At 44.8% G+C, this 72,089-nt stretch overlaps 2 protein-coding genes and 1 long non-coding RNA gene across 4 annotated transcripts; 1 reads left to right on the plus strand and 2 right to left on the minus strand.

The window, feature by feature from the left end:
• Nucleotides 1-23,206: 23,206 nt before the first annotated feature.
• Nucleotides 23,207-26,807, minus strand: LOC307020573. Of its 2 annotated transcripts, none has more exons than XR_013802926.1 (4): nucleotides 26,751-26,807; nucleotides 24,028-24,142; nucleotides 23,708-23,822; nucleotides 23,207-23,621 (listed from the first exon to the last, which is right to left on the minus strand). It is a non-coding gene; the product is annotated as an uncharacterized lncRNA (long non-coding RNA). The 2 variants fall into 2 exon arrangements; XR_013802927.1 differs by lacking the exon at nucleotides 26,751-26,807 and adding an exon at nucleotides 24,223-25,000.
• Nucleotides 26,808-28,144: 1,337 nt separating this feature from the next.
• Nucleotides 28,145-30,544, minus strand: LOC307020555 (uncharacterized protein). Its single transcript, XM_079652012.1, has 2 exons — nucleotides 30,488-30,544; nucleotides 28,145-29,938 (listed from the first exon to the last, which is right to left on the minus strand). Exons 1-2 carry the CDS (start codon nucleotides 30,510-30,512, stop codon nucleotides 28,677-28,679), a joined length of 1,287 nt encoding a protein of 428 aa, XP_079508138.1. The 5' UTR covers nucleotides 30,513-30,544; the 3' UTR covers nucleotides 28,145-28,676.
• Nucleotides 30,545-34,230: 3,686 nt separating this feature from the next.
• LOC307020554 (uncharacterized protein) lies at nucleotides 34,231-37,256 on the plus strand. The gene is made up of 2 exons (XM_079652011.1): nucleotides 34,231-34,290; nucleotides 35,595-37,256. Exons 1-2 carry the CDS (start codon nucleotides 34,266-34,268, stop codon nucleotides 36,860-36,862), a joined length of 1,293 nt encoding a protein of 430 aa, XP_079508137.1. The 5' UTR covers nucleotides 34,231-34,265; the 3' UTR covers nucleotides 36,863-37,256.
• Nucleotides 37,257-72,089: the final 34,833 nt, after the last annotated feature.

The raw sequence follows: 72,089 nt of genomic DNA on the forward strand, positions 1-72,089 counted from the left end.
CAATTGGGCTATTTTAATCACACACACACACACACACACACACACACACACACACACACACACACACACACACACACACACACACACACACACACACACACACACACACACACACACACACACACACACACACACACACACACACACTTCTCCGCCTCATTCTGTTTTCATTTACTCGTTCGTTATCTGCAGCTTCAATCTTGTAGGCTACTCACTTCGTTTCTTGTAGCCCTCGAAAGCGTTTTGGAGGTTGATCCCTCGGTGAACGTGAGTTGTTTGGCTTTCTTGTCCGCAGCAGCAGAAAGCATTTTCGAATGTTTGAATGAATCAAAGTGGGTCGTCACCGTCAATTTTCTCTAAGACTTACAGTATGCTCCAACACACAGTTGCAAGGGGTGCAGAATAGTTTCCCCCCACTTTCGTGAAAGACATCGGGGTACTGCTTTGCCCGGTCTTTAGCAGAAATGTTCGTGGGTAAATGAGATGGATCAGATTTTTTCATCTTGGTGTTTTCTCTCTCGTGTGAGTTCCACACGTTCACTCTACGGTGTTGTTTACCTTCTGTGATGCGCGAGCTGATGGCGTCATCATCATCAGTACTTCACGTCAATACGAGTTAACTTTTTTTTTTCTCAACTTTGTGTGGAAAAATGCGGGGATTATGCGGCTTTTTGATAAATATGCGGCCTTTTAGAAATCTGCGCCATTTCGCTGATTATACGGTAGATTCTGTGATCGCAGAATCGCATTTTTCTGGAGGGTCTAACACCCTGACGCGCGTGCCTCGCAAAAATGTGTGCTCCAACAGTGCTGAGGACTCCCCTGCGTCCGCTTATAGGCAGATGGGGAAAGTCCGCAGCTGTATGGGTTCACTATGCACCCTCTCTCCTGAGTCCCTAAAGAGCACGGGGAGAGCGCAAGTGCCCCCTATGACCCCACACTCAGACACTGACCCCGTGCAGAGTGTGTACGGAATATAGTATTGTCACGATTCTCATGTTATGTCACGTTTATAGTTTTGTAGGTTTGGGTGTTTTTGCTGTTTTCCATGTCATGTTTTCCTTTGGGTTATTGTCTGGTCCTTTTCCCTGTGTTTTCCTCTTGTCATTAGTTTCCCTGGTGTGTCTAATTGTCTGATTATGTTCACCTGGGCCCCTGTGTTTTCTCCTCCCTCCTCACCTGTGTCTTGTTGTGTGATTGAGTCTTGTGTGTATTTAAGTTCTGGGTTGTCTGTCTGTCTTGGTCGGTTCGTCTTGTTCCCTGACTAGTTCTGCGGTGAGTGTTCTGTTTGTCATTGTACATATCATAGCCTTGAAATAAAGGAAGTTTCAGTTTAAATCTGCATTTGGGTCCTGCTTGTTTCACGAACCGTGACAGTACGAACCGACCAAGAAATGGGCCCAGCAGATCCGTTCGAGTCGGAATTATTAAATGTTTCCTTTTTTTGGGCTAACTGCTCGGATAGATGGAAGAGAGCACCCGGAGTTCAGCAGCGGGAGGCTGTGTTGTCGGAGGCGCGCCAGATGGCTAGGGAGAAACCAGGTATGGTGAAGTTCTTACCTGGCTGGATTTCAAAGATCCTCCCTGTGTGTGATTCCCGGCCTGCTAGCCCCAGGCATGCTAGCTCCATGTCTCCCAATTCCCAACCTGGCACCATACGCCTCGGTGGGTTCCGTCTGCAGTCAGCCCATGCTTCTGCCCCAGTTCCTGCTCCTGTCCAGGAGTCATATTCTGGAACTCGTCTGGCTTATGGAGGTCCACGGAGTATTCAGGCGGCTGCTAAGAGGAGGGCCAAGCTAGCAGCTGAAGCCCCAAGAGCCATGGTTCCGGCTCCAGAACCGGACCTTACAGCCATGTTTCCGGGTCCAGTGCCGGCCCACACAGCCATGTTTCCGGCTCCAGAACCGGCCCACACAGCCATGTTTCCGGCTCCAGAGCCGGACCTTACAGCCATGTTTCCGGCTCCAGAACCGGACCTTACAGCCATGTTTCCGGCTCCAGTGCCGGCCCACACAGCCATGTTTCCGGCTCCAGTGCCGGCCCACACAGCCATGTTTCCGGCTCCAGTGCCGGCCCACACAGCCATGTTTCCGGCTCCAGTGCCGGCCCACACAGCCATGTTTCCGGCTCCTCGTCACCTGCTGACTCATCGGCCGACGCCAGCTCCTCGAGTCCTGTCAGCATACTGGCCGACTCCAGCACCTCGTCTCCGGTTGGCTGTCCGTCCGACGCCAGCTCCCCGTGTGCTGATGACTGTCCGTCCGACGCCAGCTCCCCGTGTCTTGTCGGCATACCTGCCGACTCCAGCACCTCGTCTCCTGTTGGCTGTCCGTCCGACGCCAGCTCCCCGTGTCCTGATGGCTGTCCGTCCGACGCCAGCTCCCCGTGTCTTGTCGGCATACCGGCCGACTCAAGCACCTCGTCTCCTGTTGGCTGTCCGTCCGACTCCAGCTCCCCGGGTTCTGTTGGCGAACCAACCCACACAAGTGTCGTTGGAGGTCCCGCAGACTGCCCTTCTGCCGGGGGTCCTGCAGACCCCATGTCCTGAGCCGTTGGAGGTCCCGCAGACTGCGCTTCTGCCGAGGGTCCTGCCAACTCCATGTTTTGTCACGTTGGAGGTCCCGCAGACTACTCTTCTGCCGGGGGTCCTGCCAACTCCATGTCTGGTCCCGTTGGAGGTCCCGCAGACTACTCTTCTGCCGGGGGTCCTGCCAACCCCATGTCCTGTAACGTTGGGGATCCCGCAGACTACTCTTCTGCCGGGGGTCCTGCCAACCCCATGTCCTGAGCCGTTGGAGGTCCCGCAGACTGCTCTTCTGCCGGGGGTCCTGCCAACCCCAGGTCCTGTGCCGTTGGAGGTCCCGCAGACTACTCTTCTGCCGGGGGGCCTGCAAACTCTATGTCGTGTCCCGTTGGAGGTCCCGCAGACTACTCTTCTGCCGGGGGTCCTGCCAACCCCATGTCCTGAGCCGTTGGAGGTCCCGCAGACTGCTCTTCTGCCGGGGGTCCTGCCAACTCCATGTCTTGCCACGTTGGAGGTCCCGCCGACTACTCTTCCGCTGGGGGTCCTGCCAACTCCATGTCCTGTCGCGTTGGGGATTCCGCCGACTGCTCTCCTGCCGGGGGTCCTGCCGGTCCGGTATCCTCTTCCATGGGGGATCTTGCCGACACCGGCTCCTGACCGGCCTCCGGAGCTCTCTGGTCTTCACCCCTCCTCGGACTCTGCCTTGCCCCCGGGCCGTCCGCCCGAATTCCCCTTTTGGAACTCTGCCTTGCCCCCGGGCCGTCCGCCCGAATTCCCTTTTTTTTTTAACTCTGCCTTGCCCCCGGGCCGTTTGCCCGAGACCCGTCCTCCAGACCCCCTCCACCCACCCTGCTGGATTTTTATTTTTTTGGGACGTCTGGAATCCGTCCCTTGAGGGGGGAGTTATGTCACGACTCTCATGTTATGTCACGTTTATAGTTTTGTAGGTTTGGGTGTTTTTGCTGTTTTCCATGTCATGTTTTCCTTTGGGTTACTGTCTGGTCCTTTTCCCTGTGTTTTCCTCTTGTCATTAGTTTCCCTGGTGTGTCTAATTGTCTGATTATGTTCACCTGGGCCCCTGTGTTTTCTCCTCCCTCCTCACCTGTGTCTTGTTGTGTGATTGAGTCTTGTGTGTATTTAAGTTCTGGGTTGTCTGTCTGTCTTGGTCGGTTCGTCTTGTTCCCTGACTCGTTCTGCGGTGAGTGTTCTGTTTGTCATTGTACATATCATAGCCTTGAAATAAAGGAAGTTTCAGTTTAAATCTGCATTTGGGTCCTGCTTGTTTCACAAACCGTGACAAGTATGGAGGGCTCTCCCCCTCCTGCCCCCAGGCAGGCGAGGGGAGCCCTTTAGCCCTGTAAGGGCCCAAAGCGCATTACTTCACCCTGCGACCCTCCAGGAGTCCGGAGAAACATAAGCGCATTTACGCCCGGGGAGGGGGTCAGATGCCCACTGACCCACAGACCCCCCCTCCTCACCAGTCCTGTGTTGCCCCAGCAAGCGCAGACGCTGAGAAAGAGCCAGACATATCCAAGAGATAAAACTTTATGAAGAGACCTGGCGTTGACCAAGACGCCGCCGTGCATATGTCCTCCAAACTCACACCGTTGAATAAAGCTGCCGACGCAGCCCCAGCTCGTGTGGAGTGTGCACGGACCCCCGTGGGACAGGCTCTCCCTGCCTGCTCGTAGGCGTGTGCAATGCCTCCGCAAAGCCAGCCTGCCAGGCGTTTCTTGGACAGAGCTTTTCCAGTCACCCCGCCCCCGAAGCACACAAACAGCTGTTCAGTGCGTCTCAGGGTAGCTGTGCGCTCTACATAACATGCTAATGCGCGCACCGGGCAGAGGAGGTGTAATTTAGCTTCCCTGGCCCCACCATGGGCTGGAAGACTAAATCCCCCCAACTGAATATCCCTCGACCTGAACGCACTCCTTAGGCTCTTTGGCACAAAGGAGGGGTTCGGTCTGAGTATCGCCCCGCCCCGGTCACCCCGAATCAGTAAACAGCTCGGGTGCACCGACAGAGCGGTTAACTCGGACACTCTTTTGGCTGCCGTAAAGGCAAGTAGCAACGCTGTCTTCCACGACATTGCTTTCAGGGAGGAGAGCTCTCGAAGCTCAAATGGCTCTGTGACCAGAGCCTCGAGCACCAGCGGCAGGTCCCACTGCGGGGTGGAGGCGTGCACTACTGGGCGCAGCCTCCTGACCCCCTGTAAAAAACCGCAACATCAGTGGATGAGAAAAGGCTGACCTGCCGTTGAATCCCTCATGACTGGACGAGATGGCTGCTGCATACACTTTACAGTAGAATGAGCAAGTCCTCTGTCCACCAATAACTGTGAAAAGGACAAAATAGAGCCCAACTCACAATATAGGGGCTCTATTTTCTGCTCCTCACACTATCGCTGGAATCCCAGCCACTTCGGCCTGTAACAGGCTGTGGTGGATCCTGCTCTAGCTGCCTGGATAGACTGAATAACACTATCAGACAATCCACCCTGTCTCAGCCTGTCCCTCTTAGGAGCCAAGCCTGAAGAGGATGGCCCAGAGTGGGTAACGCCCCGATTGCACCTGCCTCTTGAGACATCGCCCCCCAGAACTGGGGAATTGCCCAGGGCTGACCCACCTTCATCTGTGTCATCTCTGAGTACCACGGCGCCCCGACGCGATCCGGCGCTACCAGAATGACTGCCAGACGTTCTCGCCTCACTCTCCCCAGGAGAGGAAGAATGAGAAGCAGCGGTGTAATGGCGTATAGCAGCTTCCTTGGCCATCGCTCGTGTGCAAACGCGTCCACCCCTCAAGGCGGGTCGTCGCTCAGGGCCATGGAGAACCACAGGGCACAGTGGCTGTTGCGCCGGTTGGCGAACAGATCCACTTCCGCTCTCCCGAACTGGGCCCAGATCTGCTTCACCACCTCTGGGTGCAGCGTCCATTCGCCTGGCAGGGGGCCGCCCCTCAACATGAGGTCGGCCCCCCTATTCTCCAGTCCCGGGATATGGAGGGCTCTCAGAGATAACACTACCTCTGAAGCCCATAACCACAGCCTCTCCGCTGTGGCCAACAAGGTGGCAGAGTGGACTCCGCCTTGCCTGTTGATATAAGCCACTGTGCTGCTGTTGTCGCTCCTGACCAATACATGTCTCCCTTGAATTAGGGGCATGAAATGCTGGAGGACTAACACTACCGCCCGTAGCTCTAGGAGGTTGCTGTGTCGTGTTTCTGTTAGAGACTAGCGCCCTACTAGAGCCCTCTTCAGGCAGGTCCCTCCCCATCCTGTTGCTGTGAACACTGTGATGTAGGAGGTTACCCGTCCCAGTGGAGACCCCCTCCGGAGGCGCCCGGCCTCTGCAAGCGGCGCATATGCAGTAACCCCTGCGGGACCACAATGTGAGCAGCCGTCATGAAACTCAAAGTTTGCATGACAGTTAAAGCTGTCACTGTCGCCCCCTGTCACAGCTTGTGAACCGTCCGGAGAAGAGACGCCCTTCTGCTCCCTGACAGGGTGGCGCGTAGACCTTAGAAAATCTTGAAATCTTGAAAGGGATGTGCAAAATAGTCATTATATACAGTCTTTAATTAACTATTGGTAGAGAATAACGAGTAATGAATATACTTTATAGGGATTCTATTACTATCTAATAAAACAAATAATAAAAATGCAATAACACGCTTTAACCACTAGGTGCCCGTCTCTATCAGCTGTGCACCTTTATGGTGTAAATACAGTCAATCTACCAATTGGATCAAATATAAAAGTCAGCCGAATTATTGTTGATACTGCGAGGAGGCGTATTGTGTGAAAAGAAATGTAAGATGTTGTTTAACTGCTGATATATTTAGGATCCACGTCACGTTTTCAGTTTGGCGGCAGTTCTCCTGTTTGTCTCTACAAAGCCCTCATGTTTCTCATCAGGGCTCTATAAATATACAACTACGGCAGATATTTCATATTTAATGCAGCCGAACCGTGTATTACAATGCCTTTATGTGATGACTTTCAAAGAGAAAAGCAAGCACACTCGGAATAATGTATTATTTTATTTTTAAAATATGTTTTCGGATTTCACATTTTATAAACACCAAATCCCAGCGTGCTTTGCGGCTAAATCGAGCTGAGGATCTTGCCTCCGCCTGTTTCCGGTTTCGTGTTTCGTAAGGATGTATTTTGTTGTGAGGCCTTCTAACATGTTTTTAAATATAACTACGGTTGTAGTTGAAGAGTTTGTAAATTAACATGAACCGAAGCTGTTGCCTGGCAACGCAATCACACAACGTGACGTCCGTTAATTCCACATCCACCTGGATGAACATCGATTTAATACATTAATGTAGCCTTTGTTTCTGCTAAAAGAGGTGTCGACCAGCTGGGGCAACAAGAAAATGTTCACAAAACCTATCAATGTCGTTTAATCAACAAGGATAATCTGGTGTTTTTGAGTTGATGAGTAGTGGAGATATCATTGTCAAATCAACTGACAGTAAGGAGAATACTTACTTCCTGGTGTACAATTCTCTGTTATCCAATGGGAATGGACGCTCACATTGCCTTTTAAGGGCAGCCGACACAAACGAATACCGTGCTTCCATGAGCGTCAAATCCCGCCGCCGATGGGAATACATTGCAATCAGTTGAAAGCTATTTGCGTCCCTTTATGAAGCTGAAGGAGCCTAGGAGCGTCACAACTGCACGCCACGGGACCCTGACCAAACGTCGCTCCTGGACGTTTATGGAGTGAGAGTGTGTTGTGAATACACATACTATACAGAGATGCTGTATGAGAAACCAATGTGAGTTTGGAACATTGAACAATGTGAATCTTTTTCTAGTAGACCTCAACAATCGACTTATGATCAGTAGAAATGGCCATGTCATGTGTGTATACCTGTATTAGGGATGTTGTGGGGCCCATTAGTATACAGTCACTTGCGGGGACTTGCCTTTAATTTGGTGGCAAAATAAAAAAAATTACAATGCTACTTATACTACTAGCACACAATAACAAGTAACAACTAAAAAAACATAATATACCACTCACACATGGCCCTTCACAGCAAAGCGGTTCCAGGGCCGGTTCGGAGCTAGAGCCTGATAAGCACCGGTTTTTCCTGTTCACACCGCAGCGGAGCCGGCTCTTTTCCCCGAAAAACGGTTCTTAACAAGCACCAAAAAATTATCGGTCTAGAATCAAGAACCGCATACGTCACGCTTACGTTGGAGGGGGGCGAGATCAACCTGAGCAACAGTTTATGGCGAGAACGGCAAATAAAAGTTGTATCAAGCAGTAGCGTTGAGCAGAGTGACTAGAACGCAACCACACACTTTCTAAAAATAACACACTCTATAAAGTCAGGCAACACCAACCACTGCAAGGCTTAGTGTGATTCTGTTTATTTGTACCTTACTTTGACCATCCGTTCGCTGTTATTGATCATTGTGGAGAGCAGGCAGACGTTTTTTTTGTATTAAAGCAGCTATCGTATGGAATCAATACCTGTCCGTCTATCACAAGTAGAATCACAATGAAAAATACGACAGTAATATGTGCTTGTAGAAAACGGCTTATGCTACGATAGGATAGCAACAAGTAGTTAAAATAGTCAGTTTAGCTTTGGTTGCTATGCTAACATCACCCATTTTATATCAGATAAACTTTCATAACAGCGTTGTGATGCCAAACAGCGGGCAGCACTGCAGCGGTCGGTAAATGCCACTGAAACACATTAATAAATAATGAACCACGGCACTCTGGAGAAAAGTATAAGGGTTGAGAAGTAGTTATTTAATTTAATCTGGCATTGTATGATTTAAAGCAGGGGTGGGGAACCTTTTTCCTCTCAAGGGCCATTTCAATTTTTACAACATCCTTCGAGGGCCGTACAAATTATTGAACTCAACGTCTGCTTAAAAAACTCAAATCACAGCTCATTAATTTCGCCTTTCTTTCATGCTGTGCAAAGAAAAAGCAAACTCTTAATCCAGATATTTGACCATGACCCGCGCATTCATGCACCGTGGCATGACCACCAAAACAGAAAGATATGGACACAAGATGTGTGCAAATGTATTTAGTTTCATATCCATGTGGACATGATTTAAGTGGGGGGGGCGGATCTAACATCATCTAGGGGGGTTTGGGGGCATGCACCACCAGGAAGATTTTTTTTAAATGTTGAAGTTAAAAGCATCAATCTGGTGTACTTTGAGAGCAACATGAAGAGATCTATGGATACATCTCTCAACACCCATATGAAACAGAACTGTAAGCAGATTTTTTAAATTATGGATATTTTACAAATCACTTCCCTTTTAAACTGTATTCTTGTTTATTAATAACAACTTTTTTTTACTGTCATATTAGTATTGTATACCTGTTTATTTTATTCTCTTATTTTTCTATAACTATAATGATCATATAAAGATGTGCCTTTACCTCACTGGTTGGAGAAAAAGCTTCTTATATTCGTTAGCATAGCTAGCTAACCAGATGCTCATAACAACAACGTTATTGACTGTATGATCAGTATGACAGATGAACAGATCGCCACTGGGCTTTCAACTAAAGACACAGCCACGCAAAAACTGCGGCATGTGTACAGCTCCTTATGGGTATTGCAATTTGTGAAGTCCCAGCCCGGAGCCGCATTCTGGTGCTCTCCGTTAGAACTACACTCCTGTCAGACGAGACATATACCACGTGATGACACGTTAGGCTCGTGTTGTGTTCAAGGACCCTGACAGGAAAAAAGAGGTCGTTTAATTTTTTTTTAGGTCTAGATTTCTTGAATTTTTTTCTTTTTTGCGTGTGTTTATAAATTACCTCGAGGGCCGTACCAAATGGTCTCGCAGGCCGTATACGGCCCGGAGGCCGGAGGTTCCCCACCCCTGATTTAAAGCAACACGACCATCGATCTGACGCAGTGCCCCATTGTTGTTGTTGTGAGCGCCGTTAGGGAAAAAATCAGCAAAGTGAACGGTGACGTCGTGACGCAGCACCAGTCGGGCTCTGGGCGGTGTGAACAAAACGGGGCCTGAAAAGAAAAACCTCAAAAACCGGTTCCGAACCAGAAGAGCGCAAGCACGGAGCTAGAACGGGAACCGCGTTGGTGTGAAAGGAGCAACAGGGTCATTATGTCACCTAATGGGCGTTTTTGGTTCTTCTCGTACATTTAGTTGATAACGCTACTGTAATATTTTCTTGAATAAAAATGATAAATGTAGGCCTTACAGTCTTATTTTCTCTTTCTTCTTGAACCACTGTTTATCAGCCACATGAAGGTGCTGTATCTCAAGGATTTAAATTAAAGTTGACCTTTCTCTGCTTAACAGCATCTGAGCTTAACTGCCACATCCTGTTATGAACAGAGACTGAGAGCTACAGTTCAAAGTGCTAACCGCAATGTGCAGATTTTTGTGGCATTTAGAAGAACAAGGTGCATTTCTTGTAAATGCTGAAGGGAGGGGGAGCAGGGTTTACTGATGGCAGTTATCTAAAAGTGAAAGGAAAATACATTCTAATGGGTAATGTAAGGGTGTCAATCATTTGAGTCTGAATAAAATCATATGACATGAACGTGGAAGCCTAGAGGGGAAATAAATGAACATGGTCAGTTGAATCACTATTATGTTGTATCCTGAATCAGCCTGTCAATATTTCTTTTGAAAACACTTTGACAAAGTTCAGGCTGCTGTAACAGTGTGGATCAGTACCACACAACAGCTGCTGAAGGAGCTGGAGTCAAACTCCAAATTGTCAATTAAAAGTAGCATCTAAAATCGCATTTATCTGGACTGTGTGTCAGTCTCTGAAAATAAATCCCATTTGTGCATTGAAATTTCTGATATCAAATACAATGATGAGGGGCTCAGGATTGTGATGGAGGGGAAGACTGACGCTGGGAAGAGCTCCACAGGGAACAGCCTTATGGGAATCAGAACTTAAAATAAATCCCTTGCACCGTACACGACAATCTTCAATACAAAAAAACAACTTGACAACATTTGAGTCCCTGAATAAGAGGTGCAATACAATCATATCATATGAACATGAAAGCCCAGAGGGGAAATAAATGGAAGCAGATAAATGAAGATGGTCATTTGTTCTGGGAATGTCATTTTCGAGCCTGAGACCTGAAAAACAGGCTCGGGGCTTAACAGGATAACTGTATAGAAAAGAGGTAAATCTTTTTCACAATTCCTGCAGCCAACAAGACAAAAAATGAGCACATGAAGACAGGATAAGGCCCTCCTCCGCAAGATTTCACGCCTGCCGAGGAGCTAGCCCTCAGCAGTAATGAGGGTCTGCCCTTGATGGTAGGGGTGGAAGTGGGGGTCTCTACGGACCCTGGTGGCAGCCGCTCCCACTACATTGTTATACAGGGAATGAGTCAGGAAGCTATAAACTGCTGAGATGCTATTAAAACACAACTATATAATATATCTATGTTTGTGGGAGTAAGTAACATGTATTTTATTGTTCTGCAGATGATGGGGATAATGTGGTGTTGCTGACATTGAAATAAAGGGGCTGGAAATTGGACACAAAAATATTTTAATTAAAAAAGCCAAACTGGAGGTTGAGAAATTGGGTAAAGAAAGACCTTGTAACCTTCAGTAATTTATTTTCGAGTAAAATTAAAGGTCCCCTATTATACTGTTTTTCATCAATATATTATAGGTCTCAGATACATACAAACATGTCTCTGAAGTGTTTGTCTGAAATACCAAACAGATCATTGCAGCATTACCCATAATCCCCTCTGTTTCAGCCCTGTTTCAAAAGTGCTGACTTTCTGTATGTTACTTTAGATGAAAATAAGGAGCCACTCCCCACGCCCCTCTGAGAGATATTTAGTTAACACTTTCAGAATCTCTTTACACAGAGGGGACACATATGTATGTATAAAATACATGAAAACGAGGATTTTGCATAATCCTGATCCTGGTTTTGGCATGGGCCACATTACATTGTGGCCCTTCATCAGGGACAGGATACGGAGTCATCAAGAAAGGCTGGCAGGCATAACACCTGTCACCGAGCAGCAATCCACTGAAGAGCCCTGAAGATAAAGGAACATTTCCATATAAGCATCACAAAAGGCAGTTTAAGAAGCACAAAACATTAAGAATGTACAGTTGTCATACCCTGCTCGAGTTTGTGAAACAGTGACGACTCCTATCCATCTATCCTAGAGTCATGGACTGACCCAGGCCACTTTGCCTCAAGGCTTGTGATGAAACGCCGGGTTACGTATTGTAACCCTTGTCATATTAACACAGGCGGAGCCCTCTACTGGACTCTATGGGTACTACCTTATCATGCAAGCATTCACCTACTGAGATTTCTATAGACGTAGCCGGCCCCGGGGCGGGCCTACCTGAATGCGTGCGCATCTCACTTCCGTATAAAAGGAGGCCTCGCCTCCTGACCACCATCCTACACCACTCTTCAGCGAGCGGTACAAGACAGACAGTGCCCCAAGGTAGAGGGCTCCGCCTGTGTTAATATAACAAGGGTTACAATACGTAACCCGGCGTTATATCTCTCACAGGCTGATGTATGCATTCACTGTCGTCCAGCACACCGTTCCACCTCACTGTCCCTGACTGGCTTTAGCAGCCGCTGCGCCTCACTCACCTCTCCCTCGGTTGTAACCGTGGAGAAGTCCAGGCTGCGGCCGATAGAGCACACCCTAGGCCTAAACCCTCCAGAAAAACGCGGGCAAAAATCCTTGATTATGCGGGCCAAAATCCTTGACTATGCGATTAAACATGCGGGGTTTTTATGTGATTTTATGCGGTGAAATTGCGGGAAGTTGCGAAAAATAATAGATTTTTTTTTTAATATTGGGCTGTCTTATTTATTCTCTCTCACCCACAACCTGCCACTAACGTTAAACCCCTTTCCTATTCAATTAAACACATTCAATGTTTAGTTATTGTAAAAGCAATTGGGCTATTTTAATCACACACACACACACACACACACACACACACACACACACACACACACACACACACACACACACACACACACACACACACACACACACACACACACACACACACACACACACACACACACACACACACACACACACACTTCTCCGCCTCATTCTGTTTTCATTTACTCGTTCGTTATCTGCAGCTTCAATCTTGTAGGCTACTCACTTCGTTTCTTGTAGCCCTCGAAAGCGTTTTGGAGGTTGATCCCTCGGTGAACGTGAGTTGTTTGGCTTTCTTGTCCGCAGCAGCAGAAAGCATTTTCGAATGTTTGAATGAATCAAAGTGGGTCGTCACCGTCGATTTTCTCTAAGACTTACAGTATGCTCCAACACACAGTTGCAAGGGGTGCAGAATAGTTTCCCCCCACTTTCGTGAAAGACATCGGGGTACTGCTTTGCCCGGTCTTTAGCAGAAATGTTCGTGGGTAAATGAGATGGATCAGATTTTTTCATCTTGGTGTTTTCTCTCTCGTGTGAGTTCCACACGTTCACTCTACGGTGTTGTTTACCTTCTGTGATGCGCGAGCTGATGGCGTCATCATCATCAGTACTTCACGTCAATACGAGTTAACTTTTTTTTTTCTCAACTTTGTGTGGAAAAATGCGGGGATTATGCGGCTTTTTGATAAATATGCGGCCTTTTAGAAATCTGCGCCATTTCGCTGATTATACGGTAGATTCTGTGATCGCAGAATCGCATTTTTCTGGAGGGTCTAACACCCTGACGCGCGTGCCTCGCAAAAATGTGTGCTCCAACAGTGCTGAGGACTCCCCTGCGTCCGCTTATAGGCAGATGGGGAAAGTCCGCAGCTGTATGGGTTCACTATGCACCCTCTCTCCTGAGTCCCTAAAGAGCACGGGGAGAGCGCAAGTGCCCCCTATGACCCCACACTCAGACACTGACCCCGTGCAGAGTGTGTACGGAATATAGTATTGTCACGATTCTCATGTTATGTCACGTTTATAGTTTTGTAGGTTTGGGTGTTTTTGCTGTTTTCCATGTCATGTTTTCCTTTGGGTTATTGTCTGGTCCTTTTCCCTGTGTTTTCCTCTTGTCATTAGTTTCCCTGGTGTGTCTAATTGTCTGATTGTGTTCACCTGGGCCCCTGTGTTTTCTCCTCCCTCCTCACCTGTGTCTTGTTGTGTGATTGAGTCTTGTGTGTATTTAAGTTCTGGGTTGTCTGTCTGTCTTGGTCGGTTCGTCTTGTTCCCTGACTAGTTCTGCGGTGAGTGTTCTGTTTGTCATTGTACATATCATAGCCTTGAAATAAAGGAAGTTTCAGTTTAAATCTGCATTTGGGTCCTGCTTGTTTCACGAACCGTGACAGTACGAACCGACCAAGAAATGGGCCCAGCAGATCCGTTCGAGTCGGAATTATTAAATGTTTCCTTTTTTTGGGCTAACTGCTCGGATAGATGGAAGAGAGCACCCGGAGTTCAGCAGCGGGAGGCTGTGTTGTCGGAGGCGCGCCAGATGGCTAGGGAGAAACCAGGTATGGTGAAGTTCTTACCTGGCTGGATTTCAAAGATCCTCCCTGTGTGTGATTCCCGGCCTGCTAGCCCCAGGCATGCTAGCTCCATGTCTCCCAATTCCCAACCTGGCACCATACGCCTCGGTGGGTTCCGTCTGCAGTCAGCCCATGCTTCTGCCCCAGTTCCTGCTCCTGTCCAGGAGTCATATTCTGGAACTCGTCTGGCTTATGGAGGTCCACGGAGTATTCAGGCGGCTGCTAAGAGGAGGGCCAAGCTAGCAGCTGAAGCCCCAAGAGCCATGGTTCCGGCTCCAGAACCGGACCTTACAGCCATGTTTCCGGGTCCAGTGCCGGCCCACACAGCCATGTTTCCGGCTCCAGAACCGGCCCACACAGCCATGTTTCCGGCTCCAGAGCCGGACCTTACAGCCATGTTTCCGGCTCCAGAACCGGACCTTACAGCCATGTTTCCGGCTCCAGAACCGGACCTTACAGCCATGTTTCCGGCTCCAGTGCCGGCCCACACAGCCATGTTTCCGGCTCCAGTGCCGGCCCACACAGCCATGTTTCCGGCTCCAGTGCCGGCCCACACAGCCATGTTTCCGGCTCCTCGTCACCTGCTGACTCATCGGCCGACGCCAGCTCCTCGAGTCCTGTCAGCATACTGGCCGACTCCAGCACCTCGTCTCCGGTTGGCTGTCCGTCCGACGCCAGCTCCCCGTGTGCTGATGACTGTCCGTCCGACGCCAGCTCCCCGTGTCTTGTCGGCATACCTGCCGACTCCAGCACCTCGTCTCCTGTTGGCTGTCCGTCCGACGCCAGCTCCCCGTGTCCTGATGGCTGTCCGTCCGACGCCAGCTCCCCGTGTCTTGTCGGCATACCGGCCGACTCAAGCACCTCGTCTCCTGTTGGCTGTCCGTCCGACTCCAGCTCCCCGGGTTCTGTTGGCGAACCAACCCACACAAGTGTCGTTGGAGGTCCCGCAGACTGCCCTTCTGCCGGGGGTCCTGCAGACCCCATGTCCTGAGCCGTTGGAGGTCCCGCAGACTGCGCTTCTGCCGAGGGTCCTGCCAACTCCATGTTTTGTCACGTTGGAGGTCCCGCAGACTACTCTTCTGCCGGGGGTCCTGCCAACTCCATGTCTGGTCCCGTTGGAGGTCCCGCAGACTACTCTTCTGCCGGGGGTCCTGCCAACCCCATGTCCTGTAACGTTGGGGATCCCGCAGACTACTCTTCTGCCGGGGGTCCTGCCAACCCCATGTCCTGAGCCGTTGGAGGTCCCGCAGACTGCTCTTCTGCCGGGGGTCCTGCCAACCCCAGGTCCTGTGCCGTTGGAGGTCCCGCAGACTACTCTTCTGCCGGGGGGCCTGCAAACTCTATGTCGTGTCCCGTTGGAGGTCCCGCAGACTACTCTTCTGCCGGGGGTCCTGCCAACCCCATGTCCTGAGCCGTTGGAGGTCCCGCAGACTGCTCTTCTGCCGGGGGTCCTGCCAACTCCATGTCTTGCCACGTTGGAGGTCCCGCCGACTACTCTTCCGCTGGGGGTCCTGCCAACTCCATGTCCTGTCGCGTTGGGGATTCCGCCGACTGCTCTCCTGCCGGGGGTCCTGCCGGTCCGGTATCCTCTTCCATGGGGGATCTTGCCGACACCGGCTCCTGACCGGCCTCCGGAGCTCTCTGGTCTTCACCCCTCCTCGGACTCTGCCTTGCCCCCGGGCCGTCCGCCCGAATTCCCCTTTTGGAACTCTGCCTTGCCCCCGGGCCGTCCGCCCGAATTCCCTTTTTTTTTTAACTCTGCCTTGCCCCCGGGCCGTTTGCCCGAGACCCGTCCTCCAGACCCCCTCCACCCACCCTGCTGGATTTTTATTTTTTTGGGACGTCTGGAATCCGTCCCTTGAGGGGGGAGTTATGTCACGACTCTCATGTTATGTCACGTTTATAGTTTTGTAGGTTTGGGTGTTTTTGCTGTTTTCCATGTCATGTTTTCCTTTGGGTTACTGTCTGGTCCTTTTCCCTGTGTTTTCCTCTTGTCATTAGTTTCCCTGGTGTGTCTAATTGTCTGATTATGTTCACCTGGGCCCCTGTGTTTTCTCCTCCCTCCTCACCTGTGTCTTGTTGTGTGATTGAGTCTTGTGTGTATTTAAGTTCTGGGTTGTCTGTCTGTCTTGGTCGGTTCGTCTTGTTCCCTGACTCGTTCTGCGGTGAGTGTTCTGTTTGTCATTGTACATATCATAGCCTTGAAATAAAGGAAGTTTCAGTTTAAATCTGCATTTGGGTCCTGCTTGTTTCACAAACCGTGACAAGTATGGAGGGCTCTCCCCCTCCTGCCCCCAGGCAGGCGAGGGGAGCCCTTTAGCCCTGTAAGGGCCCAAAGCGCATTACTTCACCCTGCGACCCTCCAGGAGTCCGGAGAAACATAAGCGCATTTACGCCCGGGGAGGGGGTCAGATGCCCACTGACCCACAGACCCCCCCTCCTCACCAGTCCTGTGTTGCCCCAGCAAGCGCAGACGCTGAGAAAGAGCCAGACATATCCAAGAGATAAAACTTTATGAAGAGACCTGGCGTTGACCAAGACGCCGCCGTGCATATGTCCTCCAAACTCACACCGTTGAATAAAGCTGCCGACGCAGCCCCAGCTCGTGTGGAGTGTGCACGGACCCCCGTGGGACAGGCTCTCCCTGCCTGCTCGTAGGCGTGTGCAATGCCTCCGCAAAGCCAGCCTGCCAGGCGTTTCTTGGACAGAGCTTTTCCAGTCACCCCGCCCCCGAAGCACACAAACAGCTGTTCAGTGCGTCTCAGGGTAGCTGTGCGCTCTACATAACATGCTAATGCGCGCACCGGGCAGAGGAGGTGTAATTTAGCTTCCCTGGCCCCACCATGGGCTGGAAGACTAAATCCCCCCAACTGAATATCCCTCGACCTGAACGCACTCCTTAGGCTCTTTGGCACAAAGGAGGGGTTCGGTCTGAGTATCGCCCCGCCCCGGTCACCCCGAATCAGTAAACAGCTCGGGTGCACCGACAGAGCGGTTAACTCGGACACTCTTTTGGCTGCCGTAAAGGCAAGTAGCAACGCTGTCTTCCACGACATTGCTTTCAGGGAGGAGAGCTCTCGAAGCTCAAATGGCTCTGTGACCAGAGCCTCGAGCACCAGCGGCAGGTCCCACTGCGGGGTGGAGGCGTGCACTACTGGGCGCAGCCTCCTGACCCCCTGTAAAAAACCGCAACATCAGTGGATGAGAAAAGGCTGACCTGCCGTTGAATCCCTCATGACTGGACGAGATGGCTGCTGCATACACTTTACAGTAGAATGAGCAAGTCCTCTGTCCACCAATAACTGTGAAAAGGACAAAATAGAGCCCAACTCACAATATAGGGGCTCTATTTTCTGCTCCTCACACTATCGCTGGAATCCCAGCCACTTCGGCCTGTAACAGGCTGTGGTGGATCCTGCTCTAGCTGCCTGGATAGACTGAATAACACTATCAGACAATCCACCCTGTCTCAGCCTGTCCCTCTTAGGAGCCAAGCCTGAAGAGGATGGCCCAGAGTGGGTAACGCCCCGATTGCACCTGCCTCTTGAGACATCGCCCCCCAGAACTGGGGAATTGCCCAGGGCTGACCCACCTTCATCTGTGTCATCTCTGAGTACCACGGCGCCCCGACGCGATCCGGCGCTACCAGAATGACTGCCAGACGTTCTCGCCTCACTCTCCCCAGGAGAGGAAGAATGAGAAGCAGCGGTGTAATGGCGTATAGCAGCTTCCTTGGCCATCGCTCGTGTGCAAACGCGTCCACCCCTCAAGGCGGGTCGTCGCTCAGGGCCATGGAGAACCACAGGGCACAGTGGCTGTTGCGCCGGTTGGCGAACAGATCCACTTCCGCTCTCCCGAACTGGGCCCAGATCTGCTTCACCACCTCTGGGTGCAGCGTCCATTCGCCTGGCAGGGGGCCGCCCCTCAACATGAGGTCGGCCCCCCTATTCTCCAGTCCCGGGATATGGAGGGCTCTCAGAGATAACACTACCTCTGAAGCCCATAACCACAGCCTCTCCGCTGTGGCCAACAAGGTGGCAGAGTGGACTCCGCCTTGCCTGTTGATATAAGCCACTGTGCTGCTGTTGTCGCTCCTGACCAATACATGTCTCCCTTGAATTAGGGGCATGAAATGCTGGAGGACTAACACTACCGCCCGTAGCTCTAGGAGGTTGCTGTGTCGTGTTTCTGTTAGAGACTAGCGCCCTACTAGAGCCCTCTTCAGGCAGGTCCCTCCCCATCCTGTTGCTGTGAACACTGTGATGTAGGAGGTTACCCGTCCCAGTGGAGACCCCCTCCGGAGGCGCCCGGCCTCTGCAAGCGGCGCATATGCAGTAACCCCTGCGGGACCACAATGTGAGCAGCCGTCATGAAACTCAAAGTTTGCATGACAGTTAAAGCTGTCACTGTCGCCCCCTGTCACAGCTTGTGAACCGCCCGGAGAAGAGACGCACTTCTGCTCCCTGACAGGGTGGCGCGTAGACCTTAGAAAATCTTGAAATCTTGAAAGGGATGTGCAAAATAGTCATTATATACAGTCTTTAATTAACTATTGGTAGAGAATAACGAGTAATGAATATACTTTATAGGGATTCTATTACTATCTAATAAAACAAATAATAAAAATGCAATAACACGCTTTAACCACTAGGTGCCCGTCTCTATCAGCTGTGCACCTTTATGGTGTAAATACAGTCAATCTACCAATTGGATCAAATATAAAAGTCAGCCGAATTATTGTTGATACTGCGAGGAGGCGTATTGTGTGAAAAGAAATGTAAGATGTTGTTTAACTGCTGATATATTTAGGATCCACGTCACGTTTTCAGTTTGGCGGCAGTTCTCCTGTTTGTCTCTACAAAGCCCTCATGTTTCTCATCAGGGCTCTATAAATATACAACTACGGCAGATATTTCATATTTAATGCAGCCGAACCGTGTATTACAATGCCGTTATGTGATGACTTTCAAAGAGAAAAGCAAGCACACTCGGAATAATGTATTATTTTATTTTTAAAATATGTTTTCGGATTTCACATTTTATAAACACAAAATCCCAGCGTGCTTTGCGGCTAAATCGAGCTGAGGATCTTGCCTCCGCCTGTTTCCGGTTTCGTGTTTCGTAAGGATGTATTTTGTTGTGAGGCCTTCTAACATGTTTTTAAATATAACTACGGTTGTAGTTGAAGAGTTTGTAAATTAACATGAACCGAAGCTGTTGCCTGGCAACGCAATCACACAACGTGACGTCCGTTAATTCCACATCCACCTGGATGAACATCGATTTAATACATTAATGTAGCCTTTGTTTCTGCTAAAAGAGGTGTCGACCAGCTGGGGCAACAAGAAAATGTTCACAAAACCTATCAATGTCGTTTAATCAACCAGGATAATCTGGTGTTTTTGAGTTGATGAGTAGTGGAGATATCACTGTCAAATCAACTGACAGTAAGGAGAATACTTACTTCCTGGTGTACAATTCTCTGTTATCCAATGGGAATGGACGCTCACATTGCCTTTTAAGGGCAGCCGACACAAACGAATACCGTGCTTCCATGAGCGTCAAATCCCGCCGCCGATGGGAATACATTGCAATCAGTTGAAAGCTATTTGCGTCCCTTTATGAAGCTGAAGGAGCCTAGGAGCGTCACAACTGCACGCCACGGGACCCTGACCAAGCGTCGCTCCTGGACGTTTATGGAGTGAGAGTGTGTTGTGAATACACATACTATACAGAGATGCTGTATGAGAAACCAATGTGAGTTTGGAACATTGAACAATGTGAATCTTTTTCTAGTAGACCTCAACAATCGACTTATGATCAGTAGAAATGGCCATGTCATGTGTGTATACCTGTATTAGGGATGTTGTGGGGCCCATTAGTATACAGTCACTTGCGGGGACTTGCCTTTAATTTGGTGGCAAAATAAAAAAAATTACAATGCTACTTATACTACTAGCACACAATAACAAGTAACAACTAAAAAAACATAATATACCACTCACACATGGCCCTTCACAGCAAAGCGGTTCCAGGGCCGGTTCGGAGCTAGAGCCTGATAAGCACCGGTTTTTCCTGTTCACACCGCAGCGGAGCCGGCTCTTTTCCCCGAAAAACGGTTCTTAACAAGCACCAAAAAATTATCGGTCTAGAATCAAGAACCGCATACGTCACGCTTACGTTGGAGGGGGGCGAGATCAACCTGAGCAACAGTTTATGGCGAGAACGGCAAATAAAAGTTGTATCAAGCAGTAGCGTTGAGCAGAGTGACTAGAACGCAACCACACACTTTCTAAAAATAACACACTCTATAAAGTCAGGCAACACCAACCACTGCAAGGCTTAGTGTGATTCTGTTCATTTGTACCTTACTTTGACCATCCGTTCGCTGTTATTGATCATTGTGGAGAGCAGGCAGACGTTTTTTTTGTATTAAAGCAGCTATCGTATGGAATCAATACCTGTCCGTCTATCACAAGTAGAATCACAATGAAAAATACGACAGTAATATGTGCCTGGAGAAAACGGCTTATGCTACAATAGGATAGCAACAAGTAGTCAAAATAGTCAGTTTAGCTTTGGTTGCTATTCTAATATAACGTATCTTATACCAGATAAACTTTCATAACAGCGTTGTGATGCCAAACAGCGGGCAGCACTGCAGCGTTCGGTAAATGCCGCTGAAACACATTAATAAATAATGAACCACGGCACTCTGGAGAAAAGTATAAGGGTTGAGAAGTAGTTATTTAATTTGGCTTTGTGTGATTAAAAGCAACACGACCATCGACCCGATGCAGTGCCCCATTGTTGTTGTTGTGAACGCCGTTGGGGAGAAAATCAGCAAAGTGAACGGTGACGTCGTGACACAGCACCAGTCGGGCTCTGGGCGGTGTGAGCAAAACGGGGGCTGAAAAGAAAAACCTCAAAAACCGGTTCCGAACCAGAAGAGCGCAAGCACGGAGCTAGAACGGGAACCGCGTTGGTGTGAAAGTGGCAACAGGGTAATTATGTCACCTAATGGGCGTTTTTAGTTCTTCTAGTACATTTAGTTGATAACGCTACTGTAATATGTTCTTGAACAAAAATGATAAATGTAGGCCTTACAGTCTTACTTTCCTTTCTTCTTGAACCACTGTTTATCAGCCACATGAGGGTGCTGTATCTCAAGGATTTCAATTAAAGTTGATCTTTCTCTGCTTCACAGCATCTGAGCTTAACTGCCACATCCTGTTATGAACAGAGACTGAGAGCAACAGTTCAAAGTGTTGACTACAGTCTGCAGGTTTTTGTGGCATTTAGAAGAACAAGGTGCATTTCTTGTAAATGCTGAAGGGAGGGGGGAGCAGGGTTTACTGAAGGCAGTTATCTAAAAGTGAAAGTAAAATACATTATAATGACAAATTTAAGGGTGTCAATCATTTGAGCCCCTGAATAAGAGGTTGAATAGAATCATATCACATGAACGTGAAAACCTAGAGGGGAAAGCAAAGGAAGTAAATAAATGAACATGGTCAGTTTAATCACTATTATGTTGTATGCTGAATCAGCCTGTCAATGTTTCTTTTGAAAACACTTTGACAAAGTTCAGGCTGCTGTAACAGTGTGGATCAGTCTCACACAACAGCTGCTGAAGGAGCTGGAGTCAAACTATAAATAGTCAGATAAAAGTAGCATCTAAAATCGCATTCATCTGGACTGTGTGTCAGTGTCTGAAAATAAATCCCATTTGTGCATTGACATTTCTGATATCAAATACAATGATGAGGTGCTCAGGATTGTAATGTAGGGGAAGACTGAAGCTGGGAAGAGCTCCACTTGAAACACCATTGTGGGAATGATGGAAGTTTGTATGAGGATTAAACGGTTTACATCCCAAAGGAAGTGAAGAACAACTTGTTTATTTCAAAGCCCTGATGAAGGTTTTGAAAGTTTTCAAGCTTGTGAGTGCAGCATAATCTGACATCCTGTTATGAACAGAGACTGAGAGCTGCAGTTCAAAGTGTTGACTACAGTCTACAGGTTTTTTATGGCATTTAGAAAAACAGAGGGCATTTCTTGTAAATGCTGAAGGGAGGGGGGAGCAGGGTTTACTGAGGGCAGTTATCTAAAAGTGAAAGGAAAATACATTCTAATGGGAAAAGTAAGGGTATCAATCATTTGAGTCCCTGAATAAGAGGCTGAATAAAATCATATCACATGAACGTGAAAGAAGGGAAAGAAAAGGAAGTAAATATATGAAGATGGTCACAAAAATCGCATTCATCTGGACTGTGTGTCAGCGTCTGAAAATAAATCCTGTTTGTGCATTGAAACTTTCCAACGCATTGAACTTTTGGAAATTGTTTGTTTTGTTCAGCCTTCTTCTCAGATATCAAATACAATGACGAGGGGCTCAGGATTTTGATGGAGGGGAAGACTGACGCTGGGAAGAGCTCCACAGGGAACAGCCTTATGGGAATCAGAACTTAAAATAAATCCCTTGCACCGTACACGACAATCTTCAATCCAAAAAAACAACTTGACAACATTTGAGTCCCTGAATAAGAGGTGCAATACAATCATATCATATGAACATGAAAGCCCAGAGGGGAAATAAATGGAAGCAGATAAATGAAGATAGTCATTTGTTCTGGGAATGTCATTTTCGAGCCTGAGTCCTGAAAAACAGGCTCGGGGCTTAACAGGATAACTTTATAGAAAAGAGGTAAATCTTTTTCACAATTCCTGCAGCCAACAAGACAAAAAATGAGCACATGAAGACAGGAGAAGGCCCTCCTCTGCAAGATGTCACGCCTGCCGAGGAGCTGGCCCTCAGCAATAATGAGGGTCGGCCCTTGATGGTAGGGGTGGAAGTGGGGGTCTCCACAGACCCTGGTGGCAGCCGCTCCCACTACATTGTTATACAGGGAATGAGTCAGGAAGCTATAAACTGCTGGGATGCTATTAAAACACAACTATATAATATATCTATGTTTGTGGGAGTAAGTAACATGTATTTTATTGTTCTGCAGATGATGGGGATAATGTGGTGTTGCTGACATTGAAATAAAGGGGCTGGAAATTGAACACAAAAATATTTTAATTAAAAAAGCCAAACTGAAGGTTGAGAAATTGGGGAAAGAAAGACCTTGTAACCTTCAGTAATTTATTTTCGAGTAAAATTAAAGGTCCCCTATTATACTGTTTTTCATCAATATATTATAGGTCTCAGATATATACAAACATGTCTCTGAAGTGTTTGTCTGAAATACCAAACAGATCATTGCAGCATTACCCATAATCCCCTCTGTTTCAGCCCTGTTGACCAAAGTGTATGTTACTTTAGATGAAAATAAGGAGCCCCTCCCCACGCCCCTCTGAGAGATATTTAGTTAACACTTTCAGAATCTCTTTACACAGAGGGGACACATATGTATGTGTAAAATACATGAAAAAGAGGATTTTGCATAATCCTGATCCTGGTTTTGGCATGGGCCACATTACATCTGGTTTGTGGCCCTTCATCAGGGACAGGATACGGGGTCATCAAGAAAGGCTGGCAGGCATAACCCCTGTCACCGAGCAGCAATCCACTGAAGAGCCCTGTAGATAAAGGAACATTTCCATAATAAGCACCACAAAAGGCAGTTTAAGAAGCACAACACATTAAGAATGTACAGTTGCCATACCCTGCTCGAGTTTGTGACACAGTGACGACTCCTATCCATCTATCCTAGAGTCATGGACTGACCCAGGCCACTTTGCCTCAAGGCTCGTGATGAAACACCTGTGGTCACATGTGGCCTGCAAAAGAATTTGGGGTTAACAATACTTCCACAATAAGAGCATCATAGTCAGTGTAGCATCAATGTTCTTTTGAAATGAGTCCATGTTATAGAGAAAGATAGTCCAAGTGTGAAACATGTACTGTGTGAATATTTAAATGTGTGATTTCCTTTAATCACCCAGACTTCAATGTGTGTTCTTTAAGTGAATGTGCAAGATATACCTGAATGTTGAGGCTGTGGAATGATTTGTGATTCACATAGTCGCCTTCATTTTCTCCCAGACACACAGATATTGGTATGTGTGTACAGTATATGAGCCAAGCACCCTGGGAAACCCTATGAAATAGAAGGCTGCATTTATTATACAACTAAACAACATTCACTGTAAAGATATAATCACATAGCGATATCAATACCTGCCATGTTGTAAAATCCCTCTTTATCGTCTGCGTGGAGCGATTACAATAGGGTATTCGCCGACCTCTGGTCTCAGACCCTAATTAAAGCTGCAAGCAGCGATGAGCGGGTCTTCTACGCCCCGCTGGCTATTGTCCGCACGTCAACGTGTCACAAAGATGGTTTCCGGACTCGGCCGTTGGCAAATGTGGGAACTTTCAGGCCGATCGGACAATGTGTATAGGAGCTGGCTGCGCATCACTCTCATTCACCAATGGTAATGTTTAGATGGATTTAGGAACCCTCCCTCGATTCTATTGGCTCTAACGGTTCAAAAGAGGTGTCAATCACCAAAATCGGCCAATGGGTTCTAGAGATATGGCAAAAACACCCAAATGAAACCTCTAGTCTAATAAAAGGTCAAGTTTCTCTTGTTTTGCATCAATCTTGATACAGGGTACTTATTATATGTTATAGCTTGGATTCCTAAAGCTGTTAGTCTACCATTCCATCATTTCACTATAAGTAATGTTTTATTTTGGACAGACACTATAATTTACATTTTTTTACTATGTTCAATCTGAATTTACTTTAAAATAAAAACATCTATATTGACTCTGACTGTTCTACATCCAACTCACAGGTTGATCATTGCTTTGAGAAAATAGATTATTAATTTAACCCTTTTAGAAGTTAAGATATAGTCATTTGTTCTGGGAATGTCATTTTCGAGCCTGAAACCTGAAAAATAGGCTCAGGGCTCAACAGGTTAACTGCCACATCCTGTCATGAACAGAGACTGAAAGCTACAGTTCAAAGTGTTCACCGCAGCGTGCAGGTTTTTGCGGCATTTAGAAGAACAAGGGGCATTTCTTGTAAATGCTGAAGGGAGGGGGGAGCAGGGTTTACTGATGGCAGTTATCTAAAAGTGAAAGTAAAATACATTATAATGACAAATTTAAGGGTGTCAATCATTTGAGACCCTGAATAAGAGGTTGAATAGAATCATATCACATGAATGTGAAAACCTAGAGGGGAAAGAAATGGAAGTAAATAAATGAACATGGTCAGTTGAATCACTATTATGTTGTATTCTGAATCAGCCTGTCAATGTTTCTTTTGAAAACACTTTGACAAAGTTCAGGCTGCTGTAACAGTGTGGATCAGTCCCACACAACAGCTGCTGAAGGAGCTGGAGTCAAACTATAAATTGTCAATAAAAGTAGCATCTAAAATCACATTCATCTGGACTGTGTGTCAGTGTCTGAAAATAAATCCTGTTTGTGCATTGAAACTTTCCAACGCATTGAACTTTTGGAAATAGTTTATTTTGTTTAGCCTTCTTCTCAGATATCAAAAACAATGATGAGGTGCTCAGGATTGTGATGGAGGGGAAGACTGAAGCTGGGAAGAGCTCCACAGGGAACAGCCTTATGGGAATCAGAACTTAAAATAAATCCCTTGCACCGTACACTACAATCTTCAATAAAAGCAAAACAACTTTGAGTTTAAGTTTATATGAGGATTCAACAGTGTGAGTTTAATTACAAAGGAATTGAAGAAAAATGTGTTTAAATCAAAACCCTGATGAAGGTTTTGAAAGCTCCCAAGCTTGTGAGTGCAGCATCATATCACATCCTGTTATGAACAGAGACTGAGAGCTGCAGTTCAAAGTGTTGACTACAGTCTGCAGGTTTTTGTGGTATTTAGAAGAACAGAGAGCATTTCTTGTAAATGCTGAAGGGAGGGGGGAGCAGGGTTAACTGAGGACAGTTATCTAAAAGTGAAAGGAAAATACATTCTAATGGAAAAGTAAGGGTATCAATCATTTGAGACCCTGAATAAGAGGTTGAATAAAATCATATCACATTAATGTGAAAAACTAACAGGGAAAGAGATGGCAGTTTAAACACATCCATGCCCCTTCCCACCAAACCAGTTTGGTTCTAGCTCTGTGCTTTTCTGGTTCTGAACTGGTTCTCCTTTTTAGTCCCAGTTGTGTTCCCAGCCGCTCACAACCACAACAATGGCGGACTGCGTCGGTGCTCGTGTTTCTTTTAATAATAGGAAGCCAGATTAGATTAAATCACTATTATGCCAAATGCTGAAGCCAACTGTCCATGTTTCTTTCAGTAAATAATATGTAGCTCTACACGTCCATGTGACCTTGGGAAAGATACAGTACTTAACCACACATTGGTATGGCCAACGTGTGTGAGTGTGTGTGAATGTTAGTCTCCCTGAGCAGCTTGCATGGCAGCCTCTGCCTCTGTATGAATGTGTGTGAATGGGTGAATGTTGATATGTAAAGAGCATCGAGGGCTTATATCTAAAATATGTAGTCTGTTCATTAAAAACAAATCTGAACACATGAGGCTATATTTCCCCTTGTTTTGTTTATTAAATAAATTCCATCATTCAATAAAATAATTGAAACCCTTTGTCGGCTGTTTTCTTTCTAAAGCTTATTCAACTATTAAGCATAATTCACCTACATTTCATTGATTTTGTTGACTTATAACTGAATTTATGAGGCAATAAACCTCACCTCTAGTGAGTGGTCCAGCCCTTCGTATGTTTTTCTGTATGTGGCCCTCAGTGAAAGAAGTTTGGAGGCGACTGATAGAGTGTAATGTCCCCCTCCTCTCCCCGCTGCAGCCCACCAGCTGATCTCAGAGCACGCTCCCCTCTCCTGCAGGGGGGCGTGGTCAGCTGCAGCTCACAGAATCAGCCCCCTGCAAAAACAGCGCTGGAAAGAGCAAATAGAGCTAAATGAGGCATGGCTAAAATGCAGGATCTGTTTGGTGTTTTGAAAAAAATATATATATTTATATACTTTATATAGGTATGGCCCTACAATATATTGTTCAAATATAGCATGAAAGGTCACCTTTAAATGAAGAAAAAAACGTACATATTAAATTAAAAACGTTTTAAAAATAAAAAATACATGGAAGTCGAGTAAAACCGAGTGGTGTCATCATTTGTTAAAAGCTTTAATGAAAAGGTGAGTTTTAAGAAGTGATTCAAAAGATTTCACTGATTTTGCCAGAAAAATCTCACCCTTTGTTTTTAGCCTGGATTTGTGAAAGCAGTACTACAAAATCATCTTTGAATATTTGAGTAAATGTACTTTCAACATAATATAACTTTAAAGACTAAGTGTGTGTTGCCAGAGACATAACACACACATACACACAAACTTGTTTTCATCACTTAAGGGCACATTGTGTTGACTAATGTATTCCCGTTCCAAAGCCTAATCTTTACCTGAAATGGGCGGCAGTGGCTCAGTCTCTTGGCATTGGGACAGAAGGGTCGCCGGTTCACTTCCTGCACAAGTGCCCATGAGCAAGCCATTAAATGAGTTACAACACTTCATTGATATTCTTGAGTTTAATTACATCAAGTTTTGTTGATACATTTTGGTTCTGACATGTTTCTGAAATAAGTTGAAAAGACTTTTCACCTTGAGATAAATGCTCTTCTCTTAAAAGTAAACCAAAATTCCTCAAACCCTTATGTTTAAAACAAACATAAATAGTTCCAAGATAACTTATCAGTTTAGATACATGTGTTGATGCAAACTGCTTGGCTGTGTTTTCAGAAGAGTTGTCATGCTACAAACACATGTATTTACCGGATGTTCCTTAAAGTTCCTCTCTAAAGCTGTAGTGATTGGTTGTCCAAACCAATTAAAGAGTTCAGCTATTATTGAGATAATTAATGAGTTTAAGGTATTTTCTGGATACAAAGGTCAATAATGGAAAATCCTTAAAGTTACCATAATTTAAAATGCTCAGATTTAGCACACGTTCATTTCCAGTTTGCTTTTAATGGGGTCAGGCATTATTTCTTCTTTTCTATAATGACATGAAACAATTTTATTTAGATCCAGTTGTGAATAATACTGTGATTTATATTAAGATAGACCCTTAAAACTCACTTTTAAAACATTTATTAAACAACCTTTACATAACATAACACACTCAATGTGAACTCAACATTATTTTATTATGAGACATTATTGATAGCAAGATGTTTGTCTTTACACATTCATTTGAGTTCCAACCTTTTCATATTGAATTACACAATTCATTACAAATATAGATTTTAACCTTTCATTTTACAAAACCCAACATTGACATTACGCCTTCAGTTACAGGAAAGCCAAAGAAAACACATCCGTTTACAATTTTAAAAGCATTAATTAATGATGTGTATACATTTATTTTTCTTGTAAAAGCAATCAAAGAACAAATGAGTTTACAGTGCATTACTATAGTTTATAAAGTTAACATATTGGTTCTTGACGATTTGTCACCCTGATAGTATTTAATTGACTCACCACAGAAATAACTGATATTACTATAAATCACATCAAACAACAAAATCAAAAAGAGGACTGTGAAGATTAACAAGGAGGTATTCCAGAGGGTCAGACTGCATCATGGAAACCAGTGTGACTGCTAGATTATGAAAACCAAGAAGTGAACTTTTTCCAACCTTTTTTCGTAATAGAAGCAATGTCGTCAATTATTGTAGGGCTGTGCTCAGCTTCCTTCCTGGCCTTCCTCTCCTCCTCTTCTCTTATTCTCCTCTTCTCCTCCTTCATTTCTTTTTTGTGAGCTTCTTTTAGGCTTTCATCCTTTTCTGTTATTCTCCTCTTCTCCTCCTTCATTTCTTTTTTGCTAGCTGCTTTTAGGCTTTCATCCTTTTCTGCTATTTTCCTCATCCCCTCCTCCATTTCTATTTTGTTAGCTTCTCTCAGCCTTGCCTCCTCTTCTTTCATTCTCTTCATCCCCTCCTCCAATTCTGTTTTGGTAGCTGATTTTAGGCTTGCATGCTCTTCTTTCATTATCCTCATCCCCTCCTCCAATTTTTTTTTGTTAGCTGATTCTAGGCTTGCATGCTCTTCTCTCATTTTCCTCATCTCTTCCTCCATTTCTCTTTCACGAGTTTCCATCTGCCTTGCTACCCTCTCACCCTCCTCTTTCATTTGATTGAATTGTTGCTCATACTTTTTCGCTATTTTCTTTTCCATTTCCTCTTCCCGTTTGCACATTTCCTCTTCTTTCTCTTTAAGGATTCTCTGTTTCTCCTCTTCTATGACCTTCTCTGCCTCCTGGAACATGCCACTGGTGTAATGACTTCCTCCGTTCTTCTCTGCTATGTTTCTGATCTTGTTGAGCAGCTCTCTGACCTGAGAACGATCATTCACCTTATTATTGAAGAGGTGGTACTGCCCATTACATCTGTTCACAAGTTCCTGCAGCTCTTCACTTTCCTTCAAGAACTCTTCGATGGGTTTCCCTTCGAGCTGGTCACCGTGGGTAAAGAGGACCATGCTGTATCTGTCTGCATCTCCTCCAAAGATTTCCTGAATCTTCTGCACCGTCTGCTTTTCTTCATCTGTGAATCTGCCCAGTCTGATGACGACCAGGAAGACATGGGGTCCAGGAGAAGCATAAGAAATGCTCTTACCAACAACGTTTCTGGTCTCCTCTTCTTCAATCTTGGTGTCAAACAGACCAGGAGTATCAATAACCTTAACTTTGTGTCCATCAACCCTACCAATGGCATTAGAACAGTCTACAGTCATGGATTTAGCAGAGAACTTTGATGCAAAGGACTTTTTTCCCAGAATGGTGTTTCCTGCGGCGCTCTTCCCAACACCGGTCTTCCCCACCATCACAATCCGGACCTCATCATTATTGTATGTGTTTGATTGGTAGGCTGAAAAAAAAGAAGAAAGAATAAATATTTAGCAATCTCTGTATTTATAAAATGGTTCAAATACCAAATGAACAATGATGATAGGGGGGGGGCTCAAGATGCTTTAAGTAATCTAGAATATGTGTATAATCTGTCATTCAATTGATGTTTTTCATTTATTCCTGTAGACGCTATTCTCAACATAGAAAGCGTTTATTAAGTGAATGGCAGGTTTGGTGATAAAGGTAGAGGGTCTGTCAATGTCAAGTGATGCACCTTGAAGGGACGTTGTTTTTCCAAACAAACTTATGACCGGCTACCCCTAAATATTCTTATTATTCTTAATACGTTTCATGTAGTCTTGTTAACATTTTGTAAAATCAAGTAAAAGCAGTGATGCATTCCCAAAATTGGGAGTGTATCACCCAGGCTCTCAAAATGCTTGGAATTTTATTTTTATTGTACTGTTTTGATCTGTTTATTATTAGGGAATATGACCACCTACATATCCAATCTATAAATATTTAGATAAGTTGCAATCATCATTAACAATAAAGTTTATTCACTTACCGTTTCGGGCGATTCTGCTGGCCATAGTTGGTTCTGGAGGGAGGAGCTGGTCTGCTGCTGAGCTGAAGAAGTGAAGTTAGTCTGCAGCAACACTTCCTTAAATACAGACTTCATGAAGCAAACCACACCCACACACTGCTGACATCACAGTCTGAAGTTCAGCTCCAGTGGGATGATTCATAGATTAAAATGTATAAAATCTCACCCTGGCTTAATAAACAGAACAATGGACATATAGCCTCACGTGTTCAGATTTTTTTTAATTGAACAGACTACATATTTGAGGTATCAGCCCTCAATGTTCTTTATATATCAGCATTCACCCGTTCACACACGTTCATAGTTTCATGGTTGTTTTTCTCAGCTCTTCAATGGTCGTTGGAATTTGTTGATTCACGCTCTTTATTGTTCTGTTTTTAGCACAGCTTGAATATCCAGTCCACCTGCATGTTCATCGTTCATTTAGATAACTATAAACAGCGAACCCAGTTCAGCCTCCTATCAGCATTTACAAGAAAGGCCACCTGTTCTTTTAAATGCCACCATAAGTGCCCATAAAGCGCAGCACTTTTAGTTGTAGCTCGTAGTGTGTGTTTGTGTGTGTTTGCAACATGAGGTCAAATAGATATGTTTCTCCGAATCGAAGGGGAAAAATACAAAAGCGTTGCACACAATTTAAACCTATCAATGTTGTGTTTGTTTGTTTGTTTATTTATTTAAAGGACAGTGCACATTAATCCACATTGCTGTAAATGAGCCAGTATTAGCCAGCAGGCTAATTTTCAACTGTTGTCATTTGGCAAGATGTTAAATGACCACAACAAGACAAGAGAAATAAAAACCTAATTAAATAGAGTACAGCGGGCAACAGCAAATGTATGATAGGAGGTGTTATTCCTTATCTGTATTGGTATTGTGTTCCAGAGTGTTGATGCCCTCTCAGAGAAACAGTGTTTACCAAAGGAACTGGCCCTAAGAGGGACTACACAGTCCCCTCTTAGGGCAGACCTTGTGGTTCTGCTGTTTGAACTTTTCTGCTGTATAAAAGTGCAGAGTGGTGGGGGTGCCTTGCCGTTTAGAATTTTTAAAATGAGACATGCATCAGTGTGTTTTAAAATATTCCCCCAGCTGAGCAGGTTATGTTTGTCCAGGATTTTGCAATGGTGGTATTGCTTAGGTTTTCTGTCCAAAACTTTGAGAGCTTGTTTGTGAAGTGATAGGATAGGCTTTCATGTTGTGCTATTCGCCTGGGTCCAGCTGGTCATACAGTCTGTTAGGTGGGGAAGGATCATGGCAGTCATATAGAGTTTTGCTACAGGTGTTGTCAAACAGTTCCTTATATATCTAAAGTTTGCTAGATTGTATTTAGTTATTTGCATTACCTTTCTCACTTGTTTTTTGAAGGATAAAGTAGTGTCAAGGATAATGCCTATATTTAAAATGTGTAACTGTTTGAATGACCTCCCCAGACACATAGACTTTGGGTTCACCCAGTTCATTCCTCAGGGGTGGTGATGTCTCGCCACTTACCCTTACACACTGAAGCTCATCCAGTATTGCACTGGATGAGAAATTAAAATAAGACATTTTGTGAATGAGTACTTGATGGTTGACTGTATCAAAAGCTTTCTTAAGGTCTAAGAAGATTGCTCCAACAATGCCTCCTTTGTCCATTTTTGATTTAATATTTTCCACAAGCAAACAATTTGCGGTATCAGTGGAATGATTGGCTCGGAAGCCGAATTGCATGGGGTGTAGTGTGAAAGGACTACTGTTAAGATGTCCAGTCAATTGCTCAGCCACACATTTCTCAGAGATCTTAGACATGACAGGTAGGCACTAATGGGCCTATAGTTGTTTGCATCAGTTGTGTCCCCGGATTTGTGTACTGGCACAACAATGGCTAACTTCCAGTCTTTTGGGAATTTTCCCTCCCTAAAAGAGGTGTTAATTATTTGGGTAATTGTCCCTGTGAGGGTAGTAGCATGTTTCTTTAGAAACATAGAATCCAGTCCAAACGTGTCTTTTGATTTGAAATTGTTTATAGAAGAAATTATAGAATTAACTTTGGATTCAGAAGTCTCTGTCAGGGAGAAGATTGGCTGTGTACAATCAATAGGCGATAAATGTCTTTGACCAATTTGGGGACTGTTTATAGTCAGCCTCACAGAATTAATAAATTGGTTATTAAAAAGAGCCGCTATTTCTGCTGGCCCCTTACATACAGTAAGGTTCCATTGTTACTGATCTCCAGCTGCTTTGTTATGTTATGCCCTTTCACGGTTAGGTTCTGCAGACAGTCCCAGATTTGTTTATGATTTCCCTTAGTTTCATGAATGAGATTAACAAAGAAGTTGGATTTAGCTGCCCTGATTTCCTTTGTAACTCTGTTTCGTAAGGACACAAATATATGCCTGTCAGTCACTACATTTGATTTAAGAGAGTGCTTTAGAGCAGCGGTTTTCAAAGTGTGAGGCGCGCCTCCCCTGGGGGGCGCCAGAGAGTTCAGGGGAGGCGCAGCGTGAGACACAAAAGAACGAGAAAAAGACGAGTAAGGTGACACTGTGTAGACCTGTTGTAGGTTACAGTTAAAACCATTTTGAATAAAGCAACATATCAACATCAAGCCAAGTTCCTTGTGTTATATATCTATAACTTTTCATCCTGATTGTCCATCATGTTGTATTGTTGGTCTTTCTATAAACACATCAATGTTTCTACACATTTATTTGACCATTTAAGGTTTTTTTGGGCAGTTTTTGGCCAACTCCTTTTCCTGTTCCGTCTGTGGTCCCGCCTCCATCAGATCCTGACCCGTCGGTGGTCCCGACGGCTACCAATCTTGCCATTCCCCCGGAGCTGTCCCGTCACCGCCTTCCTGCCCATCCTCATGCCCGGCCCCATGAGTTTGCCCGCCGCGGCCTTTACCCCTTCTCGGCCTCTGCTTTGACCGGGGTTTCCTCGGGCCGTCCACCCGGGTGCCTCCTCCGGACCCCCTCAACCCACCGTTCTGCAAGTTTTGTGTTTTTTAGGGAAGTCTGGGATCCGTCCCTTGAGGGGGAGGTTATGTTACGATCCGTATTAGTTTTGGCTGTTTTATTTTGTCCCGTCAAGATCTGTCTTTGGTTTCCTGTTTTATTTTGAAAAGTGTTCACCCCCCGTCTTGTCTGTTGCTTCCTGTCTCTGTGTTCCCTCCTGTTTGATTACCTGATTGTGTTCACCTTGTGCCCCTGTGTTTTCTCTTTTCTCTGTCTTGTTCGTGTGATTATTCTTGTGTGCATTTAAGTTCTGTTTTTTGTTTCAGCCTTTGCAGGTCTTGTGCAGGTTCTGAACAAGTTTATGGTTTGCCTTGCCTTGTTTTACTTTGTTTGCCTGGCCTATTCCACAAATAAAGGACTTTGATTTCAACCAACGGTTCACTGCATTTGGGTCCTATGTACCTTGCCCTCAAGCTGGGACACTGTGAATGTGTGTGAATGGGTGAATGTTGATATGTAAAGAACATTGAGGGCTTATATCTCAAATATGTAGTCTGTTCAGTTAAAAAAAATCTGAACACGTGAGGCTATATTTCCATTGTTCTGTTTATTAAGCCAGGGTGAGATGTTAAACATTTTAATCTATGAATCATCCCACTGTAGCTGAACTTCAGACTGTGATGTCAGCAGTGTGTGGGTGTGGTTTGCTGCATGCAGTCTGTATTTAAGGAGGTGTTGTTGCAGACTAACTTCACTTCCTCAGCTCAGCAGCAGACCAGCTCCTCCCTCCAGAACCAACTATGGCCAGCAAACTTGCCCAAAATGGTAAGTGAATAAACTTTATTGCTAATGATGATTGCAACTTATCTAAATATTTATAGATTGGATATGTAGGTGGTCATATTCCCTAATAATGAACAGATTAAAACAGTACAATAAAAATAAAATTCCAAGCATTTTGAGAGCCTGGGTGATACACTCCCAATTTTGGGAATGCATCACTGCTTTTACTTGATTTTACAAAATGTTCACAAGACTACATGAAACGTATTTAGAATAATAAGTGTGAGGGAATAATTCTGTCTTCACTCCTAGAATTTAGCCTTTTCTGTGTGTTGACGTTTACGATCAGCCCTGCTCCTTATCTCCCGTAAGGAATGTGATAATGCAGTCGTATGTTGATACTATAAGTTTTATGGCTTGACCTAGTGGACATAGGGAGTTTTACGACTGTGAGAACGCTGGCTTCTAAGCACCACGGATGTCAGAGACAGTCTCCAGGTGTTGATGCCCATCTCCAATATGTGGATTTGACTCTCTGTAAACGAGTTAAAGGGTCTACCAAGATGCGAGGCTGATCAGAATTGACATGGCAACCCATCCGTGCAGTCAGAACCTTTGACTGTGTGACTTGTGATGTGAATTTCTCCGGCCGATACTTGTCTTAAATATCAGTATTTGACATCAGAACTCCTGCTCGTCCTGTGTCTCCTTCCTGAGTCGGTGACTCCCACTGCATTGCTACACAGAAGTTTCCTCCACAATAAGAATATGTAGGGGTAGCCAGACATAAGTTTGTTTGGGCTCCTGATTTTAACTAAAGGCAACTTAAACCTTTACAAGTTTTTTTAGGCCCAAAATGGGGTAATTTGTAGAAGTACGAAAGATAGAAACTAAACATGTTGTAAGGACTATTTGTAAAAAAGGTTTTCTCATTAAAATAAATGTACAGCTAGAGGCCACTGCTGCACCATTTCAGTTCAGGTTGTATTCAGGCAGTTAAGAAGTGAAACATTCAGGCAAGATTAACATTTAGTTTGATATTAATTTCCAGTACTTGTGTTCATCATGGTGCCTCTCTCTTGCTCCGGTGAAGAAAAAACAAGGTCCCTTCAAGGTGTATCTCTTGACATTGACAGACCCTCTACCTTTATCACATAATAAACGCTTTCTATGTTGAGAATAGCGTCTACAGGAATAAATGAAAAATATCAATTGAATGACATCTAGACATGTTCTAGATTATTAAACCATGTTGAGCCCACCCCCCTCTCTGTCAACATTGTTCATGTGGTAGTTGAATCATTTTATAAATACAGAGATGCTAAATATTTCTTCATTTTTTTCAGACGTCCGATCAAAATCAAACACATACAATAACGCTGAGCTCCGGATTGTGTTGGTGGGGAAGACCGGAGCTGGGAAGAGCGCCACAGGAAACACCATTCTGGGAAAAAAGTCCTTTAAATCAGAGTTATCTGCTAAATCCTTGACTGTAAACTGTTCTAATGACATTGGTGAAGTTGATGGACAAAGAGTTAAGGTTATTGACACTCCTGGGCTGTTTGACACCAAGATTGAAGAAGAGGAGACCAGAAAGAACGTTCTCCAGAGCATTTCTTATGCTGCTCCTGGACCCCATGTCTTCCTGGTCGTCATCAAACTGGGCAGATTCACAGATGAAGAAAAGCAGACAGTCCAGACGATTCGGGAAATCTTTGGAGAGCAAGCAGAAAGATACAGCATGATTCTCTTTACTCACGGTGACCTGCTCGAAGACCAAACTATTGAAGAGTTCTTGAAGGAAAGTGAAGACCTGACGGAACTTGTGAACAGATGTAACGGGCAGTGCCACCTCTTCAATAATAACCTGAAGGATCGTTCTCAGGTCAGAGAGCTGCTCAACAAGATCAGAAACATAGCAGAGAAGAACGGAGGAAGCCATTACACCAGTGAAATGTTCCAGGAGGCAGAGAGGGCCATAGAAGAGGAAAAACAGAGAATCCTTAAAGAGAGAGAAGAGGAAATACGCAAACAGGAAGAGGAAATTAAAAAGAGATTAGATACGAAGTATGAGGAACAATTACAAAAAATCAAAGAGGATGGTGAGAGGGTAGCAAGGCAGATAGAAGCTCGTGAAAGAGAAATGGAGGAGGAGATGAGAGAAGAGGAGGAAAGGCTAAAAGCAGCTGGCAAAATAGAAATGGAGGAGGAGAGGAGAATAAGAGAAAAGGGGGAAAGCCTAAAAGCAGCTGGCAAAATAGAAATGGAGAAGGAGAGGAGAATAAGAGAAAAGGGGGAAAGCCTAAAAGCAGCTGGCAAAATAGAAATGGAGAAGGAGAGGAGAATAAGAGAAAAGGGGGAAAGCCTAAAAGCAGCTGGCAAAATAGAAATGGAGGAGGAGAGGAGGGACATGAGAGAATTGGTGGAAACGCTGAGAGAAGATAGCAAAAGAGAAAGAGAGGAGATGTGTAGGAACATGAGAGAATTGGAGGAAAAGCTAAAAGCAGCTTTCAAAAGTGAAATAGAGGAGGAGAGGAGGAGAATAAGAGAAGAGGAGGGAAGGAGGGCCAGACAGGAAGCTGAGAGAAATCCATCTAGCTGTACAATTTTATAGATTCCTTTTTTAGATAATACCTAACAACTGAGATGTTTTGCATGAGACAGTCTGACCTTCTGATGCTGGACAGCAGCAGATTTACCAAACCTACTTGATCCTCTTCAGTCCCCTTTCTGATGTATGTGTTTGGTTTGATTTATAGTTATATCAGTTATTTCTAGGATTGTGTGTTTTGACCAAATACTAAACAAATGTCACAAATTGTCTAGAACCAAGATCTCTGATTTGCTCTTTGACTGCTATTGCTTTTACAGGAACAAATCAAAACGTTCAAATCTTTATATGTAATGCATTTTGAAATCAAATATGAAAAGATTGGAACACACATTAATGTGTAAAGACAAACATCACGTGATTAATAATGTGGCATAATAAAAGACTGTTGAGTTCACATTGAGTGTGCTATGTGCTTTTGTTGTTTAATTAAAGTGAGTTTTAAAGGTCTATCTTAATATAAATCAAAATGTATTATTCACAACTGGATCTAAATCATTTGTTTTCATGTCATTATAGAAAATAAGAAATAATACCTGAACCCATTAAAAGCAAACATGAATGTGTGCTAAATCTGAGCGTTTTAAATTGTGGTACCTTCAAGGATTTTCCATTAATGACCTTTATATCCAGAAAATACCTGAACTTTTTTAACTTCAGTGGTTTGGACAGCCAATCACTACAGCTTTGGAGAAGAACTTTAAGTAAAATCTGGTAAATACATTTGTTTCTTGAAGCATATTCTGCTATCAAGAATAATTTACCTACTTTTGATAGATTTTGCTAACTTATAACTTAACTTTTGAAGCCGTATATCTCACCTCTAGTGAGAGGCTCAGCTCATGGTCGTTTTTTTTTTGTACGTGGCTCTCAGTGGAAAACAATGTGGACTCCCCTGATCTAAATAGGACACAATATAACGAGTACTCTACATTACTGTCTCACTAGGCTACAGGAATATATAGAAATATACTACAGACACAGAATGGCAGTGGATTTAATATACATTATAATTATGCAAACTGTTCTGCGTTATAGAAGAGGAGACACTTAATAAGCTCTGGAGTCCTCGACCAATCAGAGGGGAGGTGTTGATCAATATATATTTATTTTACACAAGATCACATTACAAACCTTTAGAAACTAAATTCTGTAAATGGTGTTAATTTAGTTCAGATAAAATACATACATACATTACACAAACATACGCTAAAATTATAATAAATAGACTTTTGCAGCTAATATTTTAATACGTTTTAGTGCTGGTCAGAAGGAATGCTCGGATATTAAAACATAAGAACATATTTTCTTTTTACGGAGCCCTGGAGGGTTCATAGAGAGAAATGAATTAAACGAGGCCACGCTTTATTAACTTGTGTGCACGATATACTTTCTCGTTCGCACAAGATACTTTCTTATGATAAAACACATCGAACTGCCCGATTATTACGCCATATTATTTGTTTTATGAAGAATATGTCCGGTCGCCAGGGCGTGTGTGTGTGTGTGTGTGTGTGTGTGTGTGTGTGTGTGTGTGTGTGTGTGTGTGTGTGTGTGTGTGTGTGTGTGTGTGTGTGTGTGTGTGTGTGTGTGTGTGTGTGTTACAACCCGTCCCCCTACCCAGCGGTAGTGGCTCGTGGGAAGACCCGCAACATAAAAACGAAACACACCAAACACACAGTATAGTTAACGGCGAACATTTATTGACAGCACAGCCGTAACTTCAATGCCAACCGGCAAAAGGAACAAAGTCTGGAGGACGAGCAAAAACAAACAAAAAGGAAGTAGGGGGCCTGGGCCAGCCACACCACGGGCCGTAGGACCAGAACTTCCCTCCTCTACCCAGAGTTCACACAAAAATAAGACAGCAAGGAGAATTATGGATCCACACGTGGGGTGAGAGGCAATCCACGGATAGAGTCCTCCGGCATCAGGACAGGAAAAAAAAGAGGCCTCTTCTCCTCCAGCTTCTCCCTTTTAAGTCGTCCCCAGCTGAATGTAATGACGACACCTGGGGGAGGCGAACAGGCTAGTAATCACTCAAAACACAAAAAAAAGCCACTCTGTTTAAAGTGGTTTAAAGCTAGAACCATAGCCAGGTGTCCACTTTCAGCGCTGGACAGCGCCACCACACCGGCAGCGACAGGTTTACGAACAGCCCCGGGGCTTATCGTACCTGTTTTCCCACCCTCACGCCATGATGGAGGGCCCCTGATCGGTCCGTCCAACTCCGTAGCCGTAAAACTGTCAGACAGATCACCATCGCTAACGTCAACTCCACACTTGGACCTTGCGCGGGTGACTGCAACCGCATTCACTCCCGGCTTAACGAGCACACTGCCACCGGCTAAATCATTCCCCAAGATCAAATCTACCCCTTTAATGGGAAGACATGGCCGAAGCCCGACAGTTACCGGACCTGTGACTAGATCTGACTCAAGGTGAATATTATGCAAGGGCAAACCCACACACTGCATACCAAACCCCCTCACAAGAACACCCGACCCCACAGCAGACTCCCCAGAGAGGGGCAACACACCCCTCACCATAAAGGACTGTGACGCTGCTGTATCCCTCAAAATGGTCACTGGAACCCTGTTGTTCTTCCCCGGTAACGACACCATTCCCTCCATGAGAAACGGAGTGAAAACTTCCAGTCCTGATGTAAGAGATCCTGGCTCTGAAGTATTCACCAAGGCGACCGACTTTACAGACTTCTTCACATCCCGAAAAGCATAACAATTAGCCACAATATGACCCGTTTTCTCACAGAAGAAACACACTGGGCTATCCTTAGGACCCCAATTCACCTCTTCCAGTTTTTCCTCAATATTTCCTGGCCTGCTGGACTGCCATGGCACGTTAGTGGAGACTGGGGGTTCCCTGATGTTGTTGTCCAGAAACCGGGCCTGTGCCCTACCCCTCTCACTGAAGACAGACTTGTGAGTAAGCACATACTCATCAGCCAAAACCGCAGCATCAGACAGTCTTACAGGTTTCTGTTCATTAAGACATGTGGCCACTTTGTCAGGTAAACAGTTTTTTAATTCTTCCATAAGCATCAACGTTCTCAGGTCCTCTAGAGATCTTATCCCAGTCGACGAGCACCACCGATCAAACAGTCCCTCTTTCTCACGGGCAAATTCCACATAAGCTTGAGAATCATTTTTTTTTAAACTGAGAAACCTCTGACGATATGCCTCTGGCACCAGCTCATAGGCGCGCAGAATTGCTGCTTTTACCTGCCCATAATCCAGGCTGACCCCGTCAGACAATGCAGCATATACCTCCTGAGCTTTTCCCGTGAGCAAGCACTGCAGCATCACAGTCCAAACCTTCCTAGGCCACTTTAAGGTTGTTGCAACCCGTTCAAAAAGAATTAAAAAAGTATCAACGTCTCTCTCACTGAATACTGGAATAGATCGGGTATTTTTACCCACATCAAACTCATGAGGTTGAGCCCAATGAGCCCAACTGCTGAGTTTGGTGCGTTAATGTCGTTAACTCCAGCTCCTTCAAACGAAACATCCGATTAGACTCCTCCTCTATTACAGTCGATCTCCTTCTCTCTAATCATCAGTTTGCGTAGCTCCAGCTGAAGCTGAAGCTCGCTCATTGTCGGAGCGACCTCTGTTTCCTCGTCTTTGGATAAACAAGCAGCACCCCCTTCCTCTTCCGACTTCCTGCTCTATCAGTGCAGCCAACAGCTGTTCCTTAATGACCTGCTTCTTGTGCTGTTTATTAATCCCAATGTCAAATCTGCCTGCGATTAGCTCCAGTTGTGCTTTACAACTTCTCCCGAGTCGGACCACTAGCAAAACCCTCTACAGATGTAGCACTCCAGATAGGACTCACATGGGTGTGTCCCAACCAAAAACCCAGCGGATCCCAGTGGCTGGGGGTGTTGCCAAATTGCTAGAGGGCGTTGCCAAATTTCCCCATTTGTTCAATTACAGGATTTAACCATGAGATGGCGCTTCATTCACAAATACACAAAGACAACTGGGTGTTGTAGAACTTAGTCTGTTTGCAATGTTTGCAGCTCTGCAAATGTGTTTGCTGAATACTGTAGCATTTAATCACTTATTTGTTATGGTTTTCACAGGCTACTATACTATCAATGTTTTAGATCAAATAAAGTATATAGTTTGCTTTATGCAGTATATTTTTTGTAATATTGTTGGGGTGTTTTTACACAGTACAGGAGATTGAAGTAAATCAACTTATACATTAAGATAAGATAAGATGGACCTTTATTAATCCCCGTGGTGAAATTCAGTAGTTCAAACAGCAACAGGGTAAGAGTGAAAAACAGGATAGCACAGATTCAAACAGATTAATAAAATCAAGAATAAGATGAGCAATACAAATAAAAATAATAATAATGAGAAACTATGAAATAAGAAATGAATAAAACTAAAATATAATTATCATATCATATATTATAATGTATTGTATTATGATGTAATATCATACATTAACCCCATTATATAGATGCCACATTGAATGAATGAACACATTTATGCATCAATAATTACAACAGAGTATTTCTAAATACAAGTTGTACAAATACTTATATGTATTTAATATGAATAACATAGTGATTCATTTCAGATGATAATACTTTTCAGGGTTAGTTCCGGTCTGACAGCGCTTAGCTCTCTGCTGCAGAGAAGATCACTGCTCTCAACAAAGTCAAAAATCCAAAACTGAATAAATATAATTAATTATTATTAATACGTTAAGTCTTGTTCATTGTTTTTCACTTTTATTAAATGTTCGATATTTCTGCACCCGGGACTAAGGTGTTAATGGTTGTTAACTATGTTCGTTATTCTCGCGACCAGGAGAGAAGCTTTAAAATGAGACTAAATTGAGTCTCTGAGAAGATTCAAATGGGATACTTTAATTAAAAAAGGCGCGGTAGTGTTACAGACAGAATATTGTTCTGGCAGAAAACAGCTGTGATCCGGCTCTCATGAGCAAGAGAAGAGGGCGAGCCCTTCTTTTCCAGCTGTTATATCTCCTCTGCTGGCTCCTCCCTGCGGGCCGGCTGGCGCTGCTGAAGGCCGGCCCTCCACGTAATGTCCGTTGTTTCGTTAAACAGAGGATTCAGACATTTGTACATTAAATATACTTAAACACACCTCTTCTCCTCATATTCTCTTTCATCACTTTTCATGTAACACATTCTAAACGCTGTAATCAATAGTCTAAAAAATACAGAAAATACTTCACAGCTGGTTTGGTTTCCGGTCATTCCGGATGTTGTCACATGCTACTCTCGTCTGTAAACAATAATGTATTCAAATAAACTGTACCTTCATTTAATATTCCGCATGGTAGCATCTCGACATCTATAGTTGTAGTATTAAATCAGTAGGTTTCGGTGTGCATCACTCCATTGTTATGTATGTGTCACACCAGGTGGGACTGTGCCTTTAAGATGGCACCACGGTTTTGGGATGTGTGAACCGGATACAGTTAATGTTGTTGTGTTGTCATGAGAGCGTGTGAAACAACGTGTTGAATAAACGGTCAACCTCCATGTCGTAGTCCATAATCTATATACAACATTGGCAACGAGGATTATGGATTCTCTACTCTCACCTCTATCCCCGTTCCTCGCACTGCCGGGCGAACCGCATATTCCGTGGATTCGCTGGCTTGAGTCCTTCGAAATGTTCATAGTAGCCGCGGGGCTAGCTGAAGCTAACGAAGACAGGAAGAAAGCCCTGCACTGGGCAGCGAGGGACAGCGGATTTTTCGGACTCTCGGACTAGCTCCGAAATATGCGGACTGTGTTACACTGCTCACTGGACATTTTCCTGCTCCATAAAATGTTATGCTCCGGCGGATTGTTTTTCGGCAACGCCGGCAACAGGCGAGTGAGTCCGTCCACCATTACGTGGCTGATCTAAGGGGACTAGCCAGCCTCTGTAAACTCGGAGCGCTGGAAGATGAACTGATACGGGATCAGCTGGCTGAGCACACTAACAGCTCGACGCTCAGAGAAAAGTTGCTAATGATGACAGACAAGCTCACTCTGACAAGAGCAGTGGAGGTTGCTTTCCAGCTTGAGTCAGCAGCAGCCTTAGCATCACAGCTAGCTCCCTCCTACAGTTATTTTCCCCACAGACCCATGCTACTAACTCAAACGGTGGCGCTACCCATGGAGCCTCCCGGGGAGGTTTTCCCTGAGGACCACTTTGAAGAGAACTTTGCAGCACGCCAGGGTACGGCAGCACGCCGGGCATGTGGTAATTGTGGCTGATCATCGCACCAGAGTCGAGCTCCGAACTGCCCTGCCAAGGGACAGAGGTGTCAACGCTGTAGCAGACAGAACCATTTCTCACGGGTCTGTCGCTCTGTTCCTGCAACCGACAGCCCACCTCCACGTACGCCTGGGCCGCACGCACCGACGACCATCCACTCACTGTCAGCCATCTCCCAACCGCTAAAGAGCTGCACCGTGGAGCTGGATGGGGTCTGCCTCCCGCTGCTGGTGGACATGGGGGCCTCCAAGTCGCTCCTGAATGTTTCCACGGTCCGGCGTCTCTTTCCCCTCCGAACACTCACCGCCGACGCCGAGGATCTGTACGGGTATGGACACTCTAAAATAGGAATGGCGGGCACAATCTCCTTTGCTGTGCGTTACGGGACTAAGGCTCTCTCCACATTCACCTTTCAAGTGTCTCACCAGGGGGCCAACCTCATGGGTTTTGATTTGTTTTGTGAGTTGGGTTTCAGCCATATGGACAATTCTGGGAACACCATCTTGTCTGTTGGCTCGCCGTGGCATCAGCGCTGGCCTGCTCTCTTCAGTGGTTTGGGCTGCCTCATCGCCTTTAACCACCAGCCCCTCCTCAAGCCTGAGGTACACTCTGTGATTCAGCCCATACGCCGCCTGCCTCTCGCTCTGAGCAACGACGTCACTGCCGAGCTGCAAAAGCTCTTGGACGCGGGCATCATCGAACGCATCGATGCTTCCCCGTGGATTTCAAACCTGGTGGTGGTGAAGAAGAAGTCAGGGGGCCTGCGCCCGTGCATCGACCTCAGGCCGGTGAACAAGGCCGTGATACCTGACAGGTATCCGCTGCCCACAGTGGAGGAGCTAGCCGCACAATTCTATGGCTCTTCCATGTTCACAAAACTAGACCTTCGCCAAGGCTACCTGCAGGTTCCGCTGCACCCTGACAGTCGCAGCCTTACAGCTTTCGTGACGCATGTCGGTGTGTTTCGATACACCCGCATGCCCTTCGGCCTCAGCTCGGCCCCCAGCTGTTTCCAAAAGATCATGACCACCATCTTCGCCGGCATCCCGGGCGTTGTCGTCTTCCTGGACGACATAGTGGTTCATGGTGCAACACTAGCCGTTCATGACGAACGCCTGGCGAGGGTGCTGGACGTCCTCGCCAAACACAACCTCACACTCAATGGGGAAAAGTGCACCTTCGCCGTCCCAGCCATCGAGTTTGTGAGGTTCTGCTTGACCGCCGACGGCCTCAGCCCGCTACACTCCAACGCAGAGGTGGTGCTGCGCCTGCCTGAGCCATCCTGTCCCGCTCAGATCTCTTCATTTCTGGGGATTACGGCCTACTACCTGCGTTTCCTTCCTCAGTTCTCCTCGACCACCACCCCACTACGTGAACTCCTGAAACAGGACGCGGTCTGGGAGTGGACCCCGGCCTGCTCTGCTGCTATTCGCCAGCTCAAGACGCAGCTCACCTCAACGCCGGTACTCTCATTCTTTGACCTAGCAAGCCCCACGTTTGTGACCTGTGATGCGTCCAATACGGCAATAGGGGCGGTGCTGTCCCAGATCCAGGGGGGCACAGAGCCCCCGGTGGCATTCGCCTCTCGGTCCCTCAACTCGGCCGAGCAGAAATACTCGGTGGGGGAGCGGGAGGCCCTGGCCTGCGTCTGGGCGTGCGAGCGGTGGCACATGAAAGTGTATGGGCGACACTTTACGTTGCGTACTGACCATCAGGCTCTCACAGCTCTGCTTGCTACATCGGGGTAAGGGCACAAACCCCTGAGGATCTACCGCTGGTCAGAGAGACTCCTGCCGTACGACTTCACCACGGTGTTTACTCCTGGCAGGGAGAATGTGGTGGCTGACCTGCTCTCTCGCGCCACCCCCACCCCGGCGCCCGGCGCGGGCCCGGACGCAACAGAGTCAGAGCTCATACTCATGCTCCACGCCCCGCTTTAGGCCGTGGTTTCCCTGGAGGACCTTCTGCTCGCGTCGGAGGAGGACCCCACACTCTTCCGGCTCTGCACTGACATCCGGGAGGGATGGCCTGCGAAGTTCCCGGAGGAGCTGGCGCCTTTTCATCGGGTCATGGACGAGCTGACCTGCTGGAACAGTGTCTGCGTGGCCCGGGGCCTCCGCACATTCGTCCCCATCGACCTCAGGGCACGCGTATTGGCTATGGCGCACGAGGGCCACCTGGGTATCGTGAAGGTGAAACAGCGCTGCAGGGATTTGGTGTGGTGGCCGGGCATAGATCGAGATATAGAGACAAGGGTGAAGGAGTGCACGGCCTGCCTGGTCAGTGGGAAAACTGGCCCGCCACCCCCGCCGCCCCTGCAGCCCTTGCAGTGGCCACGCGCGCCTTGGGAGCACATGCAGCTGGACATCTGTGGGGAACTCCATGGCGTCCCACACCATCAACGCTTCCTCCTGGTGGCCTACGACCTCCATTCTAAATGGACAGAGGTGGTCTCCACAGGGTCTGTAACGACTCGGGTGGTCGCAGACTTCCTCTCCTCTCTGTTTGCAAGGTGGGGCAGTCCTAACGCCATCACTACAGATAACGGCCCACAGTTTGTCTCAGCTGAGTTTGCCGCCTTTGTGGAAGAGAGGGGGATTAAACACATCCGTACAGCTTTCTACCACCCGCAAGCAAATGGGGGGGTGGAAAGGTTCAACCAAACCCTAAAGAACGGGATCAGAGCACACCTGGCAGATGGTCTTCCGTTCTCAGCAGCGCTGCTCCGCACCCTGCTTCACTACCGGGCGACGCCGCATTCAACTACCGGCAGCTCCCCAGCCCTCTTGTTGATGGGCCGTGAGCTACAGCTCCCTTTGGATCGGCTACGGGCCCCGGCGGCCGTCATGCCAACAGCTGCACCCTGCCAGAGCGCCAAGGTCGCAGAGGCTCAGCGTCGCATGAAGCAGCGGCTTCCTTCACAGTGGGGGACTGGGTCAGGATTCACCGTCCTAACCGGGACCATAAGCTGCTATCCTTCTGGACGGCACCGATGAAGGTCACCGCTCAACTTGGGTCAGCCACCTTTCGTCTGGCCGACGGATCACGGTGGCATGCAAGCCGGCTTCGGAAGGTGGCGCCGCCCCTCATCGGGGACCCAGGGCCCAGAGAGGACAGGGACTTTGCTTTACCCGACGAGCAGTTGCAGGGTCCAGCTGTGTTCCCACCTGACCCGGTTGAGCCATTAGTTCGTCCCGAAGCTCATCCGGCCCGTGTCCGGGTCAGACCAAGATACTTGAAGGACTATATTATGAGCCTGTGACTCTCAGGGGTAATGTTCAGAGCATAGCCTGTTGCGTGGCAGAATAATCCACATGGCTATGCTGGTGACTGGCAGTCTACCCAGTTCATCTAGAGTAGATCAAAAGTTAATTGGGTTTCTTGAGGGGGGAGGTAAATGTTATGTATGTGTCACACCAGGTGTGACTGTGCCTTTAAGATGGCACCAGGGTTTTGGGATGTGTGAACCGGATACAGTTAATGTTGTTGTGTTGTCATGAGAGCGTGTGAAACAACGTGTTGAATAAACGGTCAACCTCCATGTCGTAGTCCATAATCAATATACAACATCCATGTCATTTCGTTACTAAATTCACCTCTTTAGGAAATAGTATATTAGCCACATGCTAAATGCTAACCGGAGATGAAGGATTTTCCGAATAATGGCTTCACTGGTTGTGAACAAGAATTTCTGTTTTTTCAGTATAAAAGAGCATTTAACTTGACAGTATGTTTAAACTACATTATACCATCAAAACATTGATTTTAATTTCTAACAGTCCCTCCTTACACACCTAAAAGGTGTGTATCTAATACTGAAATCAATGAGTTCTTCATCTGAACTTTGCATAGCACATAACTCATGTCACAAACATACAATCAAAATGGAATGGTTCAATAGCCTTAACTTTACAAAAATACAAAAAAATACTTTGACTTTGTTCAAACATAAAAGTTTTCCCTTGTGCATAACTTCTAGTGTTTACATTCAATATCATTCTTCAAAATAGCAGCAATGGCTTGGTATCAGAACATTTCTTCCTCCCTCCTTTCACAGAAACCGTTCTCATACCAAGCTCAGTGTTAAGGCACTTGTTTTTACAAAGTGAAAAGAAACAAACCATTTTAGAATAGCAATGATTTAAATACAACATGAAATCTACCATATTAGAATAGTATAAAATAATAAAGTCAAATACAATGGACTATCTTAGAATGGTGTAAAATAAATTGGAATAATAAAAATATACTATCTTGGAATAGTATGAAGTAAATTTAAATGGATTCACTCCATTTTAGCATTTTAATTTGGCTCACTTCTTCATATGATTTCATCATTTAAAGCAGGGGTGGGGAACCTCCGGCCTCCGGGCCGTATACGGCCCGCGAGACCATTTGGTACGGCCCTCGAGGTAATTTATAAACACACGCAAAAAAGAAAAAAATTCAAGAAATCTAGACCGAAAAAATAATTAAACAAGCTTGTTTTTCCTGGCCAAGGTCAGGGTCCTTCAACACAACACGAGCCTAACGTGTCATCACGTGGTATATGTCTCGTCTGACAGGAGTGTAGTTCTAACGGAGAGCACCAGAACGCGGCTCCGGGCCGGGACTTCACAAATTGCAATACCCATAAGGAGCTGTACACATGCCGCAGTTTTTGCGTGGCTGTGTTTTAGTTGTAAGCCCAGTGGCGATCTGTTCATCTGTCATACTGATCATACAGTCAATAACGTTGTTGTTATTAGCATCTGGTTAGCTAGCTATGCTAACGAATATAAGAAGCTTTTTCTCCAACCAGTGAGGTAAAGGCACATCTTTATATGATCATTATAGTTATAGAAAAATAAGAGAATAAAGTAAACAGGTATACAATACTAATATGACAGTAAAAAAAAGTTGTTATTAATAAACAAGAATACAGTTTAAAAGGGAAGTGATTTGTAAAATATCCATAAAGAAAAAAATCTGCTTACAGTTCTGTTTCATCTGGGTGTTGAGAGATGTATCCATAGATCTCTTCATGTTGCTCTCAAAGTGCACCAGATTGATGCTTTTAACTTCAACATTTAAAAAAAATCTTCCTGGTGGTGCATGCCCCCAAACCCCCCTGGATGAGGTTAGATCCGCCCCCCACTTAAATCATGTCCACATGGATATGAAACTAAATAGATTTGCACACATCTTGTGTCCATATCTTTCTGTTGTGGTGGTCATGCCACGGTGCATGAATGCGCGGGTCATGGTCAAATATCTGGATTAAGAGGTTGCTTTTTCTTTGCACAGCATGAAAGAAACGCGAAATGAATGGGCTGTGATTTGAGTTTTTTAAGCAGACGTTGAGTTCAATAATTTGTACGGCGCTGAAGGATGTTGTAAAAATTGAAATGGCCCTTGAGAGGAAAAAGGTTCCCCACCCCTGGTTTAAAGAATCCAATCGGCTGGACATTCATTGAATAAACTCATCTCTGAACTTCCATATCATTCTACATCATTTAAACTAACTCATCATTGTCATCAACAACTTATTGTAAGTCGCTTTGGATAAAAGCGTCAGCTAAATGCAATGTAATGTAAAACATCTGTATACGGGGGTGGGTCGTCTTGTTCTGCTAGCATTTGTAACTGTCTCCTCCTGAGAAATGTAACCTCCCTCCTTTCATACCATTTAAGGTATGAAAGTAATATGTTCTCTAGAAGGGGCCGTCGTGATCAATCAGTACGTTCTACTCTGGGGTACGGCTTTCTAGACAGTCATTTCTGGGAGAAGATTTTGGTCAGTTACAACAGTTGTAGAATTTCATCACTTAAATGTTCCTACTCAGTAACTTTGGGTGGTCTGTTCTAATGCAGTGATAAAGTCCCTGAAATGGTGTGAAAACCGATGGAATATCAATAACTCATTATACTAATGTATCTTCAATTCTGGTCTACTTAAAGAACTATGCTAACCCCTTTAACAATGTGTGGAACCTTGGGTGCCGAGCATGTGATAATTACTCACTCATTACCTCCTTTAACAAGGATTTTAAAAACAGAAGTCGTTTCATTAATGGTTTGTAGTTTAATTTAGGAATTTACACTTATGGCAGATATGTTTCTCCTTTAAATAACATCTCTAAATGTCAGGTCATCTGGTGTATGGATGACCTTTAGGAGCTGGTGGCGCTTGTCTTTTAAAACTCTGGTGCCGTCCGCTCCCTCTGAAGCTGCAAGTAAGATTTAAAACATCTGCAGGGTGGGTCGAGCGACCCCTTCTCCCTGAACGATATTTGATGTAAAAAATATGCACCATCAATCCAAGGCCCCGCATTACTCCCAATTATATTAATTTTTATAAAAATTTGCTATTGCTCTTTGCCCAGTGTCTTTTTAAACTCTACATCTTGGACGACAAACAAATGTTATTTCCACCTTGGTTGTCCTGAGGTAATAACCATGCTACAATGGAGAAATCAATACTCTAGTGAGGTAATACTATCTTTGGCTTGGTACTAGCCCTACCTTTAACATTTTCCATACTAATAAAGATTTGTCTGCTTTTATAGAGTGGTTACTAAAACCATCCCTTTAAACTGTAGGTCTATACCAGGGGTCGGCAACCCGCGGCCCACGGGCCGCATGCGGCCCTTTAAGCCCTCTGCTCTGGCTCCCTTGAGCTTAGACAAAAATAAGAAGGAAATAAAATAAAAGTACTTGTAGGACTATTTATATTTTGTTGCACGGTTGAAAATGTTTCGTGTCTTGTATTTTGAGGTGATACTGTGACACATAAATAAAAAACAAAATAGTTTTAATTAGGTCAACTAAAATATGCGTCACATCCTGCTACGGTCCCGCGCGAGCGCCTTTTCTTGGAGGCGCTCGCGCGGGGACCCCCGGCTCGATGAGCGAACTATGGATAAATCAAAGAAAAGTACCGGAGGAACACACGATTTAATTCTGTGTGGACAGAGTTATATGCTTTCACAGCAAACGATGCTGGTTTACCGGTATATTTGATATGTAGAGAGAAGTTGTCAAAGGTGCTGCAGCCTTTACGTATCGAGGAACAACACGGGAGAGGAAGACAGCTGACGATCTTCAGTCATAATTCAATGGGGTATGTCATTTATTTCAGAAACACTTTTTGTTATATTCCATGGAATGCTCTTAACGTCCCGATAGCAATGAATATATTAAATGCTTTGACAATAAATACATACAAAAATTCATCTCTGGAAGCCGTAGCGCTGTGAAAAGCACGACCAATCATTTTAGCCGGCCCGGCTAAAGTAACTGGATGGCCTACCTGCCTGTCAGCCTTCCATCTCTGTTCCATCTATGCACAAACTTATCTCGTGGCCTCATTGGTCATGTGCCCGTTCGTGTGTGTTGGAGGAGGGACTCTGTAAGAAAGTCTGAAGGAAGAGGCATATTTGTTCCGGTTGTGTATTTTCAAATTCTAGCGCACTCGAGCTGGTTTCTCCATTCTTACCTACTCTACCTTTAACTCTTTTTAGGGTGCAGCTATATGTTTTATTTATTTCAAAGTGGGCCCATTTTAATAATATTTTTTTTTCCTTCAAATGTTCAGAGGACTCCCCAAGTGCTGTGTTTAATTTATTTTAAAGTAGGCCTGTGTATTATTTGTAATTCTCCTTATAGGAGTTCTTTGTTTCTTATTAGAGGTTAACAGTTGTATATAATGTAATAAATAGCCTAATAAATGCAAAAAAACTGTTGTTTTTGTCTGATATAACAATAAATACAACTTTATTAGCTATGAAATATGTTTTGCGGCTCCAGACAAAAACATTTGGGGGAAAAAGGAGCAAAATGGCTCTTTTGGTCAAAAAGGTTGCAGACCCCTGGTCTATACTGTAACACATTAAATCTTCCCCAAATTCACACATGAATAAAAAACTCTTAAAGAATAATTTGTTCATATGATGAAAAGATTGAATAATATGTTCTACCCTCAGTGTGTTTTTAGGGTTATTTAATAGTTTCCTCTTTCTTTCTTTATCACCAATTGATTAATTCATGGCTAATAAATATTTTTCTTTACGTACTTCTCGTTGGTGAATAAATGTGTTTATGTGTAAACTTTCTCACTCCCGTTTTCCTTCTCTCCCCCTCTGGTTGTCAAGCCACGACCCCCTCACGTTCTGCCGGACCATGCCAACTCTTCCGTCCTGTCTTCTCCTCCTTCCACCTTCTCCTCGGTCCATCCGCTCTTGGATCCTTCCATCTGCTTTGCATTTCATCTCCTCCTTTACAGTCTCTACTGGTTGCATGGAGGGCGTATTCTGCTCTCATGTCCCACACTCTGCTCTTGTGCCAAATCCCGTGGCTCAGCTTGGAACTTCATGTCCTGTGGGGGACCGATGAGAGTGTGCCTTTTATGTCACCTGTAGTTCTGGATGCCTCAGGTGGAGATGGTTGAGCCCTGCTTCTCTGTCTGTTCGATGGAGGAGGAGGAGGAGGAGGAGGAGGAGTCTTCCGTGGTGAGGTCTTTTGTCTGCTTGGACGATGGGGTCGTAGCGGTCTGACAGGCGGAGAGGGAGAGAGAGAGAGAGAGAAAGAGATCTCGGGACGCATTTCCTATAGTTAATTCTAACACACTGAGGTACAATAAATCCAATCTTTCCCACTCTATTTTACTATCTTTCTTAGATGTTATATGTCATCTAAGCCCACCCACTTTAACATGTTTACTCCAATTAACTCTTTCAGGAAACCATTTTCTTCTATACATTTAAATACATAGATGTTTCAAGCACCACATATTTCACACACTATAAAAGAACGTCCACATATTTTCTCCATCATTTTAAATCTCACTGTTATTTAGAACCTTAGTAACTTTTGTGACTGGACATATCTGCAATGTCGCCACTATCTGCTGGGAAATTTTGTTCATAGAGTTTGTACGTACAAAGCTGTACTTGTGGGTTAGTAGCCTGTTTCAACTGTAATCATTTTCAATAATTTTAATCAGGTCACCGGTCGGTTGTTCATAAACTTAACAGGGGGTGTTTCTGGTACAGACTAAAACATGGATCCAGTGTATTTAGAGATTCCCCTAATCTATTAATCCCCATCACTTACATATCCCGATCACTTAAACCCATCTCATCATTTGATACAAGAACTGCATATAAGGGGGTGAATCATCTTGATTATAACCGCCTCACCTTTGGGAACGAGTATTTCTAACTCCTCCTCTTGTTGCTCAGCTGATCTTTTGGCTCTGGGGATAAGTGAAAGTCTCTGAAACACAGCTGGAGTCTTGTTAGTGATGTGGGCATTCTCTATGAGTGAACTAATGGTTCCATGTCTTACTTGATATTGTACTCCCCATCCAACCAACAAGGTGCCAAGTGTAATGAGCACAATCAACAATGCTATTCTAACTCTTATCCCTAGGGGACCCCACAATTGGTTTGGCTTTGTTCTCGTCATCATCTCTATTTTATCCCTGGTTGTGTCCGTTACAGAATTTAAATAATGAGTGAAAAAATAACATATACAAAAAATTGGACTCTTTTTCAGATGTAAAACAAAAAATTGGTTTTCACATTAATGTACAATCTATAAAAATCTATAGACAATTTGTCTTTTGAGCTGTTTCTATCTTTATCTTATTTCTATTTATTGTTTTGTTCCAGCTCTGCCAAATCAGTCCTAAGTCCCAATAATGTTCTGGAAGTTGCCAGTGAAGGGTGACAATGTGTGAGGTGGTGTCAATTTGCTCCTTTTTCTTTACCTTTAAACCGGAGCGCGTGTGAAGTTTGTTACAACTTTTCACGCTTCCGTCCACCGGGGATCAGCCCACTGTCTTTTGTGAACCTTCACCCTCACCCAATCACCTGGCCGAACAGGAGTCTCTTCTGGTGTCTCGTCTGGTATCTCTGGAGCTTTCCTAGCCTGCTGTGTAGACAAAACTTGCATAATATTACTCAGAGTTCTGACATATTCATCCACTTCTATTTGTCTAATATCTAAAACTGGACCACTCCCTCCTTGGAGAAGGCCCAAGCTTCGGCATACCTCTTGTTGTTATGAGACCTATTGTCAACTACATGTTATTATTTATTAACTACAACGTCACTGAAATCAACATATCTGTATAATCATGACACTCCCTCCTTTGAGCATAACATGCTCAATTAATATTGCAATGATTACCCTATTCTGAACAGGACATGTAAAACCCACAACGTTGCATTAAATAAATATAACTTCTCCGTGTACCCACAAGGCGTACAAAAATATCGTATGATGTATGGCTTTCTGATGGCATAAATGCATATTCACAAACAAATCTGCTTTTAGCACAAAAAATAGTTTACTTGTTTCAATAATGGCTTTTGTAATGGTATTATGCATCATTGTTGCTGCGAAAAACCATACCCCTGGTGTCGCTAATGCGTCTCAATAATTCTAGGATTAGAGGATTGGTTGACACTGCTGAACTAACATATGATAAAATAATATTTCTCCAAACTGGAGGGAAAATATGAACTATTCTCTCAGAGAGTGACCTGCATGAAGGGCTGGTGCCCCTCACTCAAATGAGATATTGCCTTACGCACTACACTATAAATCAGTAAAGTTACTCAAGAATAAATAAATAAAAACTGATTCTTGAAACTGTTGTAAAAACCCTACAACTTCTTCCTCCAAGCTCTCAATCAGTGTTATGTTATTTAATCTGCGGCTCATACCTTAAAACAGACACTTCAGACAGATTATAAAATTGTGTTTATGAGAAAAATGTAATCTGACTCCATAAATCACATAATTGTTTGACTAAAAACTCTACTTCCACTAACAGTAAAGGAAGTTCCCCTTTAAACACAGCCCCGGTCTTCTGACGGGGTCTATCTATTTACTGGCTGGAAAATGTTGGGCCAGTTTCTGTCGCTCCGTCACTGTTCTCCCACTAACAGTCACTCTCTAGTTCAGCTGGGTTCTTGTTGACTTCTTCACTGGTTTGAGACAAGTGACCCTATCGGACACCTCCCTTTGTAGCCAGACTTCACCACAGCAGAATCAAGTTTCTGTTTTCAGGTCTGGACAGCTTCACGTCAGGTGTATCGCCGCCCCTTGCATATTTTGGGTGGAAGCCCGTCTTCTTGACTTCACTAGCTGTGTCGACCCAATAGTTTTCTGTGTGGGGGAACAACATCACTTGTAATCTCTTTCCTTCTCATAATTACAAAAATAGTCTGCTAAATGTTCTACTCTGCTACTTCTAATCTGTGGATGCTTTATGTGTAAATACAATATTCTACTCACTATCTTTTAAATAACATTCAACCTCTCCCTCCTGTGGTGACATATGTGGCTCATGTAGCTGGATTTCAAAATACTCTAGTGCTGAAGATGTATCACCTGGTGGTGTGGCCCTCTGAGCTTCCTCATTGTTGTGGTTGATACCAGGCTGTCAGTGGCATTTGGTTCATGTTTGGAAATCCTGTTCTTCTTTGACATCCCTGGGACCCCACTCTTCTGTCTTAGTCATGGAAACCTCCCCTGGGGTAACTGCATGGAGGGCCGTTGTTTGGTGCAATGTTCTGCGGACACTCTCTGGACCAATGTATCAGCCGACCACATTTGTAGCAGCCTTCATCTCTTCTTCGTCTTGATTGTTGCTCTCCTCTCCATTGTCCCTTTTGTTGATGCTGTATGGGAATGTATACCTGTGCTTGCGGCTGTACTTGAGTAGGAGGATATGCAGCTGTTTGCTGTTGCCGAAATTGTGTGGGAAGATATTCTGGTACTTGCAGCATCCTGTGTTGCGGACAATATCTGGCCCAATGTGAGAACTTACCACATATGGAGCATCCTCCACCTTGGAAACCTTGTCCTGTTGGTCGATTATGTCCTTGGAAACGTCCTCTTCCTCTGCCACCTTGTCTTCCTCGGAAACCTCCTCCCCCTCTTTGTTGATTCTGCACCTGAATCGCTGGCGTGTCGGGAGGAGAGTCTTCGGTCAGGCTTGGATACTGCCTTGGAGTTTGGATAACTGGAGCGGCTTCTGTTATTCCTGCTATGTCTTCCCTAATTGGCAGGTCTGCTTCTTGGAACACATCCATGCTGTCTGCCGGTCCAATACTGACATATTTTAGATGATGTAACAGACCTATGACTCTTGATTTCCTTTGGTCAGCTTTCACCCATGCACTTTGCTGTTGTAGGTGTTCTTCATGTTCACAGTCAAACACTGCTATTACATGGGCTTCTGTTGGTCCAGGCTTATCATCAGCTGGAAACAGTCCTCTCATTTGCCACTGTTCCAACAGTTTCTCAATTTGGTTCCATGTCTTCTGTCTAAGATTTGGAACTGTTGTAGCATCTGATCTGATTTTTATCCTTCTCTTGATATCTGCAGTTGAGCCTGCTAGTGCATTAATTTCAGTTTTCCGCAATCGCTGCACTCGCCTCGTTGCAGAGAAATTATACAGATGACTAGTCCGCCCCTGAAAATGTCTATGCAAACGTTATTATTAATAATATATATTTTTTTTTAATTATTAAAAAAAAAATCCATCTTTTCTTTTATTTTTTCGATTTTTATTTTGTAATCATCCCCCACTTTGGGAACCCCTGCACTATGGAATAGCTATTTTTACAAGAAGAAGCTTATTTTCCTTAAAAATATCTTAAAAATGGGAAGAAAAGTACACTATGGTTAAACAACACAGCACATAACCGCCAAAACACAGTTGCAAACAAGAATATATGAAAAACCGCCAATACACACTTGCAAGCAGAAATACTTCCGAAAATCAGATACAATATTCCTTCCCTCCAAATACCAAACTTCCAACAGTAAGGTAGCCTGACTATTTTCTAGTTTCAACTCTGACAAGAAGTATGCTGTTCTTTACAAAATGGTATGCCTAGTAAAATGCCTCATCTCCTGCCACCAACTGCACAAGCACAAACAAAGGAGTGCTTTGAATTTGCATTTCACAAAATGGCGACTGCCCTGTGTTCGTTAATCAACATGTGAGGTGTAAACAAGATGGCACCCGTTTATTTCGAACTCTGACCTGTAGACAAAGAGATTTGAAAATAGCCCAGAGAGGAGTTTAAACAATGGCGAGTTGATCTTTAAACGAACCAACAAAGTAAACCACTGGTGTGGTATTATAACCCCTGAAATACAAGCCAAAACAACACTTGGTTTAAAATAATAACATTTCTATCTAGTTTACTATAAAAATGGGCTTTATTTTATTGATATCATCACTTAGAGTTAGGAACCCTTACGCATAAGCAATAAACCTATCTACGTAATATTTGACTTTATAGTCTACTATTGGTTAACTGTTGCTATTTAGACACGCTAGACGGGACCAATACGGAGACCTATCAGCAACTATTAACAGACCGTCGTCATATTAATGCACTGCTGTTGTAACTCTGATTAACGTAACCCCCCTGCAATATCTTGGTTGAAAACAGAACAGTTTAACCTCTGATAAAGGCTTACGGCCCGTCTACACTACAGGCATCAACAAATCTTGAAGCTGGGCGTGTCTGAAGCTTGGCGTTTTTTTGCGAGCAACGCGACCAACAACCAATCACATGAATCTCCCGCCCCCGACATACAAAGCAATAGCAATGTTAAAACGAAGTAAACTGGATATAAACTCTCCAAACAGGCGAAAACCTACCAGTTTCACCCACTGTCTCTGCCACCTCCCTCCATGCCTGGTTCCTCCGGTTTGTATCCCGGTAAATAGTTCTGGTCGTAAAGAACCGGGTGATTTGCTACCGTAATATCTCGTTTGGAATATGAGGAAATGAACTGCGGTCTGGCTCTCCCAGCTTGCACGCGGTTTGATTGGCTGCGCTTGTACTGGCGGGATTTGCATAAACGGGATTTGATTGGCTGATGCCAAGCGTCGAGCCTCAAAAGTTGAACACTGTTCAACTTTTGATGCCGATGGATGCTCGTGATGCTTGCAAAGCCATGCCATGCTCCCCACAATGCAGTTCGGCGAAGATTACAAATATTCTACGTTACCCCATTCAAGTGAATGGGCGGAGCGTTGAAAGCATTTTTTGATGCCTGTAGTGTAGACGGGCCGTTAGACCTTAACCAAGCCTTTTCCTCAAAAATGATTTTTTTTAAAACAGTTCTCAACTGTTTTCGACTAGCACTGACTTTGGTTACTTAACCCTGAGTTAACTCGCTATGCCTTGTTGGTTTTCACTTACTCGGTGCTTAACCGACTCGCTATGTCTCACAGATCTTAACAAAAATCTTCAAATGGGCACATATACCCTTACGTCATAGGCTAACTAACGTAACAAGAGACACCTACGTGAAAACACAACAAGGCACCTATCCGAAGTACAATGTCCACACACATTTATATTTAAAATGCAACACACACACACACACGGTTAATAGCATGCAGGGTTAAATAGAAGAACAAAAGAAAGTGTGAACTATAGGTTACTTACGTAACCCCAGTTCTCAGAGTAACATGAAGTGAGATGTCTCACTATGGGATGCGCCTCATCGCGGAGCAAACAGAAGCATCAATCTCATTACGCCAATCCTGATTGGCTGGTGATCTTGACGTCAGCGTCAGGGAATCCACCCCCTATAAGTGGCTTGCGCTACGCCGCATGCGTCATTCAAAATAAGCACCTCTTCTCGCTTCACCATAGCAAGGAGGGCCGTCTGGTGAGACATCTCACTTCATGTTACTCTGAGAACTGGGGTTACGTAAGTAACCTATAGTTCTCATTCATAACACTCCGTTCGATGTCTCACTATGGGATATTGTAGCTCCCGTATTGCCAGACGAGCTTATCTCGAAAGTCACCAAGACCAACCAGAACTTAACAGTTAGAGCTCTAACTCAGCAGGGGGCCCAGCACTGCATGGGCCACACTGGGAGCAGAGACGTCTAATCTGTAAAAGCGGACAAAAGTGAGCGGCGAGGACCAGCTCGCTGCTGCACAAATGTCTTGGATGGAAACACCCCTGAACAAAGCCCAGGATGTAGCCAGACCACGAGTCGAATGAGCACGCAAACCCGAAGGTGCCTGCAGACCCTGACTCGTGTAAGCCAAAGCAATTGCCTCCACAATCCAGTGAGAGAGCCGTTGCCAAGTAACAGGCTTGCCCTTCTGAGGGTTAGCCCAGGACACAAAGAGTTGGTCATTATGACGAAACTCTTTTGATCTGTCCATATAAGTGCGTAAAGCACGGACTGGACATAGCAAATTCGGCTGCTGTTCTCCGGAGGGACACAGCGGCGGAGGAAATGCCTCAATGTCAATGGGGGTACATGAACCAACCACCTTAGGTATAAAGGCAGGGTTGGGCTTCAGCAACATTCTCGTTAACCGTCGGGCGAACTGAGTGCATGAAGGATGTACAGATAGCGCATGAATTTCACTGACTCGCTTGGCGGATGCCAGGGCCAGTAACAGCACTGTCTTGAGTGACAGGTGCTTCATGTCAGCTTCTTCCAGCGGTTCAAATGGAGGTCGAGTGAGCCCATCTAAAACCACTGTCAAGTCCCATAAGGGCACCAGTGACCTGGAAACAGGAAGGAGCCTGCGAGCTCCCTTCATAAAACGGCAGACCAGAGGATGCTGGCCGGCCGTCTTACCCTCAAAACCCACATGGCATGCAGCAATAGCAGCCAGGTACACTTTGATCGTGGAGAAAGCTCTGTGTTTATCAATTAGGTCCTGTAGAAATGATAAAATCACTCCCACAGCGCATTGAAAAGAGGTGTGCCCTTTTTGAAGGCACCAGTCCTCAAACACCCTCCACTTACAGTCATAAAGACACCTAGTGGAGGAAGCTCTTGCACTCTGAATAGTGTTTATCACCTTCTGCGGGAGACCCACTGCATTCAGATTATACCACTCACGGGCCAGGCCCATAGGGCCATGCGCTCCGGATTTGGGTGAAAGATCGTCCCCCCCGCCTGAGACAGTATGTCTCTGCGTAGGGGGAGCTGCCACGGCTGACCGCACAGCAGCTGATATATCTCCGCCAGCCAGTACCTTACAGGCCAGTGCGGAGCTATCAGGATCATTGTGTGTCGCCGTTCCCTCACTCTGGCCAGAGTTGGGGGTATCAGCGCCAGGGGTGGAAACGCGTACAGGAGGACCGGAGGCCAAATGTGCGCGAGCGCGTCCACGCCTAATGGTGCGTTTTGATCGCGCATTGAAAAGAAAAGCTGACAGTGAGCATTTTCTTTTGATGCGAACAGATCTACCGCGGCTCGGCCGTAACGCACCCACAGCTGGCTCACAACCATTGGATGTAGAGTCCAGTCTGCATATAGTGGTACACCTCTGGACAGCAGGTCTGCACCGAGGTTCATCACACCCGGTACGTGCGTCGCTCTCAGAGAGAAGAGACTGCCGCAGCTCCACGAGATCAGTTTGCGTGCCAGCATGTGTAACTGGAGAGAGCGCAAACCTCCTTGTCGGTTTATATACGATATTGTGGTCGTATTTTCCGTCCTCACGAGGACATGGTGTCCTCTGAGAAAAGGCAGAAAGTGTTTTAGGGTGAGGAACACCGCTAAAAGCTCCAGGTAATTTATGTGCGACCGCTGGAGGTCTCTGCTCGAGAGACCCCTCACCGGACGACCTTCGTAAATACCTCCCCAGCCTGTCAGACATGCGTCTGTGGTGACCACCTTCCGTGAAAGGACAGCACCCGTAGGCACGCCCCGTACCAGAAAAGTCGGATACAGCCAGTGGCGCAGTGCCATTACGCATTTCACAGTAACCATCACTCTCCGCGCGCCATGACGCGCGGGGTTTAGTTTTAAAGCGGCTACCCAGCGCTGAAACTCCCTCATGTGTAACCGTCCCAGTCGTACGACCAGGATGGCTGATGCCATGAGCCCCAGTAACCGCAGGCATGATCTGAAAAGAACATGTTTGCGCAGCTGGAAATGAGCGAGGCAAGCTCTGAAAGCTTTCACTCTTTCCGCTGACAGGCGGGCTGGGCACCGAGTTCAGGTGTAAACCCAGGAAGAGTACAGTCTGTGCCGGGCACAACATGCTCTTTTCTGTGTTTATTATGAAACCCAGTTTGAGCAGGTGCTTTACGAGGACATTTGTCTGCGTAATAGCCTCCTGTTCCGACTGTGCGAGAAGCAGCCAGTCGTCTAGGTAGGTTGCCAGGCGAATACCCTGTTGTCTTAACGGGGCTATCGCGGCTTCCGTACATCGTACAAACACTCTTGGACTGAGAGACAGACCGAAGGGAAGTACTCTGTATTCGTAACAGATCCCCTGAAATGCGAACCTCAGATATTTCCTGGGTGGATAATATACTGGGATATGGAAATACGCATCTTTCAGGTCGACTGATGTAAACCAGTCGTTTTGTCGCACGAGACGCAGCAGAGATGTGTGAGTGAGCATTCTGAATTTGTATCTTTTTAGATACGCGTTCAGAGCCCTCAAATCTAGTATTGGCCGAATTCCGTTCCCTCCCTGTTTGGGAACGAGGAAATACTTGGAGGAAAAGCCGCTCTGACTCCGCTCGGCGGGTATTATAGATATAGCCTTCTTTTCTAGAAGCGAGAGGATCTCTCTTTCTAGAATGTGGGCTGACTCCCCTCGGGCCTGTGAATACAGAACGCCCGAGAAACGAGGGGGGGTGACAGCGAATTGGAGTCTGTAGCCCCGTGTAACTGTCTTGAACACCCAAGCAGACGTTGTGAGAATCTTCCGCTGTTCGCTCCTTAGAGCCAGCGGAGATGTCACGTCTTTTGCCCTCTGAGTCTCTACTTGTTGTGTTATGGGGCCCTCTAGTGTCTGAACACGGTGGTACCCCGATTTGACAGTCCCCACCGACACTGCGCATGCGCGTGACGGAGGTGCCTTCACAACCCCAGCCGGCACTGCGCCTGCACGTGACGGTGGTAGCCTCACAGCCCCAGTCGTCACTGCGCATGCGCGTGGCGGCGGTGCCTTCACAGACCCGTTCATTGTCCGCCTTTTGAGAGAGGCCGTAGCTGCTCTCAAAAGGGGAACAAATGGCGGGCTGTTTATTGGTTTTATTGTTTTCATTGTTTTCTCTTTCATTTTTCTGAGCTGCGCCCTCAGCCTGAGGCCTGGATGCGTCAGCGGAAAATGCTTTATCTGAGAAAACAGAACAATATTGTGACATGTGTTTTGGTGCACTTGAGGATGGCGTTGAGGCATCTCTTGAGGCAGCGGGAACACATCTGGAGCTGGGGAACCTTCCAGCTCCGTCACCGAGGGAAGAAGAGGAGGCTGTCAGGCCGCCCGCTTCTTCTTCCTCGACTGCTGGCCGAAATTCCGGGTTGGCTGCGCCTGGGCTGCAGCCGGAACCGGAGATTTTCTGGGCCAACTCGCCTTCGTCTCCTGCCTGGGCTGGGGACTCGGGGTGGGCCTGGTAAGCGGTTAGCAGCGAGGAAACGTTCAAAGCCCTGGCAGACAATGCTGCGGCTCTGTAGGACCGTTCAGTCATGGTTGACTGGAACCGGTCCGCCTTTGCCGGCAGCGTGGGGTTCCTGCTCGGTGTAGTCGCCATCCTCGGGAGGAGGTGAGCTGCCACCAGCGGTTCCATCGGCGGTATGCGGAGCAGGCCGAGCCTCTCCATACCGTCGCAGTCTAGGGAGGAGGCACCCTGGATTGGGGCCTTGTTGCTGAAGGGCCGGTCTCTCTACGAGACCGACACCTCATCCAACATCTCCGGGAAGACCGGCAGGAGTTGCCTCTTTGTCCTCGTTGCTTGGGGCCAATTTTTTCCCCTCGTAACGGGACCTGGAGGTCTCCTTGGCCTTTTCGGGCCATGGGATGTCTAGTCTGGCTGCGGCACGCTGACACACGGCCTGCAGGTCCATACTCAGACAGGGCGAAGCTGGTGTGCTATCGCCCGGGAGAGCAGCCATCGCTCCCGGCGTTGCAGCCTGAGCCGATGACATGAAGACGTTGTCTTCCTGCTCATCAGAGTCGGACAGGAGGAATCCAGAGGTTTCATCCTCTTCGTCCTCCGTATAGTCCAACTCCAGGACATCTTCTGCGGGCGAGACCATGGTGAGGTCCAGCCGGGGGCCCCAGCTTGGTATAGCGTGGGGCACCGCTCGCACGTCCCTCGCTGCCACCGAGTCCCAGCCTGACACGGCGCGGGACTCCGGTTCTGCAGCTGCCACTAATGATGAGCCCCAGACCGACACAGTGCGGGGCTCCATCTCTGTGACGGACGCCCCCGTGTCTTGATTTCCGTCCGGTAAATCAGAGGACATGAGGGGGTCCTGACCCGACAAGCTAGCTTGGCGAGCTAACCGTCGGCGGAGGCTCTTCACGGTGAAACGGGCACAATGCCCGCATGAGCCGGGGTTGTCGATAGCCTCCTGGGCGTGTTCCAGCCCGAGACAGGACGAGCACACCTGGTGTGCGTCTGTGTCCGAAATCTCCAACCCGCAGCCGCAGAGCCGAGCCTCCGATTCCCTGGCTCCTCTGGTGTGAGGGAGAGACGTGTCCATCTTGTCCACCATTATGGCGACGTGGGAAGGACGCGCTCGTAGCAGGTGCGTTGCTGAGAAAAGAGAATCACAACCTGCCGTTAATCCGGAGAAAAAGCGACGGTGTAGATTTTATTCTCAAAGAATATTAACTGGTGTGTTAATACCTTTTTTATCTTCTACTCCTCTGGTGTGAGAGAGAAAAAGAAAAAACGTCCTCGCTACCTTGGTGTCGGTAGTGAGGGAAGACAAACTAGCAACACGTGTGTTGCTAGCTTGAAAAAATCAAAACCTTACCTTTATTTCCGAAGAAAAAATGGCGAGGTCGATTTGCAATACTAACTGGTGTGTTAGTATTAACAGTCTTCTTGCAGAAGTATAGAAGTAGCCGGCGAGCGCCCGTCGACCGAAGTTAGCTTGGATAGCTTGGTTCAGTCTGTGGACTGTTAAGCTAGCCCGGCTACCAATATAGAGATGTGCTCTGAAGCGAGAAGAGGTGTTTGAATGACGCATGCGGCGTAGCGCAAGCCACTTATAGGGGGTGGATTCCCTGACGCTGACGTCAAGATCACCAGCCAATCAGGATTGGCGTAATGAGATTGATGCTTCTGTTTGCTCCGCGATGAGGCGCATCCCATAGTGAGACATCGAACGGAGTGTTATGAATGAGAACTCACCCTGCCTGCAACAGAGCAGCGCCACGAGTTATAGGGTGCTTATATTTATCAATTTAGGTTGTTTTAAATGCACAGCTATTTTCAGGATCCGCTGGCCACCGTCAAACACAAATACCTAACATTGTCCTGCATAAACTATTGAAGAATTTGATATAACAGGTTTCTTCTTACCAAATTGATACGAGCTCTCTGTGTTTCGAACGGATGCCAGCGGCTCTGGCAAACAGCTGGTTGTTAGTCTCTCCCGGTCCAACGAAAATCACGTCAGTGGAATCACCAATTGTTAACTGTGTTCGTTTTCCTCGCGTTGTTGGAGATTTGGTGGATGTTTAAAACCAACCTCGTCTCCGCGTGTCGTTTGATAAGCTGGGTAAATTCGTAAAAAGGAAGGGATTAAGAAACACCAGAATTCAAGTTAAACAATAATCTTGTTTTAATGATAAAAAGCAACAATACAAATACAAATACAAATACAAATACAAAGGAAGTACTTCCTGCTCTTCCTCCAATCTCACGGATCTGGTCAGTTTGAAGAAAAGAAGAGGCTGGTCTAAAGAAAACATAGGCTTATATCCAAAACCCCAGGAGGAGCTATGCGGCTGCCCCCCCCCCCCCCGAGGGGTCCTCCACTTAGAAAAGACAGCCAATCAGCGAGAGCCAGAGGCGACCCTTACATTCGAGATAATAAACCCCTCCTTGCAAGTTTCACATACTTTTGGCATTTTATATAGATAGTTTTAAGATATAGTTTTTTATAGTTGGATTATACAAATAACACATGTGAGTTACCTTAACCTCAAACAATACTAACAAGAGGAAAACATCAGCTCTGATCTCAAGCAGTAAAAAGTACCGCACACTCATTTAGCCTGCAGCTCTTCCAGACACTTGAGCTATTGTTCTTTAAGAATATTCCCTGCAGAATCTTTATTTCAAATAAAAGTTTTCACATTGCATATTTCCAGCTTCCTTTACACATACTGCTATTATTAATACAAAGTAATCAACCACACACATCTATTTAAAACAAGTAGATTTCCCTGATCATTTGACATGCTGCTTCCATTTCCCATAGAGTAATAAAACATGTTTAAACTAATTTCTCCACACTGTTTGTAGCCCTCCAGTACTCACATATGAAAGAATAAAAGCAGAGGAATCAAATAAAACACCAATACAGGAATAGTTGATAAATGATTATACAGGACATCTGATCACAGTAAGAAATACACACACATATTCTCTAGGAAGTGACCCTTGTTATAGGTCCGAATGTCCTGTCCCCTGAAAGTCATGAGTTTTGGTTGATTAACATAAGTTTAATTGTTCTTGTGGCTTAATGGCTTCCCTGAACTTCCCTTCACCCCAAAGTCAGCTTACTAGGAATGAATACATTTTATTGATAAGCTCAAAAGGACGTTTATCTTGGTTACTGCTGGGTGACCCAAGTCTCAAGGCCTGCAGGATGTGTAGGAGATAAACATTAATTCTACAAGACTTTAACTACATTATCTGAAAATGTATCTGGGAATTCCCCTGTTAATTGCAAGGACTATTGATAATTAACAGAGAGACCCTAGGGGCCTCTTCTTGGTATCTGCTAGGCAGAAGTCACTCCATGCAGAAATCACAAGTTTAACACACATTCTATATAAGGTGACATTAAAATGAATATACCAGATTGAACTTTCCTGCCATAACACGTTACTTTAATACTTCAAATAACTCAAATAATACTTCAGCGTCCAGGAGAGAAGCTTTAAAAAAGGAGACTTATTGAGTCTCTGAGAAGGTTCAATTTGGGAACTTTAATTAAAAAGTCGCGGTAATTTTACAAGTAGGATACTGTTCAGTCAGAGGAGAGCTGCAGCTCCCTCTCGCATTCCTGGCCGTGAAGAAGAGACTACACAAGTCTTCGTCCTTCCCGCTTGCTGGCTGTTCGCTCCTCCTCTCTGGGAGCTGTAGTGACGTAGGGGACTCCCCCCTCGTTCTTCTGAGTCCAATATTGCGTTATACGGAGGATTTCGACATGTTACATTCATTGCTTACTTCCACATGCCTTTTCTCCTCCTTATCACTTTCATAACTTTATATATAATACATGTTAAAGGCGTCGAGAGCCACTTTAATGATCAGAATAAAAGCTTGGTATTGGGAACTTCCGTTTTTTTCCAGAATAAAATAGCATTTAAATGACAGTATGTTCTAACTAAATTATGCCATCAAAACATTGATTTTAATTTATAACAAAGGGGGTAGCAATAAAGATAACACCATTAAACAGATACACAACATAACAGAAATAATATCGATAGCAGCGACCCTAGCAACCACCTTGGTAACAATGAAAACGTTCTATGGACGCAATTTCCTCAAGTACTCTTCGTAATAACTAGCAAACTAAAGATCATGTACATCCACTGCACAAATTGAAATAACAACTCATATGTCTCTAATCAAATGACATCAAAACGCATTTTAATGGCCAAACTAACTTTAAAATAGGCATTTTCCACCGAGAATAAAACGAAGTTCGGCCATGTTTTTTTTTTCCGTAGGGAGAAATTTGAAGATCACGTGACATAGACGCCAGCCCTTGGAATGAATGGTGAAAAAAAACGGGGTTTGTCAAACAGAGCACAAGGTGTAGTCCGATAGCTGGGGATTCTGGGTAGTGTAGTGTCTTCTGCCATCCTTTACTCCGAAAAAATATTTGTTTCTCCGAATCGAAGGGGAAAAATACAAAAGCATTGCACACAATTTAAACCAATCAATGTTGTGTAATTAACAAGGATAATCTGGTGTTTTTGAGTTGATGAGTAGGCTAGTGGAGATATCACTGTCAAATCAATCGACAGTAAGGGGAATACTTACTTCCGGGTGTACAATTCTCCATTATCCAATGGGAATGGACGCTCACATTGCCTTTAAGGGCAGCCGACACAAACGAATGCCGCGCTTCCATTAGCGTCAAATCCCGCCGCAGATGGGAATACATTGCAGTCAGTTGAAAGCTATTTATGTCCCTTTATGAAGCTGAAGGAGCCTAGGAGCGTCACAACTGCACGCCACGGGACCCTGACCAAACGTCGCTCCTGGACGATTATGGAGTGAGAGTGTGTTGCTAATACAGGTACACAAACTGATTTTGAATAAATTAAGCCACGTATTGAGTTACAACATTTTATTGACATTCTTGAATTTAATTACATAAAAGTAAATTTTGTTAATGCATTTTGGTTCTGGCATGTCTTTGAACTAAGTTAAAAGATATTTTCCCTTTTAGTTAAATGCTTGGAAGCCACCGTGATTCAAGACAAATGAAAAACACTAGTATTTTGATCAGTTTACTAAATATTAAAAAAGATATTTTAGACAATGAAGCGTGAACCTGCCTGAACTCTTATTCAGAGTTTGCACTTATTTTTCGTATACAACTATCACATGTGAGCTAGAAATAAACTGCAGCCAATGCAAAGTCCTCTTAGGCACTGATAAAAAAACATGTCAGTCATATTATGTTAATACAAGGCATTACATGAATCATTCAAGGATACATTATACATTGCTGTGTGTCTTCATTATGAAATCATTGTATTTGAATGTACAAGGCATGTTAAAGAAACACTTTATCGTCTGTTGATGGTCAGTACAGGTGTTTCATTAAATAATACTATCCATAAAAATAATCCATCTCATCTAATTTTGGATCATCCTATGATGTGAGAGCTCTTCATTGGTGAGCCAAGACTTTTGAGGCATGCTGAATGGTTTTACATAAGAAACGTTGCTCGACTAATTTTCTTAAACGTACATATTAAATTAAAAAAGTAAAAAAATAAAAATAGAACATTGAAGTCGAGTAGAACCGATTGGTGTCATCATGTGTTAAAAGCTTTAATGAAAAGGTGAGTTTTAAGAAGTGATTTAAAATATTTCACTGATTTTGACAGGCTCAGATCCTCGGGCTCGAGCTCTGACGTAGGAAGCTCTGTCACCCTTTGTTTTAAGCCTGGATTTAGGAAACCAGTACTACAAAATCATCTTTGAATATTTGAGCAAATGTAATATATCTTCAAAGACTAAGTGTGTGTTGCCAGAAACATAACACAAACATAAACACAAACTTGTTTTCATCACTTAAGGGGACATTGTGTTGAATAATGTGTTCCTGTTCCAAAGCCTAATCTTTACCTGAAATGGTGATAAATAGTTTCAAGATAACTTATCCCTTTAGATACATGCTGTGATGCAAACTGCTTGGCTGTGTTTTCAGAAGAATTACATGCTACAAACAAATGTATTTACCAGATTTTCCTTAAAGTTCCTCTCTAAAGCTGTAGTGATTGGTTGTCCAAACCAATTAAAAAGTTCAGCTATTATTGAGATAATTAAGGAGTTTTGGGTATTTTCTGGATACAAAGGTCAATAATGGAAAATCCTTAAAGTTACCACAATTTAAAATGCTCAGATTTAGCACACATTAATTTCCAGTTTGCTTTTAATGGGTTCAGGCATTATTTCTTCTTTTCAATTACATTAACCATTTTTATTTAGATCCAGTTGTGAATAATACTGTGATTTCTAATAAGATAGACACTTAAAACTTTTTTTAATCAAACAACAAAATCACATTACACCCTCAATGTGAACTCAACAGTCTTTTATTATAGGACATTATTGATGACTAGATGTTTGTCTTTACACATTAATTTGAGTTCCAACCTTTTCATATTGAATTACAAAATTCATTACATACATACATTTTAACCTTTCATTTAACAAAAGCCAACATTGACATTATGCCTTCTGTTATTGTAAAAAGCCAAATAAAACACATTCGTATAACATTTTAAAAGCATTAATTCACGATGTATATATTTTTGTTTCTTGTAAAAGCAATCAAATAACAAATTAGTTTACAGTACATTACTATAGTTTAAAATGGTATCATCTTGGTTCTTGACGATCTGTCACCCTGTTAGTATTTAATTAACTCACCAAAGAAATAACTGATATTACTATAAATCACATCAAACAACAAAATCTAAAAGGTGACTGAAGATTAACAAGGAGGTATTCCAGAGGGTCAGACTGTATCATGAAAACCAAGAAAACACAGATCTCCAACTTTTTTTCGTAGTGGTCCAAATGATGTCAATTATTGAGGCGCTGTCCTCAGCATCCTTCCTGGCCTTCCTTTCCTCCTCTTCTCTTATTCTCCCCTTTTCCTCCTCCATTTCTCTTTCATGAGCTTCTATCAGCCTTCCCTCCTCTTCTCTTATTCTGCTCTTCTCCTCCTCTTCTTTTATTCTATTCCTCTCCTCCTCCATTTTTCTTTCATGAGCTTCTATCAATTTGTCTGACCTCTTCCTATCCTTTTTTTTTTTTTTAATTGTTCCTCATACTTTGTATCTAATCTCTTTTGAAATTCTTCTTCCTGTTTGCGTATTTCCTCTTCTCTCTCTTCAAGGATCCGTCATTTTGCCTCTTCTATGGCGATCTCTGCCTCCTGGAACATGTCACTGGTGTAATGGCTTCCTCCGTTGTCCTTTGTTATCTTTCTGATCTTGTTGAGCAGCTCTCTGACCTGAGAACGATCCTTCACCTTATTATTGAAGACGTGGTACTGCCCGTTACATCTGTTCACAAGTTCCTGCAGATCTTCACAATCCTTCAAGAACTCTTCAATAGGTTGGTCTTTGAGCACATCACCGTGGGTAAAGAGAACCATGTGGTATCTGTCTGCATCTTCGCCAAAGACTTCCTGAATCTTCTTCACTGCCTGTTTTTCTTCATCTGTAAATCTGACTACTTTGATGATGATCAGGAAGACATGAGGTCCAGGAGAAGCATAGGAAACGCTCTTACAAATGTAGTTTCTGGTCGTCTTTTCATCAATCTTGGTGTCAATAACAGCAACTTTTTGTCCATCAACTTCACCAAAGACCTTTTCATAGTTTACAGTCAAGGATTTAACACTTGAACCGCCAGAGGTCGCTGTATACCTAAAACCGCCAACGGGTAAAATGTACCCGCTATAGATTTTCAAGGTACAATGTTCTTTTATTTATCATACAGAACAGTGAGTTTTGATCGCAAAGGGATGAAACTTATACCAAAAGAATCTGTGGACTCTCAGCTTTTCATATGATATAGTTTTTGCAGATAGCATGAAGTTTAAAATATCACTAAGAGTGCTGATTTAAACGCTTGGTGTTAGACTTGTGTTTTGTTTAGGTACAAATCTCTCTATCTATCGATCTATCTGTAATGTTCTGTTCTATGAACATATAATCGTCTACATAAACAGACGACGCGGACTACTTCTCTCATTCCGAGTCTCCATCTGTATTCAACTGGCACGTAACCTGCACACATGCATTACGTCCTCAACGTGAGCTCAGTCATCCAAGATCTTGTATTCTCCAAGATGTTACACTATCTATAACCAGGGGTGCACATAACTGGTACGCAGGTACGCATGCGCGGCAACAATCTGAAATGCGTACCGTCACTTGTGTAACAAAGCGCATTTGCGTACTGATGTATATGTGAAGCTTTTCCAGAAGGCGGTTAGATCATCGGACGACGGAGTTGGTCTCCGTGTGCAGCTCTGCACTCTACTACTACCCCCCCCCCCCCCCCCCCCGTTGACATTCGCGATATAGAGGGCTTCATCATACTCCACTAGCACCCCCACCCGCTGACATTCGCGATACAGAGGGCTTCATGGGAACTTTGAGGGGAGCCGGAAGTTGGAGTACCAAACACTGACTCCAGGTACTCATCTGAGTACCTCACTGAGAAAGTTGTGTGCACCCCTGTCTATAACTATCTATCTGTCTATCTCTCTCTCTATCCATCTATCAATATATCTATCTATCTCTCTCTCTCAATCTATCTCTCTATCTATAAGGAACCGCAGTAGACAAAAGTCGTTGCTATAGCAACACGTCATGTTTACGCTGCATTTTCTATTTAGGTAAATATTACCCGCTGGCAGATATAGGTAAATGGAAATCTTTTTGGCAATTTTTTCAATCTGACTTCATATTGACATTTTTTAACAACAGAGGGTGCTACATAACACACTTTCAGGAAAAGTCACGAACTGGGAGACTTTAATATGTTATTGAAAAAAAGTTACATACAATCAAAAAACAGCTGCGGGTAAAATGTACCCGTTGGCGGTTCTAGTGTTAAAATAGAACTTTGATTTAAAGTACTCTTTTCCCAGAATGGTGTTTCCTGTGGCGCTCTTCCCAGCTCCGGTCTTCCCCACCACAAAAGACCAAAGGGAGTAAATTCAAAATCAATATAAAGTGTCTTCAGCCAATTTTCGATCTCAGTCCACAGTCTTGCAACGTATGGACAATAAAAAAATTAAATGCATCTGGTCTTCCTCTTCCTCCTCACAGAATCTACAAAGTGGTGACGGTTCGATATTAAAAGTGTTGTTTTTTTGTAGCAATAATCTTGTAAAAGATCTTCAGTTGGAAGATTCTTGAATAGGAATCAATTGTTGTTTTGTATATGGTTCTTAACAAATGTTTCCAGGGTATCAGAATATTAAATTCTTCTTCCCAGAAAGAACAGACCGTTCAGAGTGGTGAGATTTTAATTGGAAAAAGGGAAACATGTCAAGCATTTGGCATAATAGTGATTTAACCTGTTAAGCCCGAGAGACCCCGGTACCGGGGCCCTCCTGCAACATCTTGCAGGAAACAGTGTCTGAGGGCATGTTCATTTAATAAACTATGAATATGTATGTTATATCCATGTAACGGGAAGAAACTCATTTTTTCTTTTTTTTCCAAAAAACCCCCACAATGCTAACGCTGAGCCTCTGAACTAGCAACGAGCGAAAAATGCTAACAGATGACTGCACCGAAATAAATGTACTCACAAAACTTTATTATTTATCTTTGCTGCACATCCAACCCATTGTTTCACATCGTGAGGTGACACAGAATCGAGGGGTACCCTTCATTATCACTCAATTATACGAACTCGCGGAGATAATAACAAGAACAGACATCAAACCATATGGCGCTAGATAGCTAAAAACGCTAACATGGCTCATCTGTGTCGTAGCCTGGTCAAAAGTGGTCTTCAATGGCATTAAAAAGATAAAGACGCTGCTAAAGTTAATCCATAGGTTAATGCAATGTGTCCTTTGAAATGATTTCTGATAATCCATGAGCAATAAACCTGCTTGTGGGTTTCCAGATGTCAGAGTTAGAGCTATAGCTCTATAGCTTCACTCTCATGCAAAACTGCGTCTGCGAAGCCCCCACCTTTTTGTTGTAGACTGTGTGTGAGTGGGGAGATTCCCCTTCGATTCTATTGGCTCTAACGGTCAGAAAGAGATGTCAATCACCAAAATCTACCAATGGGTTCCAGAGAAATGGTAAAACCCCCATTTCCACCCAAATCACCTCAGAGGTGGAGTTTTTTTGCTAAACCTCTCTAAAAAGGTGTCAAGGGGAGAACACTGAGGCATGAACTCAATTGCACGACTCAAAACTCAGACTCAGATAGCGTTTCAAAATAAAGACTTTACTGGAATTTGCACAGTAATAAAACAAGGAAAACAAAAACACTCTTTCGAGGAAAACTATAATGCGATCTATAGCATAGGTCCGTGAAAGGTCCGTGAAAAGGTCCGTGAGGTAAGCCGATACGTGGTCTTCGTGAGACAACGAACTGACAATTAACAGGAGGGAGCTAACACAATATATACACCGGTAAAGGGGACACAGTTGGAAACAATCAGGGCGGGGAAAAT

Source organism: Notothenia rossii, assembly GCF_949606895.1.
Source record: "Notothenia rossii genome assembly, chromosome: 9".
NCBI classification, from domain to species: Eukaryota; Metazoa; Chordata; class Actinopteri; order Perciformes; family Nototheniidae; genus Notothenia; species Notothenia rossii.

Excerpts from the sequence above, each read along its gene's own strand:
- LOC307020554 (XM_079652011.1), top strand. The coding sequence starts at position 34,266 with ATGGCCAGCAAACTTGCCCAAAATG. Across the intron at positions 34,291-35,594 it reads CAGCAAACTTGCCCAAAATG|ACGTCCGATCAAAATCAAAC; the intron begins GTAAGTGAATAA and ends CATTTTTTTCAG.
- LOC307020555 (XM_079652012.1), bottom strand. The coding sequence starts at position 30,512 with ATGGCCAGCAGAATCGCCCGAAACG. Across the intron at positions 29,939-30,487 it reads CAGCAGAATCGCCCGAAACG|CCTACCAATCAAACACATAC; the intron begins GTAAGTGAATAA and ends CTTTTTTTTCAG.